Source organism: Hyla sarda, chromosome 9, assembly GCF_029499605.1.
Source record: "Hyla sarda isolate aHylSar1 chromosome 9, aHylSar1.hap1, whole genome shotgun sequence".
Lineage (NCBI taxonomy): Eukaryota > Metazoa > Chordata > Amphibia > Anura > Hylidae > Hyla > Hyla sarda.
In genome coordinates, this window is record NC_079197.1 from 175,082,975 (window position 1) to 175,155,063 (window position 72,089).

A 72,089-nucleotide genomic window follows, 5' to 3' on the forward strand; every position below is an offset into this window, starting at 1 on the left:
CCCCGAACCCCGAACCCCGAAGTTGAGGTGAGTGGGGAAGCAATCTGGGATAATCGACAAACATTCCCAGCAGAAGAGGGAACCACGGTTGTGTCGGCCACCAAGGGGTGACCAGAACCACTGTCACTCTCTGAGTCATTACCTGAAGAAGCACCCTGGTAATCATCTGGAAAGGGGGAAACGCATAGTGAATCCCCTCCGGCCACAGTTGGCGAAACGCGTCCACTGCTGGCGCTTCCGGATCTGGCCTCCAGCTGTAAAAGCGGGGTAACTGCCGGTTGAGACGAGAAGCAAAAAGGTCTATATGCAACGGACCCCAAAGATCTCGAATCGCCAGAAACACAGAGCGATCAAGAGCCCAGTCGCTGGAATCGGTCAGGTAGCGGGAATTCCTGTCCGCCACTGAATTGGATATACCTGGTAGGTATTCCGCCACTGGAATGATGTCCCGGGATAGACAGAAGTGCAAGAAGTCGGACGCAATGTCCGCCAAAACCCTGGACCACATGCGATTGACGCCACATTGTCCATGCGTAACAAAACGCAACAATTGGACTTGTGCGGAAGAAAACTCCTGATAGCAAAAAATGCCGCCAGGAGTTCCAGCGCGTTGATGTGGAGAAGAGATTCTTCTGCGGACCAACTCCCTCCTGTTGTGGCCTGCCCACAGGGAGCGCCCCAACCTTGGTGGCTCGCCTCCGATTCTATTATAACATCTGGGCAGGAATTGAATATCGTTTTGCCGTTCCATTCGACGGCATGGTGAAGCCACCAGTGTAATTCCGCTAACGCTTCCGGAGAAAGTGAAATTTCGTCCGCATGGCATAGACCCTGCCGAAGATGGAGAATTTTGAATCTCTGAAGGGCCCGATAGTGGAGAGTGGCCGGAAAAATCGCTTGAATGGAAGCTGCCAACAAGCCGACTATTCGAGCGATCATCCGTAGCGATACCCGACCCTTGCGCAATACTGCCCGGATCTCTTTGCGAACCAGGGCCAGCTTAGCATTGGGCAAACGCAGTACGGCTTGCCTGGTATCCACCAGGAAACCTAGAAACTCCATCTTCTGTGAAGGAATCAGCACAGATTTCTTGGTGTTGATCAGGAACCCTAGTTCCTCCAACAAAGACACCATCCACTGGCTGTGCAATAAGACCTGCGTTCTGGAGCGTGCCATGATTAGCAAATCGTCCAGATAAATAATTAACCGTACCCCTCTGCTCCGGAGAGCCGCCACTACCGGCTTGAGTAATTTGGTGAAGCACCAAGGGGCCGATGACACCCCGAATGGCAGGCAAGTGAATTGCCACATTTGGTCCCTCCACAGAAACCTGAGGAAAGGTTGGGAGGGCGGATGCATGGGGACGTTTAGGTACGCGTCCTTCAAGTTGACCTTTACTAGCCAGTCGCCCGGCCACAGGAGGTCGCGCAGCAGATGAATCCCTTCCATCTTGAAGTGACGGTAAGTCACGTGTTAATTTAAATCTCTTAGGTTTATCACTGGGCGATAACCGCCATCCTTCTTTTTGACTAGGAATATGTTACTGACAAACCCGGGAGAGAGAGGATCTACCTCTTGCACCGCTTTCTTCGACACAAGCTCTTGAAGCTCGTTGTCTATGAGAGCAATGTTTTGTGAGGAAAACTGAATGGGATGTGGAATAATGTTCAATTCTGGAAGAGATTGAAAGTCTATCTGGTACCCTGCTACTGTATTGAGAATCCAAGCGTCTGCTGTAATCGTGGACCAGACGTGGATAAAATACCTCAGTCTGCCTCCCACCAATGTGTGTGGAAGTGGGAGTGTACTCACCGGTTGCCGGGCGAGATCTGGGAAATCCTCGGCCTCCACGTCCTAGCCAGGGTCGCCCACGAGGGGGGAAGAAGGGAGCAGGTTGTGCCACAGGTAATGCGTACGGCTGTTGAGTACGGTTGGGGAGCTGGTCTAGTGTAGGGCCTGTATTGGGCAGTGCGGCCGACAGATCGCCCTCTACCCCTGCCGGCCTTGCCAAAAACCTTCGTGTTTGGACCCCCCTTCTTTAACAATGTCTGGGCCTTATCTAGACTAGTGAAAAGACTCCCAATTTATTTATATTCTTTATGAGGTCCTCGACGAATAATAGACCTTCGGCTGAGGGGCCTGGCTCGTTTTCTGTCAGGTGTGATAACTGAGGTTCCAATTTCATCAAGATTGACCTTCTGCGCTCTATGGAACAAGTAGTATTGGTGCTGCTCAACATGCAGATTGCACGCTGGGCCCAGCCTCTCAGCTGCACCAGATCCACAGGTTGGGCAGTGGAAGCTGCCTGTTCAGAAAGGTTAAGTATCTTGGTCAATGGACATAGGAGGTCCAAGATACGATCTTGGATCAATTTAAAAGATCTTTCAATTCCCTTTTTGGAATATTTGCCAGAGCGTGTCAAATACTTCAGTAAAACCGGGTCTATTTCCGGTGTAAGTGCCACCTTTTTGGCCACGTAAGGTCTGGGGCACTCGGCTCGCAATTTGTTGCAATTGGATTGGTCCAGGGACCGCCTGGTCCAAAACTCTATATAGTCCACAACTTGCGGCAACGGTGCCCAGTCCCCAAAGCGGGGATGTGTGATTGCCTCCGGGCTAAAAAATGGCTGCCCAAGCGAATCTAAAATTGTCTCGGATGGTATCTCAAGATTGGCGTCAGAGCCTTCAGCCATGAACCCCACATCTTCTGTGTCAGATTCTGAGTCTGTGGCCTCAGATGACTCATCATTGGATGTGTCAAAAGAGTTTGGCTTTGTCCTCTTAGTGGACTTGTGCCTCTTAGTGTTGGTCTCCTTGAGGCCCAAGGGTCGGTCATATTCCTTAAAATGCGGGGTGTGACAGGCCGGAGTGGGTTCTGTCTGGGGCATAATGTTTTCTTCCCCTGCCGGGGAGTCGGAGTGTCCAGTAATATGTTTACGCTTACATAAGCGCTTTACCTCTGGTAGGTTTCTCCCCAGAAGTAGAGGGGTGAACAGTGGAAGCTATCGCGGCCTGGACGGACCTATTGATGAGATCTTGTATCTGAGTTGCCGACATTATGTGGGAGGCTTCTATCTCTATCACCTCTCCAGCAGTACCAGACATGATAGGGAGAGGAGTATTAATGTTATCCCCAGCCATAATAAAAGATCTGTAAGCTAGCAAGTAGCTAATGGTATGCAGCAAGAATATCAAAGTACTGTGAGTCTCAGAACTCTACAAGTGAGCCTCAGATATGAGCCCCACAGCCTAAGACTATTATTATTAATATTATGTAGAAGCAAAGGCAGGACTGCTTATGATCGCAGAGGGGTAATTTAAGTCTACCGGTGCTTAATAGCAATAACACTGACCGCAACCTGAGAACCGCTGCCGCTCCTCTCACCGCTCGCAACAACAGTGGCGACGGAGAGAGGAGGCGTATACCATCTACAGCGATTCCTGCCGAAATCTCACGAGATTACGGCAAGGAGCGCTGTGAATGATTGTGTGGCATCAGCAAAACGCATCACCAGTTGCGCGTCGCTGAAGGCACGCCCTCCTTTCCTCCTTCCCCGCGAATAGAAGAGTCAGCGGCGGGAAGGAGGGAGAAGAAGGCGCGCGAAGATCCACAAAATGGCGCCGGATAAGTAAGAGAAGGGGAGAAAGAAAGGGGGGCCAAAGCAGCGCACCAGGTACAAAAAAGGAAGAGATGAGCGCTGATGCGCCGGAACACAGTACATAAGTAATAGAGTATGGCTATACTAAGTACCAAAGAAAAGAAAAGAAATAAGAGCTAATCAGAAAACAGAAAGAAATATAGAAAATAAATAGTGGTAGATCTAATCACTAGAGAATTGCAAAATTAAAGCTCTATAATTATTCTACATATACACAGAAACATATACATAGAAAAAACATATACACCAAGGGGGACATGTATCAAAGGTTTTACACCTGTTCTGTGTGTATTTTTTGCGCAAAATTTTGCACAAGCCCTTTTTTTGCGCATTTTTTTTTGCGCATGTTTTGGTAGAGCATGTCCTCCAGATGTGGCCGAATCAGGGTACCTTGGAGTGCCATATAAAGGACACATGGATTTATTACCTGCGTACTTTTCCTTTACACCAAAAATTTTGCCGCAAGAGCTGCTTTTTTTGCATAAATATAAGCCATCTTGGACTTAACGTAGCAAGATGCTCTAAATCATTGATTCTATTTTTCAAAGAGTGGATTGAGGAGATTACTACATTTACCCGCAATTTATGAAGCTCATTGCACTTGATTGATAAATTTAGTGCTTCTGCGCATAATTTAGAATTCGGGAAAAGGGGTAAACTGCTTCTACCATACACAAATAATGATACATGTCCCCCATGAGTACTTATCTGTCTGCCATGAGCAGAAAGAAAGAGGAGGAGGATCTTCAAGTAGTCCCTTATAACAGCCAGCATGCTGGGATAGGAGGAGGAGTTCACTGGGGACTGCTGGGAATTGTATTTTAAAAAACAATTCTATTAAATACGTTGTTGGATATACGATATTTCTGCTATGGGCATTAATTAAAGAAAGATTAATGCAAGATATGAGCCTCCTGTCTGATATATAACTCAGGATCAGTACAGGATAAGTAATGTAATGTATGTACACAGTGACCTCACCAGCAGAATAGTGAGTACAGCTCTGGAGTATAATTGTTACGCCGAGCGCTCCGGGTCCCCGCTCCTCCCCGGAGCGCTCGCAGCATTTACCTGCTCGCAGCTCCCCGGTCAGACCCGCTGACCGGGAGCGCTGCAATAGTGTCCCTAGCAGGGATGCGATCCGTGATGCGGGACGCGCCCGCTCGCGGTTCGCATCCCAGCCTCCATACCGCTCCCTAGGGCGCGCGCGCGCCGGCTCTCTGCGATTTACAGGGCCAGTGCGCCGCTGATTGGCGCCTGGCCCAAATTAGTGTAATCACCTGTGCACTGGTCTATATCACCTCACTTCCCCTTCCCTGTATTGCCGGATCTTGTTGCCATTGTGCCAGTGAAAGCGTTCCTTGTATGTCCCAAGCCAGTGTTCCAGACCTTCTGCCGTTGCCCGACTACGATCCTTGCTGCCTGCCCTGACCTTCTGCTACGTCCGACCTTGCTCTTGCCTAATCCCTTGTACCGCGCCTATCTCAGTAGTCAGTCGGGGTTGAGTCGCTATCGGATGGAACGACCTGGGGGTTACCTGCTGCAGCAAGTCCATCCCGCTTTGCGGTGGGCTCTGGTGAATACCAGTAACCCCTTAGACTCCGTTCCCCTGGTACGGCCCACGTCATCACCCCACTGACACAGAGGATCCACCGCCAGTATCCTCACATTACCCGGATCCTGACAGTAGATCCGGCCATGGATCCCGCTGAGGGCCCGCTGCCAGTTGTCGCTGACCTTACCACGGTGGTCGCCCAGCAGTCGCAACAGATAGCGCAACAAGGCCATCAGCTGTCTCAACTGACTGTTATGCTACAACAGCTTTTACCACAGCTACAGCAACCATCTCCTCTGCCAGCTCCTGCACCTCTTCCGCAGCGAGTGGCCGCTTCCAGCCTCCGCTTGTCCCTGCCGGACAAATTTGATGGGGACTCTAAACTATGCCATGGTTTTCTCTCGCAATGTTCCCTGCATTTGGAGATGATGTCAGACTAATTTCCCACTGAAGGGTCAAAGGTGGCTTTTGTGGTTAGTTAGTCTGGGAAGGCCTTGTCATGGGACACACCGCTCTGGGACCGCAATGATCCTGTCACAACCACTGTTCAGTCCTTCTTCGCTGAGGTTCGTATTGTCTTCGAGGAACCAGCCCGAGCTTCTTCTGCCGAAGCTGCCTTGCTGAACCTGGTCCAAGGAAATTCTTCTGTAGGCGAATACGCCATCCAATTTCGTACCCTTGCCTCTGAATTATCTTGGAACAACGAGGCCCTCTGCACGACCTTTAAAAAAGGCCTATCCAGTAACATCAAGGATGTGCTGGCCGCACGAGAAATTCCTGCCAACCTACATGAACTTATCCATTTGGCCACCCGCATTGACATGCGTTTTTCCGAAAGACGCCAGGAGCTCCATCAGGATATGGACTTTGTTCGCACTAGGCGATTTCTCTCCCCGGCTCCTCTCTCTCTGGTCCACTGCAATCTGTTCCTGTGCCTTCTGCCGTGGAGGCTATGCAAGTAGACCGGTCTCTCCTGACCATACAAGAGAGGACACGCCGCCGCAATGAGAACCTATGCCTGTACTGTGCCAGTACCGAACACTTCCTGAAGGATTGTCCTATCCGTCCTCCACGTCAGGAAAGACACACTCCGATTCCGCACAAAGGTGAGACAGCTCTAGGTGTGAACTCTGCTTCTCCACGTCTTACTGTGCCTGTGCGGATTTCTTCTTCTAACTCCTCCTTCCCAGCTGTGGTCTTCTTGGATTCAGGCTCTGCAGGAAATTTTATTTTGGCCTCTTTCGTTAACAGGTTCAACATCCCAGTGACCAGTCTCGCCAGACCTCTCTACATCGCTTCAGTTAATGGAGAAAGATTGGACTGTACTGTGCGTTACCGCACAGAACCCCTGTTAATGTGCATTGGACCTCATCACGAAAAAATTGAATTTCTGGTCCTCTCTAACTGCACTTCTGAAATTCTCCTCGGCCTGCCTTGGCTCCAACGCCATTCTCCTACCCTTGACTGGACCACCGGGGAGATTAAGAGCTGGGGTGCTTCTTGCCACAAAAAATGCCTCACGTCTGCTCCCAGTCCCGTCAGTCAAACCCCAGTGGCTCCTCCTATACCAGGTCTCCCCAAAGCCTATCAGGACTATGCCGATGTTTTTTGCAAAAAACAAGCAGAGGCTTTGCCTCCTCACAGGCCTTATGACTGCCCTATTGATCTCCTTCCTAGTACTACTCCACCCCGGGGCAGGATCTATCCTCTGTCTGCTCCTGAGACGCAAGCCATGTCGGACTACATCCAAGAAAATTTAAAGAGGGGATTCATCCGCAAGTCTTCATCCCCTGCCGGAGCGGGGTTCTTCTTTGTCTCCAAAAAAGACGGTTCCTTACGGCCGTGCATCGATTACCGCGGTCTCAATAAGATCACTATAAAAACCGCTATCCCCTGCCTCTTATCTCGGAACTCTTTGACCGCCTACGTGGCGCTAACATCTTCACCAAATTGGATTTAAGAGGTGCATATAATCTCATCCGCATCAGGAAAGGGGATGAGTGGAAGACCGCATTTAATACCAGAGACAGACATTTTGAATATCTGGTTATGCCCTTTGGTCTCTTCAACGCCCCCGCTGTCTTCCAGGACTTCGTGAATGAAATATTTCGGGATCTGTTATATACCTGTGTTGTGGTTTACCTGGACGACATTTTGATTTTTTCTTCTAGCCTCGAAGAACACCGCCGTCATGTCAGTCTAGTGCTCCAGAGACAACGTGACAATCAATTATTTGCCAAGATAAAAAAATGTCTCTTTGAATGCCAATCCCTTCCCTTTCTAGGTTATTTAGTCTCTGGCCAGGGACTTCAAATGGACCCAGACAAACTGTCAGCCGTTTTATATTGGCCACGCCCCTCCGGACTCCGAGCTATCCAACGCTTCTTGGGGTTTGCCAATTACTACCGACAGTTTAGTCCGCATTTTTCCACCATTGTGGCTCCAATTGTGGCCCTAACCAAGAAGAACGCCAACCCTAAGTACTGGTCTCCCCAAGCGGATGTGGCATTCAATCGTCTCAAAACTGCCTTTTCTTCTGCTCCTGTACTCTCCAGACCTGATCCATCTAAACCCTTTTTGCTGGAGGTAGACGCCTCCTCGGTGGGAGCCGGAGCTGTACTCCTACAAAAAAACTCTACTGGACATAACATTACTTGTGGTTTCTTTTCTAAGACCTTCTCTCCGGTGGAGAAAAATTACTCCATTGGTGATCGAGAACTGCTGGCCATTAAACTAGCCCTCGAAGAATGGAGGCACCTGTTGGAGGGTTCCAAATACCCAATTGTCATCTACACGGATCACAAGAATCTCTCGTATCTTCAGTCTGCCCAACGGTTGAACCCACGCCAGGCTAGGTGGTCGTTGTTTTTTGCCTGTTTTAACTTTGAGATTCATTTTCGCCCTGCTGACAAAAACATCAGGGCTGACGGCCTTTCTCGTTCCTCTGACGCTTCCAAAACGGAAGCCCCCCCTGCAACACATTGTTCCTCCTGAGTGTCTGATCTCCTCTTCTCCAGCTTCTAGCAGACAAACACCTCCTGGAAAGACTTTCGTCCCCCCACGCCAGCGCCTCAAGATCCTCAGGTGGGGACATTCCTCACACCTCGCTGGCCATGCTGGCGTCAAGAAATCCATCCAACTCATCTCTCGTTTATATTGGTGGGCAAGTAGAGAGAGTTAATCAGATCCTCCTGTCTTTGTTCCTGGAGACAAAGTGTGGCTCTCTGCCAAGTATATCCGCTTCCGTGTCCCCAGTTATAAACTGGGACCACGTTATCTTGGGCCTTTAAAATCAAGTGCCAAATCAATCCTGTCTCCTACAAACTCCTTCTTCCCCCTTCTCTTCGTATTCCTAACGCTTTTCATGTTTCTCTCCTTAAACCGCTTGTCCTTAACCGCTTCTCTCCCAAGGTTGTCGCTCCAGTTCCTGTCTCCGGTTCCTCTGATGTCTTCTCTGTTAAAGAAATTCTTGCGTCTAAGACGGTCAGAGGTAAAAAAAAAATTCTCGTAGATTGGGAGAATTGCGGTCCTGCGGAGAGGTCGTGGGAACCCGAGGATAACATCCTCGACAAGGACCTCATTCACAAATTTTCGGGTTCCAAAAAGAGGGGGAGACCCAAGGGGGGGGGGGTACTGTTACGCCGAGCGCTCCGGGTCCCCGCTCCTCCCTGGAGCACTCGCAGCGTTTACCTGCTAGCAGCGCCCCGGTAAGACCCGCTGACCGGGAGCGCTGCGATAGTGTCCCTAGCAGGGATGCAATCCGCGAAGCGGGATGCGCCCGCTCGCGGTTCGCATCCCAGCCTCCTTACTAGACCCGTCCTCCGTCGGTTCAGTCCCGGCGCGTGCGGCCCCGCTCCCTAGGGCCGCTGATTGGCGCCTGGCCCAAATTAGTTAATTCACCTGTGCACTGGTCTATATCACCTCACTTCCCCTTCCCTTCCTTGCCGGATCTTGTTGCCATTGTGCCAGTGAAAGTGCTCCTTGTATGTCCCAAGCCAGTGTTCCAGACCCTCTGCCGTTGCCCCTGACTACGATCCTTGCTGCCTGCCCTCACCTTCTGCTACATCCGACCTTGCTCTTGCCTAATCCCTTGTACCGCGCCTATCTCAGCAGTCAGTCGGGGTTGTGTCGCTATCGGGTGGAACGACCTGGGGGTTACCTGCCGCAGCAAGTCCATCCCGCTTTGCGGCGGGCTCTGGTGAATACCAGTAACCCCTTAGACTCCGTTCCCCTGGTACGGCCCACGTCATCGCCCCACTGACACAGAGGATACACCACCAGTATCCTCACAGTACCCGGATCCTGACAATAATACAGGATATAACTCAGGATCAGTACAAGATAAGTAATGTAATGTATGAACACAGTGACCCCACCAGAATAGTGAGTACAGCTCTGGAGTATAATACAGGATATAACTCAGGATCAGTACAGGATAAGTAATGTAATGTATGTACACAGTGACCTCACCAGCAGAATAGTGAGTACAGCTCTGGAGTATAATACAGGATATAACTCAGGATCAGTACAGGATAAGTAATGTCATGTATGTACACAGTGACCTCACCAGCAGAATAGTGAGTACAGCTCTGGGGTATAATACAGGATATAACTCAGGATCAGTACAGGATAAGTAATGTAATGTATGTACACAGTGACCTCACCAGCAGAATAGTGACTACAGCTCTGGAGTATAATGCAGGATATAACTCAGGATCAGTACAGGATAAGTAATGTAATGTATGTACACAGTGACCCCACCAGCAGAATAGTGAGTACAGCTCTGGGGTATAATACAGGATATAACTCAGGATCAGTGCAGGATAAGTAATGTAATGTATGTACGCAATGACCTCACCAGCAGAATAGTGAGTACAGCTCTGGAGTATAATACAGGATATAAATCGAGATTTTCCTAGCTTGTGACGGAAAATATAAGTTATATGAAGACAGGAGGCGAGTATCTTATGCATTAATCTTTCTTTCTTTAATGCTCATAGCAGAAACATCATGCAATTTTTTCAAAACAAAAAACTACAATTCCCAGCAGTCCCCTGTATACTCCTCCCCTCCCAGCCTGACTGGCTGCTATAAAAGGGGGCTGCTTGTAGATCCTCTTCCTCTTTCTTTATGCGAATTTCTTGAACAGCAACCGAACCATCGAACACCGGAACCGTGCCACTTGGACCCTTCCGAACCGTCGGCCAACAGGACCGCAAAACTGTTAATGAACAATGTCGACAGAAAACATCAGTCTTCTACAATATTAGGACGTCTTCACCGTCTCCGTTCAATACCCTGGAAAGACAACAAACAGTATAATAGGGTTGGGTCGGGAGGGAAGATACTCGCCTCCTGTCTTCATATAACTTATATTTTCCGTCACAAGCTAGGAAAATCTCGATTTATATATCAGACAGGAGGCTCATATCTTATGCAAGTTTAAAGCTAACTTCAAATAAAAGAAGACAAAACATAACAGTTAAAGAACAGATATCGACACATGTTCCTCTGGCCTGAAATAGAAATGGCGAAAAGTCGTCTCCGACGACCAATCAGCCGCCAACAAGAGGTCTGACAAGGAACCTCCTGAAGTCACCACTTTCGTGGCCATTGCTCCTCTAGACGAGTGAGCACCGAATAGGGAAATATCAATCCCTGCTAATTCCATGGCTGATCTCACCCACCTGGCCAAAGTGGCCGAGGAAACCGGTAGGTGCGGCTGCACGTAAGATATTAACAATTGGCTATGATTAAGCGACCGTACCGACGCTGTCCGAGTCTCGTACATCTGGAGACAACGCACCACACAAAGTTTGGGGTGCGACGGAAAAAAGGGATAGAATACTGATTGCAAACCCGTTTTGGTTCGTCGAACCACGGAAAAGCGTACTCCCTCAGGTGAGAATTGACGTCTAGAGATGTCAAGGGCTCTAACGTCCGATACTCTTTTAATGGAAACAAGACATAATAATGTAGTCAACTTAAAAGACAGGAGTTTCAATGACAATATCTCGTTGTCTTCCCAAGAGGAAAACGTATCCAACACCCGGGAGACATCCCAAGTAGAATGGTACCTAGGACGAGGAGGACGTTTAAATTTAACTCCCCTGAGGAGACGACACACTAACGGATGTTTACCAACCGGTAACGAGTCCACTGGGCAATGATATGCCGAGATGGCGGATCTGTACACATTTAGAGAACTATAAGATTTTCCCATCTCAAAAGAATCCGCCAGGTAGTTCACTATGACTGGAACAGGTGCTTGAGTGGGATCAACTTGTCGTTGATCACACCAACGAACCCACAAGGCCCATGCAGATCGATACGCCGATCTAGTCCCGGGGGCCCAGGCCAAGGCGAGGAGATCTCTAGCTGATTGTGAAAGTTCGCCACCTGGGTCTGGCACCCCGAAACCAACCACGCTAGGAGTGTGAGATTGCCCTCCAGAACCAGAGGGTGAAGACCCTTGGCTGGATTCGTTAGGAGACGAGGTGAGTGCGGAATTAATCTGGGATAGTCCATTGACATCCCCAACAGGAGAGGAAACCACGGTTGCGTCGGCCACCATGGAGTGAGCAGAACCACCGTCGCTTTCTGAGTCGCAACTTGAAGAAGGACTCTGATAATCAGAGGGAACGGAGGGAACGCATAATGTGTCCCTGTCGCCCACTTCTGGCGGAGTGCGTCTACTGCAGACGCTTCCGGGTCCGGCCTCCAACTGTAAAATCGGGGTAACTGACAGTTGAGGCGTGAAGCAAAGAGGTCCGTATGTAGTGGGCCCCATAATTCTTGGAGCGCCAGGAAAACCGACCGATCCAGGGTCCAATCGCTGGAGTCGGTCAAGTAGCGAGAATTCCAGTCCGCCACCTCGTTGGCGACCCCTGGAAGATATTCCGCTATAGGAAAGATATTCCGGGACAGACAGAAATGCCAAAAGTCGGACGCAATGTCCGTCAAAATTCTGGATCTCGTGCCTCCCAGGCGGTTGACATATTGTACTGCCGCCACGTTGTCCATGCGTAATAATACGCAACAATTGGACTTCTGTCTCAGGAAGCTCCTGATAGCGAAAAACGCTGCCAGGAGTTCCAGAGCGTTGATATGGAGAAGAGATTCCTCTTCTGACCATATCCCGCCGGTGGAGTCTCGCCCGCAACGAGCTCCCCAGCCTTGGCGACTCGCATCGGATTCTATGATCACATCCGGACAGGAGTTGAATATCGTCCTGCCGTTCCATTCTACGGCATGACGCAACCACCAATGCAACTCCGACACCGATTCGGGACATAGTGTTACCTCGTCGGCGTACCGTAAACCCTGCCGGAGATGCAGGGTTTTGAGGCGTTGGAGTGCTCGATAATGGAGTGGAGCTGGGAAGATCGCCTGAATGGAAGCCGACAGTAAACCGACTATCCGTGCGATCAGCCTCAAAGAAGTTTGACCCTTGCGTAAAACCGCTCTGATTTCCTTGCGAATCAGAGCCAGTTTTGATGTTGGTAGACGTAAAACGGCTAGTTGGGTGTCCACTAGAAAACCCAAAAATTCCATCTCTTGGGCCGGGTGTAGCACCGACTTCTTGTGGTTGATGAGGAATCCTAATTCCTCTAACAGAGCCACTGTCCACTGCTTGTGTAGCAGAGCTTGAGACCTGGACCGTGCCATGATCAGTAGATCGTCCAGATATATTATGAGTCTCACCCCTCTGCTCCGAAGAACAGCTATCACGGGTTTCATCAACTTGGTGAAACACCACGGGGCCGATGACAAACCGAATGGAAGGCAAGTGAATTGCCACATTCTGTTTCTCCAAAGAAATCTTAGGAATTTCTGTGAAGAAGGGTGCATTGGGACGGTGAGATACGCGTCCTTTAAGTCGATTTTTACTAGCCAGTCCCCTGGCCACAGGAGGTCTCTTAATAGATGGATCCCTTCCATCTTGAAATGACGATATGTCACATGTTGGTTTAGATCTCTTAAGTTTATGACTGGGCGATAGCCGCCGTCCTTCTTCTTGACTAAGAAGAGGTTGCTGACAAACCCTGGCGACTGGGGGTCTACTTCCTGAACCGCCCCTTTTATCCGAAGTTCCTGTAGTTCCTCGTCTATGAGGGCTACATTTGGAGTAGAAAATCGTATTGGGTGTGGAATAACATTTAGAGTTGGCACAGACAGGAATTCTATGATGTATCCCTTCACAGTGTTGAGAACCCAGGCGTCTGCCGTAATCGTGGACCAGACGTGGGTAAAATACATTAGTCTGCCCCCCACTAAGGTATGTGGTAGAGAAAGTGGAAGGGTACTCACCAGTTGTCGGGCGTGACCTGGGATAACCACGTCCCCCGCGTCCTCTCCATGGTCGACCCCGGGGGGGGAAAAATGGTGCGGGTTGAGCCACTGGCAAAGCATATGGCTGGTGTACGGGCTGATATTGTTGGGCACCTGGTCTGTTGTAGGGCCTGAAAGAAGCGTTGCGGCCGGCAGATCGGCCTCTGCTTCTGCCGGCCTTGCCAAAAACCTTGACGGATTGGCCCGCCTTCTTCAGTGAAGATTGGGCCTTGTCAAGGCTCGTGAAGAGGGACACAAATTTGTTAATATTCTTGAGTAAGTCCTCTCCAAACAACATACCCTCGGCAGAGGGACCTGGTTCGCTCTCAGCTAAGTGTGATAGCTGAGGGTCCAGTTTCATGAGGATTGATCTCCTCCTTTCAATTGAACAGGTAGTGTTTGCACTACCGAGCATACACACGGCTCTTTGGGTCCAGCCTCTTAGCTGCTCTAAGTCGACCGGTTGGGCCGTGGAGGCCGCCTGTTCTGATAGATTAAGAATTTTGGTTAGTGGCCCTAACATATCCAAAATTCTATCTTGGATGAGCTTGAAAGAACGCTCTATCCCTTTTTTAGCGTATCTACCGGACCGCGTCAGGTATTTGAGCAAGACGGGGTCTATTTCCGGCGTCAGTGTCACTTTCTTTGCGATAAAGGGTCTAGGGCATTCTGCCCGTAATTTGTTGCGGTTGGACCGGTCGATAGCCCTTCTGGTCCAGAACTCTATATACTGAGCGACCTGAGGTAGCGGTGCCCAGTCTCCTGATCGTGGATGCGAAATAGCATCAGGGCTGAAAAATGGCTGCCCTAGTGTATCTAGAATCGCCTCGCTTGGCGTGTTTACTGTGGCATCATCAAAGTCTGCCATGAGCCCCGCATCTGAGTCCGCAGACTCTGAATCATCATCATCAGCTACCTCCGATTCGATAGATGAGTCATCATTAGAGGTGTCAAAAGAATTAGGTTTAGACCGTCTGGCGGTCTTATGCCTCTTTATTGTCTCCTTGAGGCCCAAGGGTCGTACTTGTTCAGATTGATGTGGGGCGTGACAGGCCGGGTTGGGTCCTGTCTGGGACATATTATTATCTTCCCCTGCCGGGGAGTCGAGTTGAGCTGATACATGTTTTCGTTTAGAAGGGGCTTTACCCCCTGTAGTCCGGATGCCAGATGTAGTGGCCTGTGGTACAGTAGGCCAAGCTGCAGATGTTAAAGCAGCTTGGACGGACTTATTGATAAGGTCCTGAATTTGTGCTGCTGACAAAAACTGGGAAGTTTCTAGATCTCCAGCTTTACCAGCAACTCCGGACAATGTGGGGACAGGAGTAATAAAATGGTTGTCCTCAGACATGATAAGACTAGAAGCTACAAGTAGCTAGGACTAAGGTAGAATAAAATATATATACCGCGGTATCTACAGCCAGGTAAGGGTTAACAGCCCTGGATACGTATAACAAGCTAAGCTCTGAAAGGTATGTTCATAGGACAAACGTTGCCAAATATACAGACAGACCGTACGCGATGCTGGCGTTCCCTCACTCCTCTCGCACAACACTGGCGCCGGAGCGAGGAGGCGTAACTCAGTTACAGCGCTCGCGGGCGTAATCTCACGAGACTACGGTCGCGAGTTCTGTGATAGGACGCGCGGTCAATGATGTAAGCGTGCGCGTCAGGAGCGCGTCACTAGAACACGCCCCCGACCCTCTAAGCCCGCGAAAAGAGAGAGAGACGGCGGGAACGCCGACAAGAAGACGCTAAGGCCCTCCCCCAATATGGAGTCGGGTAAGACTACAAGCGGGAAAAGAAGGGGAAAGGAAGGAACAAAGGGGGGGGAGGAAAGGAAAGAATTGGGACAGAAAAGAAGGATCGCGAAGCGTGCGACTCAAATTACAGACTCACAATCTGTAAGTAGAAGAAGACAGATATAACATATAAGAATAATAATTATAATAATAATAAAACAATAAAATCACAAAAATACAGGACAATCATATATGAATGAACCGTATATGATCCTATATGACAATATAATTAGAAAGGAAACAAAGAAAACCATATGAGACAGATCATATACTTAACTTGCTGCCAGAGCAGAAAGAAAGAGGAAGAGGATCTACAAGCAGCCCCCTTTTATAGCAGCCAGTCAGGCTGGGAGGGGAGGAGTATACAGGGGACTGCTGGGAATTGTAGTTTTTTGTTTTGAAAAAATTGCATGATGTTTCTGCTATGAGCATTAAAGAAAGAAAGATTAATGCATAAGATATGAGCCTCCTGTCTGATATATAACTCAGGATCAGTACAGGATAAGTAATGTATGTACACAGTGTCCTCACCAGCAGAATAGTGAGTACAGCTCTGGAGTATAATACAGGATATAACTCAGGATCAGTACAGGATAAGTAATGTAATGTATGTACACAGTGACCTCACCAGCAGAATAGTGAGTACAGCTCTGGAGTATAATACAGGATATAACTCAGGATCAGTACAGGATAAGTAATGTAATGTATGTACACAGTGATCTCACCAGCAGAATAGTGAGTACAGCTCTGGAGTATAATACAGAATATAACTCAGGATCAGTACAGGATGTTACGCCGAGCGCTCCGGGTCCCCGCTCCTCCCCGGAGCGCTCGCTACACTCCTCTCACTGCAGCGCTCCGGTCGGTTCCACGGACCCGGGGCGCTGCGATACCGCCTCTGGCCGGGATGCGATTCGCGATGCGGGTAGCGCCCGCTCGCGATGCGCACCCCGGCTCCCGTACCTGACTCGCTCTCCGTCAGTTCTGTCCCGGCGCGCGCGGCCCCGCTCCCTAGGGCGCGCGCGCGCCGGGTCTTTGCGATTTAAAGGGCCACTGCGCCGCTGATTGGCGCAGTGGTTCCAATTAGTGTTTACACCTGTGCACTTCCCTATATCACCTCACTTCCCCTTCACTCCCTCGCCGGATCTTGTTGCCTTAGTGCCAGTGAAAGCGTTTCCTTGTGTGTTCCTAGCCTGTGTTCCAGACCTCCTGCCGTTGCCCCTGACTACGATCCTTGCTGCCTGCCCCGACCTTCTGCTACGTCCGACCTTGCTTCTGTCTACTCCCTTGTACCGCGCCTATCTTCAGCAGCCAGAGAGGTTGAGCCGTTGCTAGGGGATACGACCTGGTCACTACCGCCGCAGCAAGACCATCCCGCTTTGCGGCGGGCTCTGGTGAAAACCAGTAGTGACTTAGAACCGATCCTCTAGCACGGTCCACGCCAATCCCTCTCTGGCACAGAGGATCCACTACCTGCCAGCCGGCATCGTGACAGTAGATCCGGCCATGGATCCCGCTGAAGTTCCTCTGCCAGTTGTCGCTGACCTCACCACGGTGGTCGCCCAGCAGTCACAACAGATTGCGCAACAAGGCCAACAGCTGTCTCAACTGACTGTTATGCTACAACAGTTACTACCACAGCTCCAGCAACCATCTCCTCCGCCAGCTCCTGTACCTCCTCCGCAGCGAGTGGCCGCTTCTGGACTACGACTATCCTTGCCGGATAAATTTGATGGGGACTCTAAGCTTTGCCGTGGCTTCCTTTCCCAATGTTCATTACACTTGGAGATGATGTCGGACCAGTTCCCCACTGAAAGGTCTAAGGTGGCTTTCGTAGTCAGCCTGCTGTCTGGAAAAGCCCTGGCTTGGGCCACACCGCTCTGGGACCGCAATGACCCCGTCACTGCCTCTGTACACTCCTTCTTCTCGGAAATTCGAAGTGTCTTTGAGGAACCTGCCCGAGCCTCTTCTGCTGAGACTGCCCTGTTGAACCTGGTCCAGGGTAATTCTTCCGTTGGCGAGTATGCCGTACAATTCCGTACTCTTGCTTCTGAATTATCCTGGAACAATGAGGCCCTCTGCGCGACCTTTAAAAAAGGCCTATCCAGCAACATTAAAGATGTTCTGGCCGCACGAGAAATGCCTGCTAATCTTCATGAACTTATTCACCTAGCCACTCGCATTGACATGCGTTTTTCCGAAAGGCGTCAGGAGCTCCGCCAAGATATGGACTCTGTTCGCACGAGGCGTTTCTTCTCCTCGGCTCCTCTCTCCTCTGGTTCCCTGCAATCTGTTCCTGTGCCTCCCGCCGTGGAGGCTATGCAGGTCGACCGGTCTCGCCTGACATCTCAAGAGAGGACACGACGCCGCATGGAGAACCTCTGCCTGTACTGTGCTAGTACTGAACACTTCCTGAGGGATTGTCCTATCCGCCCTCCCCGCCTGGAAAGACGTACCCTGACTCCGCACAAAGGTGAGACAATCCTTGATGTCCACTCTGCTTCTCCACGTCTTACTGTGCCTGTGCGGATGTCTGCCTCTGCCTTCTCCTTCTCTTCTGTGGCCTTCTTGGACTCTGGATCTGCAGGAAATTTTATTTTGGCCTCTCTCGTCAACAGGTTCAACATCCCAGTGACCAGTCTCACCAGACCCCTTTACATCAATTGTATAAACAATGAAAGATTGGACTGTTCCATACGTTTCCGCACGGAGCCCCTTCTAATGAGCATCGGATCTCATCACGAGAGGATTGAACTTTTGGTCCTCCCCAATTGCACCTCGGAAGTTCTCCTTGGACTTCCCTGGCTTCAACTTCATTCCCCAACCCTGGATTGGTCCACTGGGGAGATCAAGAGTTGGGGGCCCTCTTGTTCCAAGGACTGTCTAAAACCGGTTCCCAGTGACCCTTGCCGTAACTCTGTGCTTCCTCCAGTAACCGGTCTCCCTAAGGCCTATATGGACTTCGCGGATGTTTTCTGCAAAAAACAAGCGGAGACTTTACCTCCTCACAGGCCTTATGATTGTCCTATCGACCTCCTCCCGGGCACTACTCCACCCCGGGGCAGAATTTATCCTCTCTCTGCCCCAGAGACTCTTGCCATGTCTGAATACGTCCAGGAGAATCTAAAAAAGGGCTTTATCCGTAAATCCTCCTCTCCTGCCGGAGCCGGATTTTTCTTTGTGTCCAAAAAAGATGGCTCTCTACGTCCTTGCATTGACTACCGCGGACTTAATAAAATCACGGTTAAGAACCGCTACCCCTTACCCCTCATCTCTGAACTCTTTGATCGCCTCCAAGGTGCCCACATCTTTACTAAATTGGACTTAAGAGGCGCCTATAACCTCATCCGCATCAGAGAGGGGGATGAGTGGAAAACAGCATTTAACACCAGAGATGGACACTTTGAGTATCTGGTCATGCCCTTTGGCCTGTGCAACGCCCCTGCTGTCTTCCAAGACTTTGTTAATGAAATTTTTCGTGATCTGTTATACTCCTGTGTTGTTGTATATCTTGATGATATCCTAATTTTTTCGGCCAATCTAGAAGAACACCGCCAGCATGTCCGTATGGTTCTTCAGAGACTTCGTGACAATCAACTCTATGCTAAAATTGAGAAATGTCTGTTTGAATGCCAATCTCTTCCTTTTCTAGGATACTTGGTCTCTGGCCAGGGACTACAAATGGATCCAGATAAACTCTCTGCCGTCTTAGATTGGCCACGCCCCTCCGGACTCCGTGCCATCCAACGTTTTTTGGGGTTCGCCAATTATTACAGGCAATTTATTCCACATTTTTCTACCATTGTGGCTCCTATTGTGGCTTTAACCAAAAAAAATGCCGATCCCAAGTCTTGGCCTCCTCAAGCGGAAGACGCCTTTAAACGACTCAAGTCTGCCTTCTCTTCGGCTCCCGTGCTCTCCAGACCTGACCCATCTAAACCCTTCCTATTGGAGGTTGATGCCTCCTCAGTGGGAGCTGGAGCTGTCCTTCTACAAAAAAACTCTTCCGGGCATGCTGTTACTTGTGGGTTTTTTTCTAGGACCTTCTCTCCGGCGGAGAGGAACTACTCCATCGGGGATCGAGAGCTTCTAGCCATCAAATTAGCACTTGAGGAATGGAGGCATCTGCTGGAGGGATCAAGATTTCCAGTTATTATTTACACCGATCACAAGAACCTCTCATACCTCGAGTCTGCCCAACGGCTGAATCCTCGTCAGGCCAGGTGGTCTCTGTTCTTTGCCCGATTTAATTTTGAAATTCACTTTCGGCCTGCTGATAAGAACATTAGGGCCGATGCTCTCTCTCGTTCCTCAGATGCTTCTGAAATTGAACTCTCTCCTCAACACATCATTCCTCCTGACTGCCTGATTTCCACTTCTCCAGCCTCCATCAGGCAAACTCCTCCAGGAAAGACCTTTGTTTCTCCACGCCAACGCCTCGGAATCCTCAAATGGGGTCACTCCTCCCATCTCGCAGGTCATGCGGGCATCAAGAAATCTGTGCAACTCATCTCTCGCTTCTATTGGTGGCCGACTCTAGAGACTGATGTGGTGGACTTTGTGCGAGCCTGCACTATCTGTGCCCGGGATAAGACTCCTCGCCAGAAGCCCGCTGGTTTTCTTCTTCCTCTGCCTGTTCCCGAACAACCTTGGTCTCTGATTGGTATGGATTTTATTACTGACTTACCCCCATCCCATGGCAACACTGTTATTTGGGTGGTCGTTGATCGATTCTCCAAAATGGCACATTTCATCCCTCTTCCTGGTCTTCCTTCAGCGCCTCAGTTGGCTAAACAATTTTTTGTACACATTTTTCGTCTTCACGGGTTGCCTACGCAGATCGTCTCGGATAGAGGCGTCCAATTTGTGTCTAAATTCTGGAGGGCTCTCTGTAAACAACTCAAGATTAAATTAAATTTTTCTTCTGCATACCATCCTCAATCCAATGGACAAGTAGAAAGAATTAACCAGATCTTGGGTGACTATTTACGACATTTTGTTTCCTCCCGCCAGGATGACTGGGCAGATCTTCTACCTTGGGCCGAATTCTCGTATAATTTCAGAATCTCTGAATCTTCCTCCAAATCCCCGTTTTTCGTGGTGTACGGCCGTCACCCTCTTCCCCCCCCTCCCTACCCCCTTGCCCTCTGGTCTGCCCGCTGTGGATGAAATTTCTCGTGATCTTTCCATCATATGGAGAGAGACCCAAAATTCTCTCTTACAGGCTTCTTCACGCATGAAGAGATTCGCGGATAAGAAAAGAAGAGCTCCTCCCATTTTTTCCCCTGGAGACAAGGTATGGCTCTCCGCCAAATATGTCCGCTTCCGTGTCCCTAGCTATAAGTTGGGACCACGCTATCTTGGTCCTTTCAAGATTTTGCGCCAGATTAATCCTGTCTCTTACAAACTTCTTCTTCCTCCTTCTCTTCGTATTCCTAATGCCTTTCATGTTTCTCTTCTTAAACCACTTATCATTAACCGTTTCTCTCCCAAATCTGTTCCCCCCACTCCTGTCTCCGGCTCCTCGGACATCTTCTCCGTCAAGGAAATTTTAGCATCTAAAAAGGTCAGAGGGAAAACCTTCTTTTTAGTGGATTGGGAGGGTTGTGGTCCAGAAGAGAGGTCCTGGGAACCTGAGGACAATATCCTGGACAAAAGTCTGGTCCTCAGGTTCTCAGGCTCCAAGAAGAGGGGGAGACCCAAGGGGGGGGGTACTGTTACGCCGAGCGCTCCGGGTCCCCGCTCCTCCCCGGAGCGCTCGCTACACTCCTCTCACTGCAGCGCTCCGGTCGGTTCCACGGACCCGGGGCGCTGCGATACCGCCTCTGGCCGGGATGCGATTCGCGATGCGGGTAGCGCCCGCTCGCGATGCGCACCCCGGCTCCCGTACCTGACTCGCTCTCCGTCAGTTCTGTCCCGGCGCGCGCGGCCCCGCTCCCTAGGGCGCGCGCGCGCCGGGTCTTTGCGATTTAAAGGGCCACTGCGCCGCTGATTGGCGCAGTGGTTCCAATTAGTGTTTACACCTGTGCACTTCCCTATATCACCTCACTTCCCCTTCACTCCCTCGCCGGATCTTGTTGCCTTAGTGCCAGTGAAAGCGTTTCCTTGTGTGTTCCTAGCCTGTGTTCCAGACCTCCTGCCGTTGCCCCTGACTACGATCCTTGCTGCCTGCCCCGACCTTCTGCTACGTCCGACCTTGCTTCTGTCTACTCCCTTGTACCGCGCCTATCTTCAGCAGCCAGAGAGGTTGAGCCGTTGCTAGGGGATACGACCTGGTCACTACCGCCGCAGCAAGACCATCCCGCTTTGCGGCGGGCTCTGGTGAAAACCAGTAGTGACTTAGAACCGATCCTCTAGCACGGTCCACGCCAATCCCTCTCTGGCACAGAGGATCCACTACCTGCCAGCCGGCATCGTGACACAGGATAAGTAATGTAATGTATGTACACACTGACCTCACCAGCAGAATAGTGAGTACAGCTCTGGAGTATAATACAGGATATAACTCAGGATCAGTACAGGATAAGTAATGTAATGTATGTACACAGTGACCTCACCAGCAGAATACTGAGCGCAGCTCTGGGGTATAATACAGGATGGAGCAGAATAGGCTGCAGATTTATCGGGGATAAGGTATCATGTGACTTCATGTTTATTTACCTTATTCCAAAAAACATTGCAACAGTATTTTTCTGCCATGTTATGGAGGGGGCACAACTCACAGCGTATAATGTTCAGAGGAGGGGGGACGTCTTCTTGTATTTCCCTGGTAACAATGTATGAGGTGATGAGGATAAAGCAAGGAAGAAGATCAAAGTAAGATGAAAAATTTAACAAAATCTCCTTATAAATAATATGGGGGGTAGAGGTGGAAAATTATACAGATTTGTAAAAAAAAAAATCCTTACAGTACTTATCAGCTGCTGTATGCTTCAGAGGAAGTTGTGTAGTTCTTTCCAGTCTGACCACAGTGCTCTATGCTGACACCTCTGTCCATGTCATTAACTGTCCAGAGCAGGAACAAATCCCCATAGGTGTCAGCAGAGAGAACTGTGGTCAGACTGAAAAGAACTACACAACTTCCCCTGGAACATACAGCAGCTGATAAGTATTGGAAGGATTAAGATTTTTACATAGTAGTAATTTACAAATCTGTTTAACTTTCTGGAGCCAGTAGGAGAAAATTGTTTTCCACCGGTGTACCCCTTTAAACCTTTATCATCATCATCGCACAGGTCCTTATGATTGACATTCTTTCAGGTTCAGCTCTGGACGCCCTTTTTTATGTCCTGGGGGGTGTCAGGTCACTGGGGGAGGGGGTCTTGTGCGGCACATTTGCTGCTGTCACTTATGTCCTGGAGGACTGGGTTTAGCGTTAATTGATTTTCAGGTAAATAACATGAATTTACAGCTCCCCCCCCCCCCCCCCCCCCCCCCCACTGACACCAGGAATTCAATTACAGCGACACAGGGGGGTCATTCACTAAGACCACAAGAGAATGACTCCACCAGATGCTGAAATGTCATCCAGCCAAACGCATTACAATCCTAGGGGCCCAATGTACACTCACATCACTGCATGATCTCAGGGGCCACGTCTACTCCATCCTCACTGCACAATCCTAGGGGCCCCATATACACCCGTATACAATCTGCACATCACTGCATTATCTCAGGGGCCACATCTACATATTACTTAATTCTACAACTATAGGGGCCCCCTATACACTCTGCACATGACTCCACGATCTTACGGGCCCCTTTTACACACTGCACATCCCTGCATGATCTCAGGGGCCACTTCTTCTCCATGCCTCACTCCACAATTCTAGGGGCCCTATGTATACACTATGCATATTACTCCACGATCTTATGGGCCCCATATACACTCTGCACATTGATGCATGATCTCAGGGGCCACATCTACTCCATCCTCACTGCACAATCCTAGGGGCCCCATATACACCCGTATACAATCTGCACATCACTGCATTATCTCAGGGACCACATCTACATATTACTTAATTCTGCAATTCTAGGGGCCCCCTATACACTCTGCACATGACTCCACGATCTTAGGGGCCCCTTTTACACACTGCACATCCCTGCATGATCTCAGGGGCCACTTCTTCCCCATGCCTCACTCCACAATTCTAGGGGCCCCCTATACGCTCTGCATATTACTCCACGATCTTATGGGCCCCATATACACTCTGCACATCGATGCATGATCTCAGGGGCCACATCTACACCACACATTACTCCACAATCATGGGGGCCTCATCTACACATAACTGATTGATCTTAGGGGCCACATCTACACCACATATTGCTTAATGATCTCAGGGGCCCCATATATACTTGGCACATTTCTCCATGATCCTGGGGCCCAAACTACACACTGCACATCCCTGCATGATCTCAGGGGCCACATCTACACCATCCTCACTCCACAATCCTATGGGCCCCATATACACTCTGCACATCGATGCATGATATCAGGGGCCACATCTACACCACACATTACTCCACAATCATGGGGGCCTCATCTACACCCCACAATACTCAATGGGGGAGATTTATCAAAACCTGTACAGAGGAAAAGTTGTCCAGTTGCCCAGTTGCCCATAGCAACCAATCAGATCGCTGCTTTCATTTTTAACAAGGCCTCTGCAAAATGAAACAATCTGATTGGTTGCTATGGGCAACTGGGCAACTTTTCCTTTGCACAGGTTTTTATAAAGCTACACCAATGACCCCAAGGGCCCCATATACACTTCACCCATGACTCCACTATCCCAGGGGCCCAATCTATATACCCCTATTACTTTGTGATCCCAAGGGCCCCATCTACACTCTGCATATTACTCATAATCCACATGTCACACGTAGATTCGCCACCTTTCTTGCAAAAAAATAAAAAAATACCGGCCATGCTAATTTGCATAATTAATTATATATGCATGACATCACAGGATACACATATGTGGGGAAAATGTTGTCCTTTTCTGACCCCTAAAGCTTTTTTATTTCTCCTTCTACGAGGATGTATGAAGGGTCATTTTTTGCACCTCGATCTGTAGTTTTTAACAGGACCATTTTTGTTTTGATGGGACTTTTTTGATCGCTTTTTTTTTTTTAATTAAATTTGGGAGTTGTAGTTAGTTACTAACTACAACTCCCAGCATGTCCTGATACAGCCTGTGGCTCAGCAGCTGCCCCCAACGAAAACTACAACTCCCAGCATGTTGGGCTATATAGTAGTATATAGTATAGGTCAGTGTTTTCCAACCAGGGGTGCCTCCAGCTGTTACAAAACTACAACTCCCAGCATGTTGGACTATATAGTAGTATATAGTATAGAGCAGTGTTTCCCAACCAGAGGTGCCTCCAGCTGTTGCAAAACTACAACTCCCAGAATTTTGGACTATATAGTAGTATATAGTATAGGTCAGTGTTTCCCAACCAGGGGTGCCTCCAGCTGTTGCAAAACTACAACTCCCAGCATGTTGGACTATATAGTAGTATATAGTATAGGTCATTGTTTCCCAACCAGAGCACCTCCAGCTGTTGCAAAACTACAACTCCCAGCATGTTGGACAATATAGTAGTATATAGTATAGGTCAGTGTTTCCCAACCAGAGCGCCTCCAGCTGTTGCAAAACTATAACTCCCAGCATGCCCGGACAGCCGTTGGCTGTCTGGGCATGCTGGGAGTTGCAGTTTTGCAACAGCTGGAGGTGCTCTGGTTGGGAAACACTGGTATAGTAAATGGTTCAACATTCCAGGAGTTGGAGGATTGGTTGGATAAATACCGGCCAGGTGACAACCCTAGTCACACGATGATCCCAGAGAGCTGAGACATGTGGAGATATTTGCAGGGTACTTAGTTGGATGTCCGGGAATGCTGGGAGTTGTAGTTTCGCAACATCTGGAGGTCCACAGTTTGGAGACCACTAATATAGGGGATTTACAGATAAAGTATTGGGCAGAGAAGACCATTTAGAGGGCAGTCATGTCCAGGGTGGGCTGAGATACGAAGCCTCCAGCTGCTGCTCCCCCACCTGTTACCTGTCAGTGAATGGCGCAGGATTATTTATAACCGGCCTGAGGTTTCCAGAACTCGTCACATCCAAATTATGGAAATTAAAAGCAGAGATTTTTCCAGCGCAGGGAGAGGAGTCATTCACCTGGCGTGAGATCAGAGACGGGCAGACGGGGGGGGCTTATACCTTATTTACATTCCTCCATCGGACTCTTGGATCAGACCTTCATTTTGGCAATTACTCTGATTGCTGCAATAAGTCTGATGTATCCGGGGAGGGGGGTGGGCAATGGAGAACAATATGGGGGTCACCTGAGGATCTGGGGGACTGGAAACTCATCAATTTGTGGTCACATCCCCATAAATGTCTCCAGTTATGTAGGATGCATTGGAAGGAACCCAGCTTTCCCAGATGCAGACAAGCCAGATGCTATACAGCAGTGTCTCCCAAGCAGTGCCTCCAGCTGTTGCAAAACTACAACTCCCAGTATGCCCAGACAGTCAAAGGCTGTCTGGGCATGCTGGGAGTTGTAGTTTTGCAACAGCTGGAGCCACCTTGCCTGGGGAATACTGCTATACAGGACTATCACAATTAATTATTACAAAGGACCACAACCATGATTGTTATTCAGTAGTATAATGTGACGACAAATCCAGAAATCACAGACAATCACTTACACTATTAAAGTAGAGAATAATATAGAGGATCTTGTACATGCATTGTGCTTACCTGTTTTAGCTGATGTGGCAGGCACGGGGCATTTCAACCATACTGATTGTAATTTCATCCCTAAAATGATTTCCTAATGCTGCCTACATTTCCCACGAATCCTCTAGCTTTGCAGAGAGAGGGTGTGGAGTCTTATCACTGCATCTGGTCATCTGGTTAGGGCCAGTATACCTTTTAATACAATTAAGGAGTATTATAAAGATTTGAAGTCCTTAGGCAGCGTTAACACACTCAGTCTTCATATTTCATATATTTTTAATGCATTTTGGCTGTGTTTTACTAAAACGTCTGTAAAAATGCCATGTTTTTACCAATGTGTGAACAAACCTCATGGAAGGCTTATAACTACTATATATCCTGATCCCATAGAAATAGCAACAGTATACAGAGAGAGCTGGAGGAGAGGTGCATAACTAATATATCTTAATCCCATAGAGATAGCAGCAGTATACAGAAAGAGCTGCAGAAGTGTATACAGGTGTCGGCCAACAAGCCTCCTCCCATAGACATGAATTGAGGGGGGCGTGGCCGTTATGTTACGATCCCAGCCTCCGGCTCTGAGTATTCTGAACAAAATGTTCAGAACACTAGAGCGCCGGAGAACTCCTTTAAAGGGGTACTCCGCTCCACAGCATCCGGAACATTTAGTTCCGAATGCTGGGTGCGGGCTTCCAAGGTAGCCCCCTAGTGATGTCACGTCATGCCCGCCCCCTCATTGCACGTCTATGGGAAGTGTAAGAAACCGAAGGGTAAACTTGCACTGAGAGCTTTTGTTTGGTCTTGTTGTTTTGGTTACGCCTGTCTGACTGGTCAGCTGACCTTGATTGCAGCACCTGTTCTGACTCCATATAAGCTGGCAGTCTACTCCCAGTCAGTGCCTGCAAAATTATTAGTGATTTTGTACTCTGACAACTCCTGGCTTGACGCGGATTGGGGACTTTGACTTATTGTGTGAGTTTGTTAGTTTTGCTATGTTAGTCTGTCTGTTTCCAACTGTTCCTTGACCAGACTCTGTTTTATTGTAGTTTATTGTTTTGACTTTTTAACTGTCCCTCATTTATTTAGGAAGGGACTGTCTCCATGGTTGTGGACCTGTTATTTAGGACAGGTACGCAAGTAGGCAGGGATTGGGGGAGTGGGCGAGAATAGTGTGCACTCCTTCCCTGCAAAGTCCTGACAGGAAGGAGGCATGACGGCCATCACACCCCCTCCCATAGACTTGCATTGGGGGCGTGGCGTCACGAGGGGGCAGGGCGACCACGGCAGCCCGCAACCAGTGTTCCGAACTAAATGTTCCGGACGCTGGGGAGCGGAGTACCCCTTTAAGGTCTGGCCACAGCATCTCGTAGGGATTGAGATCAGGGATGGTGATTTGGCCACTCCAAAACCTTCATTCAGTTTCTCTGGAGCCATTGAGAGGTGACCTGCTTGTCGATTCCTGTCCTGCTGTATAACCCGTCTGCACTTCTCGATCTGACAGGACGACATTATTTCTTCAGGTTTTTCTGACAGTTCAGAATTCTCAGCCCCATCAGTGATGACAAGGTGTCCGGGTCCTGACCATCACACTAACACCGCCATGTCTGACTATGGTCTTGTGTTATCATTGTAGATGTGGTCATCACTTTGCACCAGATGGAACTGGTTCCACATTTTCCAAAAAGATCAAGCTCTGACTGCTCAGTCCACAGAAGATCATTCCAAAAGTCTTGGGGGGAGGTTCATCAAATGTGAGACTAGCCTTCTTGGTCAGCAGTGATTTGCATCATTTTTGACTGTTGTCTTATTGTGGAAATGTGCGTTGACCTTATCAGAGCACAGGGGTCATGTCCTGGCAAAAAAGTGTGGGAAATCAGAAACTCACAGAAGATTTCCACTCAAGGGCTGGTCCTGCGAGACTCCCACTAACGGGAAGAGCACTCTTGCTGTGAAAAAGTGCTGGAACCCCGTTCCCATGTGTTCCTGCTGGACTTAAGCCCTGCCCGAGCAGATATTTAGATGTTAGTCTGGTTCTTCTTTGACCTCTTGAATTGTTGGTCTTTATGACTTTATGGTAGGACGACCTCTCCTGAGAAGGTTCAATGGTCCACATTGAAGATCTTTAGAGGTTTATCTGGTTTTCCTATGACCTCCTGGACCTTCTCCATTTACGAATAATGGCCCTCACTGTGGTTCTCTGGAGTCTAGAGCCTCAGCACTGGTGTCGTAACCCTTGTGGTAGATCTCAATGACTTTTCCTGTATCATGTTCTGCTGTTTGACCCCTTCTAGCTGTTTTACATTGCAGGACAGATTTTGATGCCAGATACATATGTGAATCCAACAGGACTGATGGTGGTGACATTCTCTCCTCTTGTGGTCATACATGTACCGTGAGTGGCGTGTTCCACTGGGTGAATGAGTATGCCTGGGGGAAGGGTATTCAAAAGAAGGGGGAGAAAAAATGGGAAGGGAGGGTGTTCCCTCTGTGGATCAGGTGACTGTATAAAGACCAGACTCCTCCCACAAATAAGGTTAACTAATGTTAAAGGGGTACTCTGGCCCTAAGACTTCTTATCCCCCAGCCAAAGGATAGGTGATAAGATGTCTGACCGGGGGGGGGGGGGTGTCCTGCCGCTGGGGACCCCACAATCTTGCATTCACACCCACCTCTTTGAGCTGCACGCCGCGCTGCCATCTTACAAATGTCCGTCACGCCCCCTCCCGTAGACTTGCATACTGGCGGCGGGGGTGATGTCACAGGGGGCGGGGCATGACATCACAATACTCCGGCCACGTGGTCGGCACCCAGCAGTTTGTGAGCTGGCAGCATGGCGTGCAGCTCAAAGAGGTGGGTGCCGAATGCAAGATCCTTTGGATAGGGGATAAGAAGTCTTAGGGCCGGAGTACCCCTTTAACCTATACTTATCGGTTCTCTGAGGAGCAGTTTTAGGCCATGTTCACATGTCAGAATTTCCATGTGGAATCCGCACTGGATTTAATGAGATTCTGCAGCACTGTGCACATGGCGGAATTTCCATGCCAGATGTTTCTGATTCTGCTGTCCGCAGAAATAATGGCCTTGTCCATTCTTTCTGTGGATTCCGCACGGAAAATGCATTGCCGTCTATGGAGACAGCACATTTCTGAGCTGTCTTGGCAGCGGATGTTCGCAGTCTGCGGAATGTGCGCACAGTGGTTTTCCATGTAGACATTCCGATGTCTGAACATATCCTTAGTATGAATCCACTTTAGATGGAAATCAAGGAAAAACATCCAGAGATCCTGAGGATGGAAAAAAACAATGTTTGAAAGATTTCAGAGAAGGATTCAGGAATCACTGTAATGAACAGGTCAGAAGAATAAAACTGCAAACAATGGTTGTGTCCGACTAACATGTCCAACCCACAACTCACCGCTTCTTAGCACAGACAACCAGCTCCAGCAAGGGAAACAGAAAAGGAAGACTCCAGGGGAAGAGAGCAAAAACTGTATCACTAAGCAGTGGAGAAACATGTCCTGGTCAGATGGATCCAGATCTCTATAGAGAAACATGTCCTGGTCAGATGGATCCAGATCTCTGTGGAGAAACATGTCCTGGTCAGATGGATCCAGATCTCTATAGAGAAACATGTCCTGGTCAGATGGATCCAGATCTCTGTAGAGAAACATGGCCTGATCAGATGGATCCAGATCTCTATAGAGAAACATGTCCTGGTCAGATGGATCCAGATCTCTATAGAGAAACATGTCCTGGTCAGATGGATCCAGATCTCTATAGAGAAACATGTCCTGGTCAGATGGATCCAGATCTCTATAGAGAAACATGTCCTGGTCAGATGGATCCAGATCTCTATAGAGAAACATGGCCTGGTCAGATGGATCCAGATCTCTATAGAGAAACGTGTCCTGGTCAGATGGATCCAGATCTCTATAGAGAAACATGGCCTGGTCAGATGGATCCAGATCTCTGGAGAAACATGGCCTGGTCAGATGGATCCAGATCTCTGTATAAAAACATGTCCTGGTCAGATGGATCCAGATCTCTATAGAGAAACATGTCCTGGTCAGATGGATCCAGATCTCTATAGAGAAACATGTCCTGGTCAGATGGATCCAGATCTCTATAGAGAAACATGTCCTGGTCAGATGGATCCAGATCTCTATAGAGAAACATGGCCTGGTCAGATGGATCCAGATCTCTATAGAGAAACGTGTCCTGGTCAGATGGATCCAGATCTCTATAGAGAAACATGGCCTGGTCAGATGGATCCAGATCTCTGGAGAAACATGGCCTGGTCAGATGGATCCAGATCTCTGTATAAAAACATGTCCTGGTCAGATGGATCCAGATCTCTATAGAGAAACATGTCCTGGTCAGATGGATCCAGATCTCTATAGAGAAACATGACCTGGTCAGATGGATCCAGATCTCTATAGAGAAACATGACCTGGTCAGATGGATCCAGATCGCTATAGAGAAACATGGCCTGGTCAGATGGATCCAGATCTCTATAGAGAAACATGGCCTGGTCAGATGGATCCAGATCTCTGTATAAAAACATGTCCTGGTCAGATGGATCCAGATCTCTATAGAGAAACATGACCTGGTCAGATGGATCCAGATCTCTATAGAGAAACATGGCCTGGTCAGATGGATCCAGATCTCTATAGAAAAACATGACCTGGTCAGATGGATCCAGATCTCTATAGAGAAACATGACCTGGTCAGATGGATCCAGATCTCTATAGAGAAACATGACCTGGTCAGATGGATCCAGATCTCTATAGAGAAACATGACCTGGTCAGATGGATCCAGATCTCTATAGAGAAACATGGCCTGGTCAGATGGATCCAGATCTCTATAGAGAAACATGGCCTGGTCAGATGGATCCAGATCTCTATAGAGAAACATGGCCTGGTCAGATGGATCCAGATCTCTGTATAGAAATATGGCCTGGTCAGATGGATCCAGATCTCTGTAGAGAAACATGGCCTGGTCAGAGGGATCCAGATCTCTATAGAGAAACATGGCCTGGTCAGATGGATCCAGATCTCTATAGAGAAACATGGCCTGGTCAGATGGATCCAGATCTCTATAGAGAAACATGGCCTGGTCAGATGGATCCAGATCTCTATAGAGAAACATGGCCTGGTCAGATGGATCCAGATCTCTATAGAGAAACATGGCCTGGTCAGATGGATCCAGATCTCTGTATAGAAATATGTCCTGGTCAGATGGATCCAGATCTCTGTAGAGAAACATGGCCTGGTCAGAGGGATCCAGATCTCTATAGAGAAACATGGCCTGATCAGATGGATCCAGATCTCTATAGAGAAACATGGCCTGGTCAGATGGATCCAGATCTCTATAGAGAAACATGGCCTGGTCAGATGGATCCAGATCTCTGTATAGAAATATGTCCTGGTCAGATGGATCCAGATCTCTGTAGAGAAACATGGCCTGGTCAGAGGGATCCAGATCTCTATAGAGAAACATGGCCTGGTCAGATGGATCCAGATCTCTATAGAGAAACATGGCCTGGTCAGATGGATCCAGATCTCTGTATAGAAATATGTCCTGGTCAGATGGATCCAGATCTCTGTAGAGAAACATGGCCTGGTCAGAGGGATCCAGATCTCTATAGAGAAACATGGCCTGATCAGATGGATCCAGATCTCTATAGAGAAACATGGCCTGGTCAGGTGGATCCAGATTACTATAGAGGAACATGTCCTGGTCAGATGGATCCAGATCTGGATGACCCTTCTTGACAGTTCAGGCTAGTGGAGATGTAATGGTGGAAGGAAATGTTTTCTTAGCGCACTCTGGCTCCTGACACCTGTGGATGGACCTTTGGACAGTAGGGCTTATCTCAAGGGTTATATAATCATGGACTGGGTCCAGAAACACATGAGTTTTTCTTGCTTCCCTGGCCTTCCAAGTCCCCAGATCTTAATCCAATAGGGGGTGAAGTAGAAAGGGCTGTTCAGGAGAAGCGTTCCTGTCCACGTTGGCCGATGTTCTTTGCGAAACAATTTCCGGGATGTAAGCCATGACCAATAGCTGCGACTCTGAAGGCAAAAAGAGGTCCCACCCGGTAATAGACTAGAATCAGCAATATTTGATGGGAATAAAGATGAAGCATCAACCACACGTAAAGAAAACTGTTTATTAAAAGCATCATGGCCGCCAACAAGAGAAGGCGACTCAGGACACTGGATCAGAGACAATGAGATGCAAAATAAATACAATAGCAGCACCCAGCCGATAGATGGTGGAGGAGATACCCTACGTGAAGACGCCGCACCAACCAGAACCGGGCACCAATGGACAGAGTAAAGCAAATCACCCAATATCAGATCTGAACAGTCACAAACGTAACACACACAGCAGAACCGGAGCAGATCAGTCACACATCAAAGAGCGTGAAAAGATCAGAATCATATGCCCCTGCAGTACCAAACAGATCTCTCGGGGGCAGTGGTGAGTAACAAGACAAAAAATAAGCAACCGGAATCTGATATGATATATACCAACAGCCTCCAGCTATTGCAAAACTACAATTCCCAGCATGCCCGGACAGCCGTTGGCTGTCCGGGCATGCTGGAATTTGTAGTTTTGCAATAGCTGAAGGCATCCAGAGGATTCAATCCTCGGGAACCGCGCTCATCGGAGCGGTGCTAACAGATAAAACTACTACCCCCATCGGAGCACAGCAGTATCGGTCTCCTCTAGAGTCACAGTTGTGTTCCTTTAGTGTTCAGGCACATACATTTTCCACACGACCAGGGAAAAAGGCTTAGATAGTTTTTTTAATCAAACAGAGACAAATTTAAAAATATAATAATTAATAGACTTAGATGGGGCTTAATGAGCGCTGCGCCCCCTGCTGTCTGTGAGCACCACAGTCCTGTGTATGAGGTTGTAGGATCCAGTAGGCCACCAGGAGAAAAGCGTCTTGGATGTTGATTAGATTTATGCAAAGAAATGCATCCGGGTATGTAACACGTATATACAGGAGGATGGCGCAAAAAAATACCGTGGAGGCCGCGACTCTTACATCTGATCACGAAGACGTGCGAGTCTCTGCGAAAGTTCATCCTGCAAGAGAGAACACATAGAAGGTCAGCATAATATAATACAGCAAATCATATACAGGACTGCACTCACTATTCTGCTGGTGGGGTCACTGTGTACATACATTACATTACTTATCCTGTACTGATCCTGAGTTATATCCTGTATTATTCTCCAGAGCTGTACTCACTATTCTGCTGGTGGGGTCACTGTGTACATACATTACTTATCCTGTACTGATCCTGAGTTATATCCTGTATTATACTCCACAGCTGTACTCACTATTCTGCTGGTGAGGTCACTGTGTACATACATTACATTACTTATCCTGTACTGATCCTGAGTTATATCCTGTATTATACTCCAGAGCTGTACTCACCATTCTGCTGGTGAGGTCACTGTGTATATACATTACTTATCCTGTACGGATCCTGAGTTATATCCTGTATTATACTCCAGAGCTGTACTCACTATTCTGCTGGTGAGGTCACTGTGTATATACATTACATTACTTATCCTGTACTGATCCTGAGTTATATCCTGTATTATACTCCAGAGCTATACTCACTATTCTGCTGGAGAGGTCTGTGTGTACATACATTACATTACTTATCCTGTACTGATCCTGAGTTATATTCTGTATTATACTCCAGAGCTGTACTCACTATTCTGCTGGTGAGGTCACTGTGTACATACATTACATTACTTATCCTGTACTGATCCTGAGTTATATCCTGTATTATACTCCAGAGCTGTACTCACTATTCTGCTGGTGAGGTCACTGTGTACATACATTACATTACTTATCCTGTACTGATCCTGAGTTATATCCTGTATTATACTCCAGAGCTGTACTCACTATTCTCCTGGTGGGGTCACTGTGTACATACATTACATTACTTATCCTGTACTGATCCTGAGTTATATCCTGTATTATACTCCAGAGCTGTACTCGCTATTCTGCTGGTGATATCACTGTGTACATACATTACATTACTTATCCTGTACTGATCCTGAGTTATATCCTGTATTATACTCCAGAGCTGTACTCACTATTCTGCTGGTGAGGTCACTGTGTACATACATTACTTATCCTGTACTGATCCTGAGTTATATCCTGTATTATACTCCAGAGCTGTACTCACTATTCTGCTGGTGAGGTCACTGTGTACATACATTACATTACTTATCCTGTACTGATCCTGAGTTATATCCTGTATTATACTCTCATATTCTCGTACACTGAGTATATAAATTTACCTGTTCTGTAGAAGCGACACTAGTTCCCACAGATCCGGTCTGCCCTTGAGGAAGCTCCATGTTCAAGTCAAGGCTAAAAAAAAATAAAAAAAAAGTAACAAGATGCAAACCCTGAGCAAGAAGATTCTGTAATATGTTGGACCCAGCAAAAACAGCATCACACCTGTCCTCAGGTTGTGTGTGGAATTACAACTCCTCCTATTCCAATGAATAAAACTGAGGTGCAGAACCACACACAACCTGAGGAGACCAGTGTCTATTCAGATATGTTTATTAGCCCTTAAGAAACTCTAAAAGGCCAGTGACCCACTGCCCAAATATTATATTAATACTGTAACGTTATAAGAGGAGCGGCTGATATCAGTCACATGTGATACAATGTCTCCGGAGGTTATATCACTATAATACACACACACACATACATACATACATACATACATACATATATATATATATATATATATATATATATATATATATATATATATATATATATATATATATATACATATACATATATACACATACACACACACACTGATCCTTCAACTTACAATGGTTTCAACATACAATGGTCTTTTCTGGACCATTGTAACTTGAAACCAGACAACATAAAATGCTATGGAATCTGCAAAACGCGTCAATGGCGGGAAGAACCGACCAATCAGAATGGACATTTCACTGGTAAAACCCCTGTATTCCTTAAGTGTATGCACTGACTGGTGTCTGGTAGCGCCCCCTACAGTACAGGGAGGTATTACATGTTCTGTACTCTTTACCTGTATTACTAAAGTGTATGCACTGACTGGTGTCTGGTAGCGCCCCCTACAGTACAGGGAGGTATTACATGTTCTGTACTCTTTACCTGTATTACTGAAGTGTATGCACTGACTGGTGTCTGGTAGCGCCCCCTACAGTACAGGGAGGTATTACATGTTCTGTACTCTTTACCTGTATTACTGAAGTGTATGCACTGACTGGTGTCTGGTAGCACCCCCTACAGTACAGGGAGGTATTACATGTTCTGTACTCTTTACCTGTGCCAGGGTTAGCTGCTCCTTTGGACACCAGGTGAGGGCGGCTCCATTTTTACTATTTTTAGGACATTGCATGTTCTGTACAGGACCTTGAAGAAGCTTCTGTCCTCTACATAGATCAGTGTTTCCCAAAGAGGGTTCCTCCAGCTGTTACAAAACTACAACTCCCAGCATGCCCGGACAGCCTTCGGCTGTCCGGGCATGCTGGGAGTTGTAGTTTTGCAACAGCTGGAGGTACCCTCTTTGGGAAACACTGGAATAGACAGTGATTACAGCTTCCAGCAGATCTTTATTACTTTTATATGTAAGGATTTGCTTTATCTATATTACTTATCTACTTATTTATCTTTAATCCTCACTTTTTCCTATTTTTGGATGACATTTTGGGGCTTCAGAACCAATTACCAAGTTTCCATAGAGTTATGGTCTCAACATACAATGGTCTCAACATACAATATTAATCGGTCCCAGGGCGACCATTGTAACTGGAGGGACTGCTGTGTGTGTGTGTACATTATATATGTAAATTTTTAGGCTGTAATAATCACTCACCCGGCTTCGTCCGCCATCTCTTGTAACAAACTGTCCACTTGATTCTGCAAGAGGAAAAATCTGAATGAGCAACTAATCAGCGTGCCTCCAGCTGTTGTGAAACTACAACTCCCAGTATGCTGTTTAGATTTATAAATAATTTATCTATCTCATCTCTATCTACCTTTACCATTCAGTTTTTACCATTATTTGTAGTGATTGATAGATATAGATAGAGATATATATAAATAATTTTAACATTTTTTTTTTTAATATATTTTATATGAAGAACAACAAGGTCCGGCACTAGAGCGGTTGCAGGTAAAAACGATTTGTTGCTTTATTGAAGATATCGCAGTATAAAGCTGGAAGTCTGACGCGTTTCGCAATAATGCTTAATCGTATTATTGCGAATGAGCCTACGATTAAGCATTCTTGCAAAACGCGTCAGACTTCCAGCTTTGTACTGCGATATCTTCAATAAAGCAACAAATCGTTTTTACCTGCAACCGCTCTAGTGCCGGACCTTGTTGTTCTTCTTGTACAAGCACCCAGCCGGAAGCGGTATCGGTCGGCTTGTGGCACAGGTGGAGAGGTGGGCGTGCTGTCGGTGAGTGGCTCATAGTTCAGCTTTTGATATATTAATATTAATATATTATATATATATATATAATATCAAAAGCTGAACTATGAGCCGCTCACCGACAGCACGCCCACCTCTCCACCTGTGCCACAAGCATATATATATATATATATATATATATATATATATATATATATATATATATATTCTAAAATCCTACCTGCGGTGTTGTCAGCGTCGTCGTGTTGCTCATTGTATCTTCCATCTGCTGCGTCTGAACATCGAGCGTCTCAAACTGGTGCTCAAACTTATCCATAAGAGCGGAGATCTGCGGACGGAGAAGATGGTCAGTGATAGAGGAGGAGGGGAAACGTCCTGTATACAACACACACTATACATATAAGCACACAGCTCACCTTCTCCAGGTTCATACTCTTCAGCGTGGCGTCCATAGACTTCACCACACCCGCCATCGACTTTGTCACCTGAAACATAAAAACAAGTGAAAACCTACAAAACCGCGTCACCAATAATTCAGAAGACGACTTTATAGTCCACAGATTTTTGCATTTTCTCCATTAACCATTTATAAGCTCAAATCCAATGCCACCAACCTTGCCCATGGTGACGGCCGTCTGTACCCGCGCTGCCACCGCATCCACCCGGGCGCTCATGCGCAGGAAGTTGATGCCCTGATTCTTCTGCCGGATGGCGTTCTCCGCGTGTATCCGTGCGATCTCTGTATTTCCCTTCTGTATGGCCTGGAGAACAGGAGAGAGATGGGACAGGTGAGGAGTGCGCTATATACGGAGCGGACGCCGTGGACCCTTCCCGACATGGCGGCGCTCCTCACCTTCTTTATTTTTGCCTTCTCGGCCTTCTCTTCTTTTTCGCATTTTTTGGCGTTCCGGTTCAGTTCCTTAGCTGCGAACTTTAGGTTAAACAAATTTTCTGATCAAAGGGTTAAGGGAAAATAAACCGGAGATGACATCACAGCCTGAGCAGCTGGCGAAACCCAGTGCGCCAAACACGTCATGATACCATTGTTTATATCAGGACGCTGAGCGGATTGTTATTGGATGATCAGATTAACAGTGTTTCCCAACCAGGGTGCCTCCCACTGTTGCCAAACTACAACTCCCAGCATGCCCGGACTTAGAATCTTCAGAAAACACCAACATTGTGATAATACACTGCTCAAAAAAATTAAGTGAACACTAGGATAACACATCGTAGATCTAAATGAATGAACTAATCGTATGAAATACTTTCGTGTTTACATAGTTGAATTCGCTGACAACAAAATCCCACAAAAATTATCAATGGAAATCAAATGTATCAACCCCTGGAGGTCTGGATATGGAGTCACACTCAAAATCACAGTGGAAAACCCCACTACAGGCTGATCCAACTTTATGTAATGTCCTTAATACAAGTCCCAATGAGGCTCAGTAGTGTGTGTGGCCTCCACGTGCCCGTATGACCTCCCTACAACGCCTGGGCATGCTCCTGATGAGGTGGAGGATGGTCTCCTGAGGGATGTCCTCCCAGACCTGGACTAAAGCATCCGCCAACTCCTGGACAGTCTGTGGTGGATGGAGCGAGACGTCCTAGATGTGCTCAATCGGATTCAGGGGAACGGGCGGCCAGTCCATAGCATCAATGCCTTCCTCTTGTAGGAACTGCGGACACACTCCAGACACATGAGGTCTAGCATTGTCTTGTATTAGGAGGAACCCAGGGCCAACCGCACCAGCTTATGGTCTCACAAGGGGTCTGAGGATCTCATCCTGGTAGCTAATGGCAGTCAGGCTACCTCTGGCAAGTACATGGAGGGCTGTGCAGCCCCCCAAAGAAATTCCACCCCACACCATTACTGACCCACCGCCAAACCGGTCATGCCGGAGGATGTTGCAGGCAGCAGAACCTTCTCCATGGCGTCTCCAGACTCTGTCACATCTCTCACATGTGCTCAGTGTGAACCTGCTTTCATCTGTGAAGAGCACAGGGCACCAGTGGTGAATTTGCCATCTTGGTGTTCTCTGGCAAATGCCAAACGTCCTGCACAGTGTTGGGCTGTAAGCACAACCCCCACCTGTGGATGTTGGGCCCTCATACCACCAGTGCAGAGTCGAGGCGTCGGACCAAATTTTGGGTACCTGGAGTCTGAGTCGGCAAATAATGCACCGACTCGGACTCCTACTAAATTTAGATTAGAATAAAAAAAAAGAAAAAAAAAAAAAAAGCAAGTTTAAATGTGCCAATTAACAAAAATGTATGACTTCTCTACTGTAAGAAAAAAGACCAATGCATGCAGTGCCTCACGTAACCGCAAAACGAACACCAACCAAAGAAAAGGGGGGTGTACACATGAAGGTATTCAATGTAGAGAGTCCCGTGGTATCACCATTTCACAAACTAACCAATAAGAGATAAATAAAGCAAAAAAAAATATATAAAATCAATCCAAATTAAATACCATATAATGTTATAGCAATTTTATGTATACCAAAATCATAAATAGCAAAGTGCATAGAAGGAAATATAATAATATATGTAAGGGCAAAGTGGCCATCCAGTATAGACTCCTGGACAAATCCCCGCTGGGCGAAACGCGTCGGAGGTTTGGTGGGTTACTGGGGAGTCACTGTGTGTGGTGGGGGGGGGGGGGGGGGGGGGGTTCTCTACCACTGTATTGTTACTTTACTGGGTTCTCTGCTGGGCATTGTTCCTTCAATTCCTGAAATTGATTGTCAATCAGTGTTCTTCCTGAGTGGACAGTGGGATTTCACACAAGTGTCAGTGACTTGGAGTTACATTGTGGTGTTGTCTAACCAGCAGCCTAATTAGATGACCAGGTGCAGTGATCAGACACCACCCCCTCTCTCTCTGCCAAGCCAGAGGATTCATGGGAAATGTAGTCAGGATTAGGAAATCATTAGGAATTGCGATCAGTATGGCTGACATGCCCCGTGCCTGACTAATTCAGCTAAAACAGGTATGCACAAGAACCTCTAAAATATTCTCTAATAATAACCTATGTAGCATTATATAAGCAAATATTATATTTATATTTTTCCCCGGAGTGCTTCTTTTATAGTGTTATCACATCAGAATACTAAATAACAATCATGGTTGCGGTTCTTAGTAGGAATTCATTGCGATAGTCCTGTTTAGCAGCGTTCCCCAATCAGGGTGCCTCCAGCTGTTGCCAAACTACAACTCCCAGCATGCCTTCAGCCTTTAGCTGTACGGGCATAGTGGGAGTTGTAGTTTTGCAACAGCTGGAGGCACCCAGATTAGGAAACACTGCATTAGGATTGTGTGATCCAACAACTGATCAGTCACTCAGCGCCATTTCAGGAGATGACGTTATACACTGGCAGTGTAAGGGTTACCAGAATCACAACAACAAGGGATCCCTGAGCGCCAGATCACCGTGTCCCTCGCTATTAATAACTGGATAACCCTGCTCTGCCGGTGTCTGCAGTCTGCCCGGCCCCGCCTGATGTCTACATCACATGACCTCACACCAGGAAATATGTGAACCCCGACCTGTGTCCTGACCGCACCCCATAATCCAGAGCGATACAACAATCCATGAGAGTGTGATACAACGTATACAGGATGGTATATATAAACTAACTAGAGGAGAATGGGATACATTGTATCTAACCTGTAACCAGAGGAGAATGGGATACATTGTATCTAACCTGTAACCAGCGGCGAGTGTGATACATTGTATCTAACGTAACACGAGGACAGTGTGATACATTGTATCTAACGTAACACGAGGACAGTGTGATACATTGTATCTAACGTAACACGAGGACAGTGTGATACATTGTATCTAACGTAACACGAGGACAGTGTGATACATTGTATCTAACGTAACACTAGGACAGTGTGATACATTGTATCTAACGTAACACGAGGACAGTGTGATACATTGTATCTAACGTAACACGAGGACAGTGTGATACATTGTATCTAACGTAACACGAGGACAGTGTGATACATTGTATCTAACGTAACACGAGGACAGTGTGATACATTGTATCTAACGTAACACGAGGACAGTGTGATACATTGTATCTAACGTAACATGAGGACAGTGTAATTTATTGTATCTAACGTAACATGACAGTGTGATACATTGTATCTAACGTAACACGAGGACAGTGTGATACATTGTATCTAATGTAACACGAGGACAGTGTGATACATTGTATCTAATGCAACATGAGGACAGTGTGATACATTGTATCTAATGTAACATGAGGACAGTGTGATACATTGTATCTAATGTAACATGAGGACAGTGTGATACATTGTATTTATAACATGAGAGATTGTATCACACTGTCCTCTAGTTACGTTAGATACAATGTATCACACTCTCCCCTGGATACATTGTAGATATAGATACAGTCCTCTATACCAGTGTTTTCCAACCAGTGTGCCTCCAGCTGTTGCAAAACTACAACTCCCAGCATGCCCGGACAACCGTTGGCTGCTCTATACAATGTATCCCACTCTCCTATGTTATAGATACAATCTCTCGTTCTTTGTTACATTATAGATACAATGTATCCCACTCTCCTCTGGATATGTTAATAGATACAATGTGTCAACACAAACTGGGGGATAAACCCTCAGGATAATATCCCCAAACTAATATACCCTCTACTTAAATTTAAAAATAACCTTTATTAGACTCTGTAGAGTATTTAATCCAAAATAGTGCAAACTTATTTAAAGACACAGTGTTCTTCCGATATGGTGCTGCTGCGCTGATTGACAGGTTAGAGTTCACATCGCTCCCTTTTCACACGTATGACACGTAATGTATGTGTCTGTATATTCACAGCGGAGGGATATACACTCAATTGTTACCATATGCTCTAGTGCAGTGGTCTCCAACCTGCGGACCTCCAGATGTTGCAAAACTACAACTCCCAGCATGCCCGGACAGCCAACGGCTGTCCGGGCATGCTGGGAGTTGTAGTTTTGCAACATCTGGAGGTCCGCAGGTTGGAGACCACTGCACTAGTGTAAGTTCGGAGTAACACTCTGAAGATTAAAATAGCATAGCTTAGGGCGCATTCACACCACGTTTTTGCAATACAGTTCCTGTATCAGGTTTTTGATGAAAAACTGATTCCTCAAAACCGGACTAAACTGTATCAAAAAGAGTGTACAAATTTTAACCCATATATATACGTTTTGAAAAATGATGTCCGGTTGCATCTGTTTTTTTAAGAAAAGAACATATACGTTAACTTTTCACCCCATTTTGAATAAAGTTTCACTTGTTTGATTGAAATTCCCCCCCAAAAAAAAAAAAACTGTGCAAAGTCAAAAAACGTATGGAACCGTACGCACATACAGTTCTGTACAGTTCCCATTGACTCCCATGTTAAAAAAAAAAAAAAAAAAAAAGATACGGTTTAATACAGTTTTTCACCCCGACCAAAAAACATGGTAGACTACAGTTTTGGGTACGGGGAAAAAAAATAGGACAAAACCGTATGAGATGCAAAACGGACTAAACCGGATGATGCGTTTGACATACGGTTTAATGTTAAGTCAATGCATACGGTTTTCTATACAGTTCTATACGGTTTTTAACTTGAAGCCATATACGGGAAATGTATAGCAAAAACGTGGAGTGTGTGTAGCCCAACAATTGAGTGTATATCCCTCCTTCTCATGACCGCTGTGAATATACAAACACATACATTGCGTGTCATACGTGTGAAAAGGGAGCGATGTGAACTCTTTAAAGGGGTTATCCAGGAAAAAAAAAACTTTTTTTTTTTATATATCAACTGGCTCCAGAAATTTAAACAGATTTGTAAATTACTTCTATTAAAAAATCTTAATCCTTTCAGTACTTATGAGCTTCTGAAGTTTAGGTTGTTCTTTCCTGTCTAAGTGCTCTCTGATAACGCGTGTCTCGGGAACCGCCCAGTTTAGAAGAGGTTTGCTATGGGGATTTGCTTCTAAACTGGACAGTTCTCGAGACACGTGTCATCAGAGAGCACTTAGACAGAAAAGAACAACCTTAACTTCAGAAGCTCATAAGTACTGAAAGGATTAAGATTTTTTAATAGAAGTAATTTACAAATCTGTTTAACTTTCTGGAGCCAGTTGATATATATATAAAAAAGTTTTTTCCTGGATAACCCCTTTAACCTGTCAATCAGTGCAGCAGCACCATATCGGAAGAACACTGTTTTTAAATAAGTTTGCACTATTTTGGGTTAAATACCTACGGAGTCTAATAAAGTTTATTTTTAAATTTAAGTGGGGGGGGGGGGTTCCTAGTTTGGGGATACTGAGGGTTTATTCCTCAGTTTGTGTTGACATTATTTACCCCGGAACCTCCGGGAGATTGTTTTCTAAAATAGATACAATGTATCACAATGTCCCCTGGCTACATTATAGATACAATTAGAGATGAGCGAACTTACAGTAAATTCGATTAGTCACGAACTTCTCAGCTCGGCGGTTGCTGACTTTTCCTGCATAAATTAGTTCAGCTTTCAGGTGCTCCAGTGGGCTGGAAAAGGTGGATACAGTCCTAGGAAAGAGTCTCCTAGGAATTTATCCACCTTTTCCAGCCCACCGGAGCCCCTGAAAGCTGAACTAATTTATGCAGGATAAGTCATCAACTGCCGAGCTGAGAAGTTCGTGACGAATCGAATTTACTGTAAGTTCGCTCATCTCTAGATACAATGTATCACACTATCCTCTGGATACATTATAGATACAATGTATCACATTGTTCTCTGAATACATTGTAGATATAGATACAGTCCTCTATACCAGTGGTCTTCAACCTGCGGACCTCCAGATGTTGCAAAACTACAACTCCCATCATGCCCGGACAGCCGTTGGCTGTCCGGGCATGCTGGGAGTTGTAGTTTTGCAACATCTGGAGGTCCGCAGGTTGAAGACCACTGCTCTATACAATATATCCCACCGTCATCCTGGTATATTATAGATACAGTGTATCACTCTCTCCTATGTTTATACAATCTCCCTCATGTTATAAATAAAATGTATCTATAAACATAGGAGAAAGTGATACAATGTATCTAAAATATACACGATGACAGTGGGATATATATTGTATAGAGGACTGTATCTATAATGTATCCAGAGGACAGTGTGATACATTGTATCTATAATGTATCCAGAGGACAGTGTGATACATTGTATCTATAATGTATCCAGAGGACAGTGTGATACATTGTATCTATAATGTATCCAGAGGACAGTGTGATACAATGTATCTAAAATATACCCAAATGACAGTGTGATATATATTGTATAGAGGACTGTATCTATATCTGCAATGTATTCAGAGGACAGTGTGATACATTGTATCTAATAACATGACCAGAGGATAGTGTGATACATTGTATCTAAAATGTATCCAGAGGACAGTGTGATACATTGTATCTATAATGTATCCAGAGGACAGTGTGATACATTGTATCTATAATGTATCCAGAGGACAGTGTGATACGTTGTATCTATAATGTATCCAGAGGATAGTGTGATACGTTGTATCTATAATGTATCCAGAGGCCAGTGTGATACATTGTATCTATAATGTATCCAGAGGACAGTGTGATACATTGTATCTATAATGTATCCAGAGGACAGTGAGATACATTGTATAGAGCAGTGTTTCCCAACCAGGGTGCCTCCAGCTGTTGCAAAACTACAACTCCCAGCATGCTAGGGGTTGTAGTTTTGCAACAGCTGGAGACACCCTGGTTGGGAAACACTGCTGTAGAGATTGTCGCCTTCTTACAGACCACAAATCACATCTTCACCTGGGCATGCTGGGAGTTGTAGTTTTGCAACAGCTGGAGGCACCCTGGTTGGGAAACACTGGTATCTGTAGCTATAACTACCATGTATTCAGGGGAGAGTGTGATACACTGTATCCAGGGCTGTATCTATATGTGCACTGTATCCAGGGCCAGGCAGTCCTATGTAAGTGAAGTGTAAGCATTCTAAGACCTCTGCTTGCTGTAAGTGAACGCAGACATCCTTGTGTACAGCCGGAGGCTGAGAATGTCTCCTCTCACTAATCACAGCTGAGGGTTTGTATCTAAAGGGTCAGATGAGCGTCCTCCTGGGAAGCCTGGTACTTGTAGTCCTCCACACTGTGCAGGGAAATACAATCTATTGCTCCCTGGTATCAACAACATTGCTAAACCAAGAAAGATAATCCTACAAAAACTACAACTCCCAGCATGCCAGGACAGTTTATACAGATCAGAGGAGGAAGAACTACATAGGTGCCCCATGCTTAGGGGTCACCCCAATGACGTGGTTGCACAGGAGCTGATGGTTTCTATGGCAACTGGGTGTCTATTCCCCGTGGGGGTCACTATCCAACAGGACTCCATACAATGACAATGATGGGGGCACTAAGAGCAGGTAACTGCCCCGTCACATCAATTATTATTATTATTATTATTATTGCCCTTGGTTCCAGAGAGGGGTATAAGTATGGGGGCTCCGAAGAACAGGACACGAATATGGTCATGTGACCTCTGCAGGATGATGGGCGGTCATGTGACCTCTGCAGGATGATGGGCGGTCATGTGACCTCTGCAGGATGATGGGCGGTCATGTGACCTCTGCAGGATGATGGGCGGTCATGTGACCTCTGCAGGATGATGGGCGGTCATGTGACCTCTGCAGGATGATGGGCGGTCATGTGACCTCTGCAGGATGATGGGCGGTCATGTGACCTCTGCAGGATGATGGGCGGTCATGTGACCTCTGCAGGATGATGGGCGGTCATGTGACCTCTGCAGGATGATGGGCGGTCATGTGACCTCTGCAGGATGATGGGCGGTCATGTGACCTCTGCAGGATGATGGGCGGTCATGTCAGTTACCGGAGTAGATAGAGGGGGGGGCAGTTACCGGAGTAGATAGAGGGGGCAGTTACCGGAGTAGATAGAGGGGGCAGTTACTAGAGTAGATAGAGGGGGCAGTTAATAGAGTAGATAGAGGGGGCAGTTACTGGAGTAGATAGAGGGGGCAGTTACTGGAGTAGATAGAGGGGGCAGTTACTGGAGTAGATAGAGGGGGCAGTTACTGGAGTAGATAGAGGGGGCAGTTACTGGAGTAGATAGAGGGGGCAGTTACTGGAGTAGATAGAGGGGGGCAGTTACTGGAGTAGATAGAGGGGGGCAGTTACTGGAGTAGATAGAGGGGGCAGTTAATGGAGTAGATAGAGGGGGCAGTTAATGGAGTAGATAGAGGGGGCAGTTACCGGAGTAGATAGAGGGGGCAGTTACCGGAGTAGATAGAGGGGGCAGTTACCGGAGTAGATAGAGGGGGCAGTTACCGGAGTAGATAGAGGGGGCAGTTACCGGAGTAGATAGAGGGGGCAGTTACCGGAGTAGATAGAGGGGGCAGTTACCGGAGTAGACAGAGGGGGCAGTTACCGGAGTAGACAGAGGGGGCAGTTACCGGAGTAGACAGAGGGGGCAGTTACCGGAGTAGACAGAGGGGGCAGTTACCGGAGTAGACAGAGGGGGCAGTTACCGGAGTAGACAGAGGGGGCAGTTACCGGAGTAGATAGAGGGGGCAGTTACCGGAGTAGATAGAGGGGGCAGTTACCGGAGTAGATAGAGGGGGCAGTTACCGGAGTAGACAGAGGGGGCAGTTACCGGAGTAGACAGAGGGGGCAGTTACCGGAGTAGATAGAGGGGGCAGTTACCGGAGTAGATAGAGGGGGCAGTTACCGGAGAAGATAGAGGGGGCAGTTACCGGAGTAGATAGAGGGGGCAGTTACCGGAGAAGATAGAGGGGGCAGTTACCGGAGTAGATAGAGGGGGCAGTTACCGGAGTAGATAGAGGGGGCAGTTACCGGAGTAGATAGAGGGGGCAGTTACCGGAGTAGATAGAGGGGGCAGTTACCGGAGTAGACAGAGGGGGCAGTTACCGGAGTAGATAGAGGGGGCAGTTACCGGAGTAGATAGAGGGGGCAGTTACAAGGTTAGGGGCAGCTGACTACGCGGCTCTGACAGCACTACCCTCGGTCAGCGCTCACCCCCACAGGATAAGGATACTCTCCATGCTGGACATGTTGGATCCGTCTCTTCAATCTCCGGTGTCTCCCGGTCCCGTCTCACAAGCTGTAAACTCTTCCGGGTTCTTCCGGTATATTGGACCTCTCCGCTTCCTGTTGTTACGTGACGTCACCGGCCTCTCAGCCAGTAGGACTCCGCTCTGGGTATCGAGAGGCGGGGCCAGGGAGAAGGGCGTGACGATGACGCAGGCGCTGGCTCTATAGCGTCAGAGTCTTGTGACCGGGTAGTCACGCTCGGGGGGCGCGGTCTGTCACTAGGGGGAAAGGGGGTGGGGCCAGAGTAAACATTACTAATTGATACATTTACATGTCTCCGCCCACTAGGTGAGTTTCCCCATAAATACAGCTCAGCCTGTCTACCTTCTCTGCTTGCTGTCACTGAATGGAAAGACAGAGGAGCGGCCTCAGCCTTGTTCTGCTTATAAACCAGTGCTACCCAACCAGGGTGCCTCCAGCTGTTGCCACACAACAACTCCCATCATTGAGGGGGCAAGTTCCATTCACTGACAGCAAGCAATTTTGGAAATTGTGAAAAACTGAAAGGAGAATACAATTGTGGTGTCCCGGTACCGCATTGTATAGGTTACCTATATAGAGGTCCCTATAGTCAGAGTCCCTAGGACGTCGGGGTCCCTCTTTTGTAGTTTTCCCCTTGTCACCTCTCACTTAGTCAATGACTATATAGCAGTTCTTATTAATATAGATATAAGTATAAATATGTATATATTTAGTTATCTACCTGTTCTGAGCGTAGCAGGACCTGCGAGTCACGTGATTAGGTTAGAACTCTATGGTTTTGCTACAGGACCTTTGGAGGTTTCCGTGACGTGTTCACCCACAATGCAATGTAACGGTGAGTGACAGTTGTTGTGGACCAATCCAAATCGTCCGGCCCCCGCCCATATAAGGGACCTGCGCCATCTTGATCCCTCTCTTTGGTTGCTGATTCTGGAAGAGGTAGGACCTCCGCAGCTTACAAGACGATTTACTAGGCCAAAGCCTTGCGGCCTCGACCTATAACATAGCGGATATATTAAAGGAGTAGTCCAGTGGTGATTCAGTGGTGAGCAACTTATCCCCTATCCTAAGGATAGGGGATAAGTTGCAGATCGCGGGGGGTCCGACCGCTGGGGCCCCCTGCGATCTCCTGTACGGAGCCCCGACAGCCCGCGGGAAGGGGGCGTGTCGACCTCCGCACGAAGCGGCGGCCGACACGCCCCCTCAATACAACTCTATGGCAGAGCCGAAGCGCTGCCTTCGGCAATCTCCGGCTCTGCCATAGAGATGTATTGAGGGGGCGTGTCGGCCGCCGCCTCATGTGGGGGTCGACACCCGCTATCTCGGCGGAGAGCCGGGGCCCCGTACAGAGAGATCGCGGGGGGCCCCAGCGGTCGGACCCCCGCAATCTCAAACTTATCCCCTATCCTTAGGATAGGGGATAAGTTTTTCACCACTGGACTACCCCTTTAAGCAATTCCCCCGCTACTCACCGCAAGATCACTGGACCTAATATCTCCCCTAAATCCAGTGGATCTCTGCTATATAATCCTTAAGAAGCTAAATTGATCTTATCTGATCCCAACCGACTGTCAATCGCTGCTCAGCTATATCTATAGAGACTGTTATCTGGACTGTTACTATTGCTACATGTACAGAAATTCTTCAGTAAATGTTCCTGCAAGTTTTCAGTTAGCAGCGGTTGTGGACAATCCTTTATTTCTGCATCACCTATTGCTCTTGGGAAGGCTGGCAATAGGCCTATCAAGAATACAGCATTTAACCCCTCGCCCAGCATTAGTATCCTCCCATCTGCCACCACACAATCTATTGCTCTCTGTTATCAGCCGTGACACCATTATCCAGAGTCAATATTTTCCAACCAGGGTGCCTACAGCTGTTGCAAAACTACAACTCCCAGCCATAGGCGTGCGCAGCCTATTGCATTAGGGTGTGCACCCTAAAGCACAAACTCATGCCGCGCGCGTGCGTATAGATATCTACACATATACATATACACACATATACATATACACACATATACATATACACACATACACATACACATATACACACATACACATACACATATACACACATACACATATACATACACGCACATACACATATACATACATATACATATACACACATACACATATACATACATATACATATACACACATACACATATACATATACACACATACACATATACATACATACACATATACACACATACACATATACATGCACGCACATACACATACACATATACATACACATAGACATATACACACATATACATATACACACATACACATATACATACACATACACATACACGCACGCACATACACATATACACACACGCACGCACATACACATACACATATACATACACATATACACATACACATATACATACACATATACATACACGCACGCACATACACATACACATATACATATACACACATATACACATACACATACATACACATATACATACACGCACGCACATACACATATACATATACACACATACACATATACATACACGCACATACACATATACATATACACACATACACATATACATGCACGCACATACACATACACATATACATACACATACACATATACATATACACACATATACACATACACATATACACATACACATATACATACACATATACATACACGCACGCACATACACATATACATATACACACATACACATATACATACACGCACATACACATATACATATACACACATACACATATACATGCACGCACATACACATATACATACACATACACATATACATATACACACATACACTCTTGCTTGCATGCACACATACATAAACAGACCTGCACTCATATAGGTGCAGTATAAGTCCCCCCACATTAGGTTGCCAGTACAGTTCCCCCCACATTTGGTTGGCAGTATAGTCCCCCCCCCCCCCCACACACACACACATTAGGTTGGCAGTACAGTTCCCCCCACATTAGGTTGGCAGAACAGTCCCCCCCACGTTAGGTTGGCAGTACAGTTTCCCCCACATTAGGTGCAGTACAGTTCCCCCCCACATTAGGTGCAGTACAGTTCCCCCCACATTAGGTGCAGTACAGTTCCCCCCACATTAGGTGCAGTACAGTTCCCCCCACATTAGGTGCAGTACAGTTCCCCCCACATTAGGTGCAGTACAGTTCCCCCCCACATTAGGTGCAGTATAGTTCCCCACATTAGGTGCAGTATAGTTCCCCCACATTAGGTGCAGTATAGTTCCCCCACATTAGGTGCAGTATAGATCCCCCACATTAGGTGCAGTATAGTTCCCCCCCCCCCATTAGGTGCAGTATAGTTCTCCCCCATTAGGTGCAGTACAGTTCCCCCCACATTAGGTGCAGTATAGTTCTCCCCCATTAGGTGCAGTACAGTTCTCCCCCATTAGGTGCAGTACAGTTCCCCCCACATTAGGTGCAGTGTAGTTCCCCCACATTAGGTGCAGTGTAGTTCCCCCACATTAGGTGCAGTATAGTTCCCCCACATTAGGTGCAGTATAGTTCCCCCCACATTAGGTGCAGTATAGTTCCCCCCACATTAGGTGCAGTATAGTTCCCCCACATTAGGTGCACTATAGTTCCCCCCCACATTAGGTGCACTATAGTTCCCCCCCACATTAGGTGCACTATAGTTCCCCCCACATTAGGTGCACTATAGTTCCCCCACATTAGGTGCAGTATAGTTCCCCCACATTAGGTGCAGTATAGTTCCCCCCACATTAGGTGCAGTATAGTTCCCTCATAGACATACAGCCTTCAGCCATATACAGTGTATGGCTGGAGGCTGTATGTCTGTGTACTGCCCCCACTTCAGTGTTCCGACCACCGGTCCGAGGTCACGATCCACTGTTATGGCCTATAGACCATAGCAGTAGGTCCCGGGACCAGAGGATGACGTGCTGCCAGCTGGTGCTAGAGACTTACCATTCCGGCTGGCGCGCATCCTCCTCCACGATGCGCCGCTCCTCCGTTGCTATGGGTGCACGTACGGGACGTCAGTGACGTCCCTGCTTGCGATACCTCCCGGCGGCCCCTGCGTTTTTAAAGTTAACGCGGGGGCCTCCGCAGAAAGGTAAACGAGACATCTTTGTGTCCCGAAAAGATCTTTTGGGACAGAGGGATGTCCCGAATGTGACGGGGGCCCCCTGCGGGCTGCTTAGTGGTGGCCGCGGATCCCCCCCTGGGCTTTATTAGGGTGTGCCCAGGCACACTCGGCACACCCTGTGCGCACGCCTATGCTCCCAGCATGCCCGGACAGCCAAAGGCAAAAGCACAAAACCTTAATACATAAAGAAGGCAAAAAAGTCCTGCATAAAGAAGGCAAAAAAGTCCTGCATTTGTTTCCTTTTTGTATCACATCTGCAAGAGGCAACACTACATAAATAAACCATCACCCATACCTACAGGAAAAATACTGCAACTCATATTATCCTCACATTATATTGTACACAGAGGCAGTATTATAGTAGATATATTCTTGTATATAGGAGCAGTATTATAGTAGTTATATTCTTGTATATAGGAGCAGTATTTTAGTAGTTATATTCTTGTATATAGGAGCAGTATTATAGTAGATATATTCTTGTATATAGGAGCAGTATTATAGTAGTTATATTCTTGTATATAGGAGCAGTATTATAGTAGATATATTCTTGTATATAGGAGCAGTATTATAGTAGTTATATTCTTGTATATAGGAGCAGTATTATAGTAGATATATTCTTGTATATAGGAGCAGTATTATAGTAGTTATATTCTTGTATATAGGAGCAGTATTATAGTAGTTATATTCTTGTATATAGGGGCAGTATTATAGTAGTTATATTCTTGTATATAGGAGCAGTATTATAGTAGTTATATTCTTGTATATAGGAGCAGTATTATAGTAGTTATATTCTTGTATATAGTAGGTAGTATTATAGTAGTTGTATTCTTGTATATAGGATCAGTATTATAGTAGATATATTCTTGTATATAGGAGCAGTATTATAGTAGTTATATTCTTGTATATAAGAGCAGTATTATAGTAGATATATTCTTGTATATATAGGAGCAGTATTATAGTAGTTATATTCTTGTATATAGGATCAGTATTATAGTAGATATATTCTTGTATATAGGAGCAGTATTATAGTAGTTATATTCTTGTATATAAGAGCAGTATTATAGTAGATATATTCTTGTATATATAGGAGCAGTATTATAGTAGTTATATTCTTGTATATAGGGGCAGTATTATAGTATATTCTTGTATATAGGGGCAGTATTATAGTAGTTATATTCTTGTATATAGGAGCAGTATTATAGTAGTTATATTCATGTATATAGGAGGCAGTATTATAGTAGATATATTCTTGTATATAGGAGCAGTATTATAGTAGTTATATTCTTGTATATAAGAGCAGTATTATAGTAGATATATTCTTGTATATATAGGAGCAGTATTATAGTAGTTATATTCTTGTATATAGGGGCAGTATTATAGTATATTCTTGTATATAGGGGCAGTATTATAGTAGTTATATTCTTGTATATAGGAGCAGTATTATAGTAGTTATATTCTTGTATATAGGAGCAGTATTATAGTAGTTATATTCTTGTATATAGGAGCAGTATTATAGTAGTTATATTCTTGTATATAGGAGCAGTATTATAGTAGTTATATTCTTGTATATAGGAGCAGTATTATAGTAGTTATATTCTTGTATATAGGAGCAGTATTATAGTAGTTATATTCTTGTATATAGGAGCAGTATTATAGTAGTTATATTCTTGTATATAGGAGCAGTATTATAGTAGTTATATTCTTGTATATAGGAGGCAGTATTATAGTATTTATATTCTTGTATATAGAAGCAGTATTATAGTAGTTATATTCTTGTATATAGGAGCAGTATTATAGTAGTTATATTCTTGTATATAGGGGCAGTATTATAGTAGTTATATTCTTGTATATAGGAGGCAGTATTATAGTAGTTATATTCTTGTATATAGGAGCAGTATTATAGTAGTTATATTCTTGTATATAGGAGCAGTATTATAGTAGTTATATTCTTGTATATAGGAGGCAGTATTATAGTATTTATATTCTTGTATATAGAAGCAGTATTATAGTAGTTATATTCTTGTATATAGGAGCAGTATTATAGTAGTTATATTCTTGTATATAGGGGCAGTATTATAGTAGTTATATTCTTGTATATAGGAGGCAGTATTATAGTAGTTATATTCTTGTATATAGGAGCAGTATTATAGTAGTTATATTCTTGTATATAGAAGCAGTATTATAGTAGTTATATTCTTGTATATAGGAGACAGTATTATAATAGTTATATTCTTGTATATAGGAGCAGTATTATAGTAGTTATATTCTTGTATATAGGAGGCAGTATTATAGTAGTTATATTCTTGTATATAGGAGCAGTATTATAGTAGTTATATTCTTGTATATAGGAGCAGTATTATAGTAGTTATATTCTTGTATATATGAGCAGTATTATAGTAGATATATTCTTGTATATAGGAGCAGTATTATAGTAGATATATTCTTATATATAGGAGCAGTATTATAGTAGTTATATTCTTGTATATAGGAGTCAGTATTATAGTAGTTATATTCTTGTACATAAGGGCAGTATTATAGTAGTTATATTCTTGTATATAGGAGCAGTATTATAGTAGTTATATTCTTGTATATAGGAGCAGTATTATAGTAGATATATTCTTGTATATAGGAGCAGTATTATAGTAGTTATATTCTTGTATATACGAGCAGTATTATAGTAGTTATATTCTTGTATATGGGAGCAGTATTATAGTAGTTATATTCTTGTATATAGGAGCAGTATTATAGTAGTTATATTCTTGTATATAGGAGCAGTATTATAGTAGTTATATTCTTGTATATAGGAGCAGTATTATAGTAGTTATATTCTTGTATATAGGAGCAGTATTATAGTAGCTATATTATTAAATATAGGAGCAGTATTATAGTAGTTATATTCTTGTATATAGGAGCAGTATTATAGTAGTTATATTCTTGTACATAGGAGCAGTATTATAGTAGTTATATTCTTGTATATAGGGGCAGTATTATAGTAGTTATATTCTTGTATATAGGAGCAGTATTATAGTAGTTATATTCTTGTATATAGGAGCAGTATTATAGTAGTTATATTCTTGTATATAGGAGCAGTATTATGGTAGTTGTAGTCGGTGCTCAATCGTATAGCGAGCCTACCTAATTGAACCTCTTACTAACTCCTGTTCCCTACTATCCTGTGACCTATCTAAGCAGTCTGAGTTATGCCATATACTGCCGCGTAGGAGTACACCTGAAAAATAGAGGGCAAAACTCATAATGAGAACACAGCGCTATTAACACGTGCAACAACCTTATGACCAATGACTGAAATGCATTGTGCGTTACCGACTATGGAATGGGGGTATAGCGCATGTAGGTACTGGCTCCCCAGCACCCCTATTATCTAACCACGTATGCTGGCACACCATGATGTGACGCCGGTGCAGCAGGCTTAATGCTAAGGGAATGACTGGATATAATGGACGGATTGCTAAAGAATTAACAAGAATACGAACATGCTTGACAAACAACTTGCAGTGAGTGCCGCCCCCTAAACAATGGCATCCACTGACCCCATTGGACCCTTGACATGCGGAAGCGAAGATTGCAATACTCAGCTGAGCATCACTCGTGGGACTTGCGAAAATGCCGTATGATAGTAACCTGACAATAACATTCATCTGTTATCCAATTTCAATAAGTAATTATTTACATCCCTGTAAAGTTCTTGTAACTACGGCCATGCACCTGCATGTAATTCTTCTCACCTTAGGAAACCATGGCAACTGAAGGACAGCGCGTTAAGCCGTCCTGATGTCCCAATGGAGAATTACCTAAACGTCAGCTAGCCAACTAACTAAGCCAGCTGCCAGGGCTGACGGCTAGAGGGGCTGGATTAAAGAAGAGTGGCAAAACTCAAATGCAAGGAAGAACAAAATGCATCCTCTGAGTGTCTGTCGTAAACATAGTGTAGGTATTCCAGACTGCGTGTTAGAAGATCTCTGTGGCTGTGGACGTGAAAAAAGTCTCAACAGGGAACAACCCTATTTCCGTATGCACAACTCCAAGTGCTAACAACGTGCATACGCAAATGACCACCAAGTCACTAACCTAAACCTGTGTCAGGTTACCACTGTGACAAACCTGTGGATGTGACAGGCAACGAAACCCCTAACGCAGCAAACATGACGATGAAACTCAACCAACACATGATTACTAACGTCAACCTGAAGCCGAGACAACAAAACCAACCACACAGAGCCAAGTCCCTGTATGCCCAAACCAAATGCTGAGTAGGCCTATGGATCCATAATGACGTTTCCGCCAACCTGAAGTCGTGTCAGGTTGCAACTGGACTGACCTGTAGACGTGACAGGCCGAAAGTAAATGGCAATCAACAACGAAAAATAAAGCTATATCCCTGTGCATAACCCAACGGGTGAATAACATGACGTATATAACAACACTGTCGCCAACCTGAAGTCGTGTCAGGTTGTATCCGGACTGACCTGTAGACGTGACTGGTCCAGCCGAACTTAAAGCCTGAACCAAAGTATGTGACTAACCTGAAGCCAAGATAAGACGTAACCATACTTAGCCTGTCGACTAGGCAAATAACCAACCGAACCCCAGATATATACGTATGCGCAGCTAAGGATGACCCACCGAATTATCCATGCACAGGTTCGCCCAACACCATGAAACCTGCGCAGAGTCAAAGACATGGATGTATGGACTAAACACCATAACATAACAAAATATGATGAAAACATATGTACCTAATGAACCTATAAATGTATACTGAATATGAATACCATAAATGTAAGCCTAGCATGACCCCTATGCAGACCATGACCATATGAACGTAGGTCCAGCATGACCAACAAGGCCATATGCCCCTTACTAACACCACGACCGCATGCTCAGCAATCTACGACCATATGCCCAGACAAACTATATGGGTGTATGTTCAAAACTGAGCGCGTGCACTGAACAACTTATGAACGTATGGCTAGAATGAACTGCATGAGCGAATATGCACTGAATCAACGATATAAGCAGATACACAGACAAACTTGTACACACATGGCCCGTATGAGTAAATAATTGCATTAAGCACTAATATATAATACAACACATGAATTTAAATATCCGATGTCTGACGCCCTGTACAATAACTACACCTATGTGTTGTGTTATAATTGTTCTGAAAATGTGTCAGTAACAACAATAATGCAATATATATGCCCCTGCAGACGTGGGAGGTATAATGGGTATACACCGCCTATGTGTGAAGTTATCGTTCTGAAGACGTGTCAGTAACAACAATTACGCAATGTACCCCCTCTGCAGACGTGGCAGGTATAATGGGTATACACTGCCTATGTGTCGTGAGGATGTTGCTGAGGAAATGTGTCAGTAACAACTACTGAGTCCCATCCCCTGCTGACATGGTAGCTATGAGGCCCCGACCGCAACAGCTGTATAAACACTAAAGTTTGGAATGCATGTGCCCCAATGCTATGCAATTATATGCACTGCAGACACTACAATGCACCTACAAAAGTGCATCAATAAACACTATAACGTGTGAACTACATGAAGTAATAATTAGCATGAAACCCTGAGCGTATAGACCGAATGAACTGTGTGTGCGTATATACAAATGAACTATATGAACAAATGCCTACTGTAAATGCTACCATGTCAATAAACACTTGTGCATAGTATCGAAGTAACAAGCGTATATAACATGTGACAGCACCAGCGGATCTGTAAGCGTTCGTATGTGAGAGTGTTACGTACAGTATGCTTCCTACGAGCGTATGAATGACATGAAACCTACAAGCGTGTGTGCAGTATGTACCAGCAAATGCACAGTATAAACCTGCGGGCGTGTATACCGCATCAATCCTACAAGCGAGTATACTGTATAACCCCTATGAGCATGTGTAAAGTATGAATACTACCAGCGAGTGTACCGTAAGAACCCTGAGCGTATGTGCAATATAAATCCTACGAGCATGTGTACAGCATAACTACTACCAGCGAGAGTACAGTATAAACCCTCTGAGCATACGTGCAATGTAACCTTTATGAGCGTGTATACTGTAAAACCTATGAACGTGTGAACAGTATAAATCCTGCATGAGTGAGTACAGTACAAATCCAACGAGCGTGAGTACAGTATAAACCCTGCGGGCGTGAATACAGTATAAACCCTACAAACGTGTGTACAGTATGTATTCTGTGAGTGTGAGGACAATATACACGTACCCTTGAGTGACCCTTCAACTACCATGGACCAACCTAGCTGACAAAATGTTTGTCACAGAGGATCGGTTATTTTTATTCATTTTTTTTTTTTTTTTATTATTATTTTTTTTTATGTACAACATGAATCTATGAGCGTATGTATGTGAGTGTTATGTACAGCATACTTCCTACGAGCGTATGTATGACATGTAACCTACTAGCGTGTGTACAGTATAAACACTACCAGCGAGTGTACAGCATAAACCCTCTGAGCGTACGCACAGTATAAACCCGCAAGCGCATGTACAGCATAAACCTGCGAGCGTATATACCGCATGAACCCCACGAGCGAGTACACTGCACAAATCCTACTAGCAAGTATACTGTATGAATCCTACGAGCGTGTGTACTGTATGAATCCTACCAGTGTATGTACAATGAATCCTACGAGCATGTGTAAAGTATGAACACTAGCAGCGAGTGTACCGTATGAACCCTCTGAGCGTATGCACAACATAAATCCTACGAGCATGTATACTGTAAAAACCTATGAACGTGTATACGGTATAAATCCTGCAAGAGTACAGTATAAATTTATTTTTATTTTTTTATGTAGCTGAACCTACCTAAAATCCTGACATGAATAATTAAGTACGTATATGATGTGCTCGATCATCTGATAGCTAGAAGAAACCCCCCCCTTTAACTTCATATTATTATTATTATACCTGTAAAGAGAACATATATATCACAAATTTTCATAACGTAGCCATGCATGCACTGCAAGTATATGACAAAGCCCCTGCACTGTGTATGAGCGAAGCAGCCAGAGAGCGAGCCGACATAATTAACACCTTACTATAATGTGCAGAGCAGCCAGAAAGCGTGCTGGCTTATGATTAGCGTGCTGGCATACAATTAACCCCTACTGTAAAATGCGGAGCAGCCAGAGAGCGTGCCGGCATATGATTAACCCCTACTGTAATATGCAGCGGAACAGCCAGAGAGCGTGCTGGCATATGATTAACCCCTACCGTAATGAGCCGTGCGGAGCAGTCAGAGAGCGTGCTAGCATATAATTAACCTCTACTGTAATGTGCGGAGCGGAGCAGTCAGAGAGCATGCTGGCATATAATTAACCCCTACTGTAATGTGCAGAGCGGAGCAGTCAGAGAGCATGCTGGCATATAATTAATTAACCCCTACTGTAATGTGCCGAGCGGAGCAGTCAGAGAGCGTGCTGGCATATGATTAACCCCTACTGTAATGTGCCGAGCGGAGCAGTCAGAGCGTGCTGGCATAATTAACCCCTACTGTAATGTGCAGTGCGGAGCAGTCAGAGCGTGCTGGCATTTGATAACCCCTACTGTAATGTGCAGAGCGGAGCAGTTGAGAGCGTGCAGGCATCTGATTAACCCCTTACTGTAATGTGCAGAGCAGAGCAGTCAGAGCGTGCTGACATAATTAACCCCTACTGTAATGTGCAGTGCGGAGCAGTCAGAGAGAATGCTGGCATTAATAACCCCTACTGTAATATGCAATATGTCGCGAGCGTGCAGGCATCTGATTAACCCCTATTGTATTGTGCAGAGCGAAGCGGTCAGAGAGCGTGCTGACATATAATTAACCCCTTATAGTGAAGTGCAGAGCTGAGCAGCCAGGGAATGTGCCGGCATGTAATTAACCCCTTATAGTAAAGTGCAGAGCTGAGCAGCCAGAGAACGTGTCGGCATATAATTAATCCCTACTGTGATTTGCAGAACGGAACAGCCAGATAGGGTGCTGGCGAATAATTAACCCCTACTGTAATATGCAGCGCAGAACAGCCAGAGAGCATGCTGGCATATAATTAACCCCTACTGTAATATGCAGAGCGGAGCAGTCGAGAGCGTGCTGGCATATAATTAACCCCTTACTGTAATGCGCAGAGCGGAGCAGTCGAGAGCGTGCTGGCATATGATTAACCCCTACCGTAATGAGCCGTGCGGAGCAGTCAGAGAGCGTGCTAGCATATAATTAACCTCTACTGTAATATGCAGCGCAGAACAGCCAGAGAGCATGCTGGCATATAATTAACCCCTACTGTAATATGCAGAGCGGAGCAGTCGAGAGCGTGCTGGCATATAATTAACCCCTTACTGTAATGCGCAGAGCGGAGCAGTCGAGAGCGTGCTGGCATATAATTAACCCCTTACAGTAATGCGCAGAGCGGAGCAGTCAGAGAGCATGTTGGCATATAATTAACCCCTTATAGTAAAGTGCAGAGCTGAGCAGCCAGAGAACGTGCCGGCATATAATTAACCCCTTAAAGTAAAGTGCAGAGCTGAGCAGCCAGAGAACGTGCCAAAAAATAAATAACCCCTTATAGTAAAGTGCAGAGCTGAACAGCAGGAGAACGTTCCGGCATAAAAATAACCGCATGTGACTAATCCTTCACCTCACCGTTGTGGACCCGGTAACCGACACACGATAGACACTACATAACCATGACAAGCGCCGGGGGGTATGATGATAGCCTGTAAGCTCCCCCAATACAACAAGCAGGGGCTAGTTACAAGGCAGAAAACCCGAGGTGACAGCACCGACCCGGATGTAGACATGCCGGTTCCGTACTGCCACGGTGGTTCGTGTGGGAGCGAGGACTCGTGCAGCCATCCCCAGACAACAGCAGCATGCCCCCGTCACGAGTCCCACTGCCGGTGGGGACTCGTAATACACTGCCGTGCCTGACCGGCCGGTAGAGGAAAACAGGCCACGTGGGACGCGTGTCCCCCTGTTGCTGAAACTGGGGCCGGGGTCTGGCCGAGGGTACATCCCCGGACTCCGGCTTACCTCCGGAGAGGTGGCTGCGGAGAAACGCCGCCACCCAGGCCAGCCCCGGCCACTTACCCGTACCGCACCACTGGAGACAGCTTCCGGTCAGCTGACTCGGTGTGTCAGCTGACCACTCATCACGTGACGAACCCGCGGCGGCGAGCACAGGTACCGCCGTGGGTTCTTATAGCGAAGTCCCGCCCCTCCCACAAATACAGGCTTAATGAATTAGCCTTAACACTTATATTCTTGTATACAGGAGCAGTATTATAGTAGTTATATTCTAGTACATAGGAGGCAGTATTATAGTGGTTATATTCTTGTATATAGGAGGCAGTATTATAGTAGTTATATTCTTGTATATAGGAGGCAGTATTATAGTAGTTATATTCTTGTATATAGGAGGCAGTATTATAGTAGTTATATTCTTGTATATAGGAGCAGTATTACATTAGTTATATTTTTGTATATAGGAGCAGTATTATAGTAGTTATATACTTGTATATAGGAGCAGTATTATAGTAGTTATATTCTTGTATATAGGTGCAGTATTATAGTAGATATATTCTTGTATATAGGAGGCATTATTATAATAGTTATATTCTTGTATATAGGAGCAGTATTATAGTAGTTATATTCTTGTATATAGGAGCAGTATTATAGTAGTTATATTCTTGTATATAGGTGCAGTATTATAGTAGATATATTCTTGTATATAGGAGGCATTATTATAATAGTTATATTCTTGTATATAGGAGCAGTATTATAGTAGTTATATTCTTGTATATAGGAGCAGTATTATAGTAGTTATATACTTGTATATAGGAGCAGTATTATAGTAGTTATATTCTTGTATATAGGTGCAGTATTATAGTAGATATATTCTTGTATATAGGAGGCATTATTATAATAGTTATATTCTTGTATATAGGAGCAGTATTATAGTAGTTATATTCTTGTATATAGGAGCAGTATTATAGTAGTTATATTCTTGTATATAGGAGCAGTATTACAGTAGTTATATTCTTGTATATAGGAGCAGTATTACAGTAGTTATATCCTTGTATATAGGAGCAGTATTATAGTAGTTATATTCTTGTATATAGGAGCAGTATTATAGTAGTTATATTCTTGTATATAGGAGCAGTATTATAGTAGTTATATTCTTGTATATAGGAGCAGTATTATAGTAGTTATATTCTTGTATATAGGAGCAGTATTATAGTAGTTATATTCTTGTATATAGGAGGCAATTTTTATTGTGAAAACAAACAAAATGACAATTAAAATAAATTCTTACAATGCAAAACAAAAATAACAAGCATTGTACACACAATGACTACTCAACTAGAGTATGTACAGAGTAATATTAAACTTAGAAAGTCCACATTTGCTGGAAAAGGAAAAACACAAAAAAATAAAATAAAATAACATGACATCATCCGTGTTAAACCAAAGAAACATTTCTCCATAATTTCCCATTATTTTGGTTCCTCCGTATCTCTAATGATTTTACCCACTGGAGCTCGGACATGATCTGTCTTACTGCTGTGATGTGGTGGAATGGCTCATTGTGTATGGACACTCTAGTTCTCATGTGCCAATGGTAATATTTAGTGATAGTAATTATTATGTACATAGTCCCCCTGTCTACAGTCCTGTTACTGGATGGTACAGCATATATGATGTCAGGATACGTCAGGTTCTGCAGTAATGGGATGTTCAGCTTACTGGACACTTCTTCCCATATCCTCCTCCCGGCCCTGCAGTCAGATATGAAATGCTCCATAGTCTCCTCCTGCTGACAACCCAGAGGACAGTTCCTATCTGAGACACTTAGATATTTTAGATTACCCCTGACAAAGAGCCTCCCATGGAGGGACAACCAAGCTATGTCAAAGAATTTTGCGGGGAGTCGTTTCCCATTGAGGAACTTTAGACTTTCCTGTAAAGTGCTGGTCACACAATCCCTCAAGGCAAGCGGAGAGCAGAAGAAAGCCCTACAAACCCTTACGTATAGATCCTTCCTTGGCTTACTCTCTATATAGGACTTCTCAATGCGCCATCTCTTCAGACATCTGAGCCCGTATTCCAGGTACGGGGGGAGGTAGTCACGCGTCCATCTCCCCCTCTTGAGACTGCCGCCTCGCACCCAAGACTCTGCAAAAGGCAATATCCAATCCCTGATACTATTCGCCCACAGGGAGCTGTTGTTTGAGTCCAGGCAACCAAAATTAACTTTTAGAAACATGGAGTCAAAGAACACCCTTGGATTCAGCATATCCAACCCACCCTCTCTCCTCTGTAGGTAGGTGACCCCTCTTTTTATCAGATTCAACCTGTTCCCCCAGAACATTTGGAAGAACAGGCTAAAGAGCCGAGCAGAGAAAGATTCTGGCAAAGGAAAAACAACAGAGACATACAAGAAGACGGGGACCAGGTAAGTCTTCAACATTTTAACCCTTTCTCTATAGGTCAGCCTCCAGTTCTTCCATCGCTGAACCTTTGCATTTCCGGTTTCCAACTTCTCTTCCCAATTTAGTTTGGCGCTATCGTCCCTCCCGAACTTGACCCCTAGGATTTTAATATAGGAGGAGGCTCTCACAAATTGGGGCAGATCAAAATCTGGATCAGTATCTGATACCCAGAGAGCTTGACTCTTCTCAAGGTTGACCAGAGACCCTGAGGCCTCCGAGTAACTTCTGATGGCCGCAGACAACATCTCCACCTCACGAGGCTCAGATATCACTACGGTCACATCATCCGCGTAGGAAACAACACTCAGGGGTAGGCAGTGGGGGACCGGCACCCCCTGAAAACCACACTCCTGCAAGTGTCCTCAGAAACGGGTCTAAGGCAAATACATACAGCAGCGGACTCAGTGGGCAACCTTGTCTCACCCCCGCCTCAACCCTGAAGGTGTCACCCTGCCAACCATTGATCAGAGGAAAGCTCTCGGCCTCACAATACAAAGTCTTCAGCCAATCAATGAATTGTCCCGGAATACCGTACTTTGACAAAGTGGCCCATAGATACTCATGATCTACTCTGTCAAAGGCTTTAGCCTGGTCAAGACTCACAACATATCTCCCACACCTCAGGGCTTTACATCTCTCAAACATCTCCCTTATGGAGATCACTGCCCCAGAGATGTTCCGCCCTTTTACTGTGCCATACTGACAGCCTGCCAACAGTGCCGGGGACAGACAAACTAACCTAGAAAACAGGATTTTTGCCAGAATCTTCCTGTCGACATTCAAGAGGGCAATTGGCCTCCAGTTCTTGATGTCACTCGGCTCTTTACCTTTAGACAGCAGAATCAGCGAGGACACTCTCATGGATGGAGGCATCAGGTGACTTTCTAGACAATTTGTATAAACATCCACGAGGATTGGGGCCAAGAGGTCTCTGAATGTCTTATAGAATTCTGCTGTTATCCCATCTGGACCTGGTGCCTTCTTCAGATGTAACTTATCAATGGCCTCTTTGACCTCTGCCACCGTCAATTCTGCTGTCAAAGGAGAAAAGTCCAAATCATTAGTATCAGGGAGCGGAGTTGTCTCCAAGAATTGGGTCATCTTGTCTCTATCCAAAACCTTCCTCTGAAACAAGTCAGCATAGTACGATCTCACCACCCCCAGGATACCCTCCCGAGATTCCTGCAAAACACCCTGGGAGTCAGTGAGACCGGTGACAGATTTATTTGCCACCCGCTCCCGGCAATTCTCAAAGGGATCAGGAGACCCTAAGGACCCATAATCCCGTTCAAGAACCAGGGAGGTATACCTGCTGTACTGATACTGCCTTATCTCAGATTTCAGCCGGTCTATCCTTTGTTGGTCCCCACCCGCCGAATATAGTGACTCCAATTCTTTCCGCAGCTTGAGATACTGGCCATACTTACTCCTCACCTTTATAACTGACAGTCTCTTTAAGAGGGTTCTGATCTCATCCTTGACATCCTCCCACCAGGCGGCCATATCATCATAGAAGTCCACCCGCTCTAGCTGACCCTGTATAAGAGAGTGAACCTGTCTCTGCACAGAAGGATCCTCTAATAGGCTGGAATTCAGTCTCCATAACCCTCTACCTGTCTCAGGGCACCGTGTGACACCCAAACAGAAATATAAGGCCAGATGGTCAGAATAAGGGACGATCTTCTCATCTTTCTCACCAATCGTCTCTGTAGGACTAACCAGAGCCAAATCTATCCTACTGCTTCTTCCACCACAGAAATAGGTAAATTTTGCCTTCCGACCACCCTGCACAAACACATCTGACAACCCGGCCTGTAGAATGATTTGGTTTAAGACCTTGGAGTCTCGTGTTAGAGGTCTTTTAGATGTTCTGTCACTAGTTGTTCTGGAGGCATTAAAATCTCCAGCCAAGATGACGGGGACAGACGTGAAGAGATATGGCTTCACTTCATTATAAAGGTTAACCCTTTCAGTCACTGTCTGTGAACCATAGATATTAATGAGTCGGAGCCTTCTACCCCGAATAGTAACTTCTAGCATTAGGCACCTTCCCATCAATACCTCTGTCAGCCTATGTATAGTTACATCATTGGTGGTAAACAGGATAGAGACCCCGGCACTTGGTTCCACAGCCAGTGACCAAAAGGATGGACCAGACCGACATTCACGCTCTGCCTCACGTAACAGTCCTTGAGTATTTAAACGTGTCTCCTGTAAGAAGATGATGTCAGCATCAATAGACTTTAGATGGTCATATACGACGTGTCTGGTCCTCCTCACTCTGACACTGTTCACATTACTGGAGAACACTTTAAGGGTAAAGTCGGCCATCATAACAAAGGAAAGTAGAAGAAGCAGAGATGTCACCCCCATCATCACAGATCTGAGTCCGAGCCCTCCTGCTGACCACCTGTTTCCATGTCCGATTCGGACAGACGTTTATCCCGTGGGGGTCTCCTTTTTGTGGGGGGATCACCCTCTTGGTCCTCATTAAATTCATCTACCACTCGCTTCAACTCCCTCTCCATCTCTTCCTCAGCGTCTGATTCTGACAACACACTGTACCTATTTGTGATGGTCATTACACCTGACCCGGGGTCCACTTTCTTTTTGGAGGGCTTTTGGACAGTGGTCCATCCCTCCTCAGGCTTACGACTGGTTTTATCTTTTTTCCGTCTCTTCTGCGGATTTATTGATGCTGGGGCAGAAGAAGACATGGCCACAACCTGCTCAGTGACCTCCCTGTTCTCCTCAGTGGCTCCTGGCTGGGACTGGTCGGGCACTGTGTCACCAATATTGTCACCCCTAGTGTCCCCTACAGTGTCACCCATATTGTCACCGCTAGTGTCACCCATGTTATGCTGAGGCTCGGGCTGTGTCACTGCTGACCCTAACACCAACGTCTCCTCCTCCAGGTCCTCTACCCCCTCCAGCAGGTCCTCATCAGGGAAGTCCTTACAGATATTATGCCAGGCGTCAGGACAGTCCCTGTGGGAGTGACCGGTCTTACCACAGAGGTTGCAGCGGATATTCTGGCAGGTGGCGCTGACATGGCCGATCTCCCCACATAAATTACATTTTACCAGGGTGCAGACACTCGCGATATGACCGGTCTTCCCACACTTGAAGCATTTTCTGGGCTGACCTGCATAGAAGCAAACCCCTTTCTCCCGACCAATGAAGAAAGAATTGGGCAGATGTTGGGTTATGATGTTTATCTGCCGTAACTTCACCAGGACCTTCCACCCTCCCGTCCATATGCCATCCTCATCCCTGGTCTTAGTCAGGTCTGACATTAGGTCACAGTGTCTCTTTAACCACACAACAATATCCTGGGGGGGGACAGACTCGTTCCAGAATATAATGGTGACATTCGCTGTGTCTGGTCTGGAGATGGGGACAAAGCTGAACTTATTCCAGCCATCAGCATCTCTCACCCGGGTGACATGGGCCCAGAAGCGGTCCAGGTCAGACATGAGTTTGAAGCTGACGTCATAGCCCTGCCTGTCAGGAAGGTTTATCACTGCCAGGATGTTAGATGGCAGGAAGCCCATTTGGTGGCACAGAAGTTCACGGACCACAAACCTCCTGTCAGGCAGCTCCTCCTTGGCCCCTCTATGTCTGAACCTGACCACGTTCCTCCTCTTGAAAGCCTGACCCGTGTAGTTTACATTGGACATGAATGGTGACCCACGACTCCAGGCATTACCAGAGGAGGCGCCACTACTTCTACCCTCCTGCTGTACTTGGGGGCGCTGTGGTGGCTGCTGACCAGCTGTACTATGGGGGTCTGACACTTGTGTGACTAAAGGGGGGAAGTGTTGTGCATCAGACTGTACAGCCCCCTCCCCACCATCAACCTCTATACTCTGGGGGTCACAAGCCTCTGAAGGCTGAACTAATGGTGGACCTGACCCCAGATCCCACACAGACTGTGAAGCGCCCCCCTCTGCAGACACATTATCAGTAATATCACATACAGTCATATCAGTGCAGTCACTGGCAGCATGATCCTGCACTACAGAGCCCAGCAAGCCCTGCAGAGCCATGTCCTGTGAACTCTCTGCTGCACTGCTGCCTTCAGGTAAGAGTCCACAGTCCTGCTGCTCTCTACTGCCCCCAGGGGCTTGTGGTGACTGCACTGCGATTACAGAGTTACCTTCAGGTACGTGTCTATAGTCCTGCTTCACCGTGCTGACTGCTGGGACTTGTGGTACCTCTGGAGGAGTCTCTGCAGGTCTCTGATGTTGCTGGACACTTTCTCCCCCTTGCTTGTACAAATCCCCTTTTTCAAAAGGGAAGCTGGCTGGTCTGAGGAGTGGTCTTGCACAGGACTTCTGGATGTCCTCTGGTCTTGCACAGGACTGCTGGATGTCATCTGGACAGGTTGTAGACTTGGGTGCAGCAGTAGATGGAGAGGACTTTTTTGCTGGTCTCTCCTTATATCCCTCAAATCTTTGCTGATTCCTGAAGGTCTCAGCGACTGGTCCCATCCGCCCCAATACGTCCTCCATGTCCTGCACAGTGTCAGCGAGCTGCACAGCGAGGGAGCTCAGCTTCTTGTCATGTACAGCCTGGTTATTGGGGTTTGCTGCCTTTAGCTTGTATATACATTCTATTTGTTTCTGCAGCTGTAACTTTGTCTTTTTTAAGGTCTCAAGTCTCTTTACCAGAGCTGGGATCTGCTCGGCCAGACATAGTTCAGGTGCCCGCTGAGTATTGGGGGGCCGCGCTGGTGGGGTACTCACAGGACTCTGCTTCTGAGGTGGGATCTGTCTCGGTGTTGCTGTGGTCACTGCTGCAGGGTCACAATCTCCAGACTGGGGACTGGGCCCCTGGTTCTTCCCAGTGACCGCACTTGTGGCCCCCTGAAGCCTTCCTGGTGTATTCCCTCTGGTCTCATCTGGCGTGCTTGTAACTTTTGCGCTGCTCCCGCTCCCGTATCGTGTGCGGTCAGAACGTATCAGGACAGGCTGCTGCAGATTCTCCTGCATGGTCTGCTTCTCCAGGGATGTTCTCCTCTGTCTGACTGCAGGAGGGGTGGATTGTACCTGCAGCCATTACCTTACTTGATGATGATTCCTTCTTTAGTTCCACAGCTTTCTTCTCATCTGTGCTTCTTGCTGCACCAGAACTGACAACATTCTGAACATTTCTTACATCCAGAGAAACTTTAGGATTTTCATCCATGGTTTGTGGTGTCTGGGGATTAATTCCCAGAATAGGCCGAGAAGCCTGGGCCTTGCTTGGGGAGCTTCCCCACCCAGGGTGGCCCCTCCCTGAGCTTTCTCCAGACATCAGGAGAGCAACACAGACACAACCTCTCAGCTAGGAGGCAGTATTATAGTAGTTATATTCTTGTATATAGGAGGCAGTATTATAGTAGTTATATTCTTGTTTATAGGAGCAGTATTATAGTAGATATATTCTTGTATATAGGAGCAGTATTATAGTAGATATATTCTTGTATATAGGAGCAGTATTATAGTAGTTATATTCTTGTATATAGGAGCAGTATAATAGTAGTTATATTCTTGTATATAGGAGGCAGTATTATAGTAGTTATATTCTTGTATATAGGAGCAGTATTATAGTAGTTATATTCTTGTATATAAGAGCAGTATTATAGTAGTTATATTCTAGTATATATGAGCAGTATTATAGTAGTTGTATTCTTGTATATAGGAGCAGTATAATAGTAGTTATATTCTTGTATATAAGAGCAGTATTATAGTAGTTATATTCTTGTATATAGGAGCAGTATAATAGTAGTTATATTCTTGTATATAGGAGCAGTATAATAGTAGTTATATTCTTGTATATAGGAGGCAGTATTATAGTAGTTATATTCTTGTATATAGAAGCAGTATTATAGTAGTTATATTCTTGTATATAGGAGCAGTATTATAGTAGTTATATTCTTGTATATAGGAGCAGTATAATAGTAGATATATTCTTGTATATAGGAGGCAGTATTATAGTAGTTATATTCTTGTATATAGGAGCAGTATTATAGTAGTTATATTCTTGTATATAAGAGCAGTATTATAGTAGTTATATTCTTGTATATAGGAGACAGTATTATAGTAGATATATTCTTGTATATAGGAGCAGTATTATAGTAGTTATACTCTTGTATATAGGAACAGTATTATAGCAGTTATATTCTTGTATATAGGAGGCAATTTTTATTGTGAAAACAAACAAAATAACAAGTAACATAAATTCTTACAATGCAAAACAAAAATAACAAGCATTGTACACACAATGACTACTCAACTAGAGTATGCACAGAGTAATATTAAACTTAGAAAGTCCACATTTGCTGGAAAAGGAAAAACACAAAAAAAATTTATAAATCATCCGTGTTAAACCAAAGAGACATTCCTCCATAATTTCCCATTATTTTGGTTCCTCCGTATCTCTAATGACTTTACCCACTGGAGCTCGGACATGATCTGTCTTACTGCTGTGATGTGGTGGAATGGCTCATTGTGTATGGACACTCTAGTTCTCATGTGCCAATGGTAATATTTAATGATTGTTATAATTATGTACATTGTCTCTCTGTCTACAGTCCTGTTACTGGATGGTACAGCATATATGATGTCAGGATACGTCAGGTTCTGCAGTAATGGGATGTTCAGCTTACTGGACACTTCTTCCCATATCCTCCTCCCGCCCCTGCAGTCAGATATGAAATGCTCCATCGTCTCCTCCTGCTGACAACCCAGAGGACACTTCCTATCAGAAACGCTTAGATATTTCAGGTTACCCCTGACAAAGAGCCTCCCATGGAGCGACAGCCAAGCTATGTCAAAGAATTTTGCGGGGAGTCGTTTCCCATTGAGGAACTTTAGACTTTCTTGTAAAGTGCTGGTCACACAGTCCCTCAAGGCAAGTGGAGAACAAAAGAAAGCCCTACAAACCCTTACGTATAGATCCTTCCTTGGCTTACTCTCTATATAGGACTTCTCAATGCGCCATCTCTTCAGACATCTGAGCCCGTATTCCAGGTACGGGGGGAGGTAGTCACGCGTCCATCTCCCCCTCTTCAGACTGCCGCCTCGCACCCAAGACTCTGCAAAAGGCAATATCCAGTCCCTGATACTATTCGCCCACAGGGAGCTGTTGTTTGAGTCCAGGCAACCAAAATTAACTTTTAGAAACATGGAGTCAAAGAACACCCTTGGATTCAGCATATCCAACCCACCCTCTCTCCTCTGTAGGTAGGTGACCCCTCTTTTTATCAGGTTCAACCTGTTCCCCCAGAACATTTGGAAGAACAGGCTAAAGAGCCGAGCAGAGAAAGATTCTGGCAAAGGAAAAACAACAGAGACATACAAAAAGACGGGGACCAGGTAAGTCTTCAACATTTTAACCCTTTCTCTATAGGTCAGCCTCCAGTTCTTCCATCGCTGAACCTTTGCATTTCCGGCTTCCAACTTCTCTTCCCAATTTAGTTTGGCATTATCGTCCCTCCCGAATTTGACCCCTAGGATTTTAATATAGGAGGAGGCTCTCACAAATTGGGTCAGATCAAAATCTGGATCAGTATCTGATACCCAGAGAGCTTGACTCTTCTCAAGGTTGACCAGAGACCCTGAGGCCTCCGAGTAACTTTTGATGGCCGCAGACAACATCTCCACCTCACGAGGCTCAGATATCACTACAGTCACATCATCCGCGTAGGCAACAACACTCAGGGGTAGGCAGTGGGGGACCGGCACCCCCTGAAAACCACACTCCTGCAGTGACCTCAGAAACGGGTCTAAGGCAAATACATACAGCAGCGGGCTCAGTGGGCAACCTTGTCTCACCCCCGCCTCAACCCTGAACGTGTCACCCTGCCAACCATTGATCAGAGGAAAGCTCTCGGCCTCACAATACAAAGTCTTCAGCCAATCAATGAATTGTCCTGGAATACCGTACTTTGACAAAGTGGCCCATAGATACTCATGATCTACTCTGTCAAAGGCTTTAGCCTGGTCAAGACTCACAACATATCTCCCACACCTCAGGGCTTTACATCTCTCAAACATCTCCCTTATGGAGATCACTGCCCCAGAGATGTTCCGCCCTTTTACTGTGCCATACTGACAGCCTGCCAACAGTGCCGGGGACAGACAAACTAACCTAGAAAACAGGATTTTTGCCAGAATCTTCCTGTCGACATTCAAGAGGGCAATTGGCCTCCAGTTCTTGATGTCACTCGGCTCTTTACCTTTAGACAGCAGAATCAGCGAGGACACTCTCATGGATGGAGGCATCAGGTGACTTTCTAGACAATTTGTATAAACATCCACGAGGATTGGGGCCAAGAGGTCTCTGAATGTCTTATAGAATTCTGCTGTTATCCCATCTGGACCTGGTGCCTTCTTCACATGTAACTTATCAATGGCCTCTTTGACCTCCGCCACCGTCAATTCTGCTGTCAAAGGAGAAAAGTCCAAATCATTAGTATCAGGGAGCGGAGTTGTCTCCAAGAATTGGGTCATCTTGTCTCTATCCAAAACCTTCCTCTGAAACAAGTCAGCATAGTACGATCTCACCACCCCCAGGATACCCTCCCGAGATTCCTGCAAAACACCCTGGGAGTCAGTGAGACCGGTGACAGATTTATTTGCCACCCGCTCCCGGCAATTCTCAAAGGGATCAGGAGACCCTAAGGACCCATAATCCCTTTCAAGAACCAGGGAGGTATACCTGCTGTACTGATACTGCCTTATCTCAGATTTCAGCCGGTCTATCCTTTGTTGGTCCCCACCCGCCGAATATAGTGACTCCAATTCTTTCCGCAGCTTGAGATACTGGCCATACTTACTCTTCCCCTTTATAACTGACAGTCTCTTTAAGAGGGTTCTGATCTCATCCTTGACATCCTCCCACCAGGCGGCCATATCATCATAGAAGTCCACTCTCTCTAGCTGACTCTGTATAAGAGAGTGAACCTGTCTCTGCACAGAAGGATCCTCTAATAGACTGGAATTCAGTCTCCACAACCCTCTACCTGTCTCAGGACCCTGTGTGACACCCAGACAAAAATATAAGGCCAGATGGTCAGAATAAGGGACGATCTTCTCATCCTTCTCACCAATGGTCTCTGTGGGACTAACCAGAGCTAAATCTATACGACTACTTCTTCCACCACAGAAATAGGTAAATTTTGCCTTCCGACCACCCTGCACAAACACATCTGACAACCCGGCCTGTAGAATGATTTGGTTTAAGACCTTGGAGTCTCGTGTTAGAGGTCTATTAGAGGATCTGTCACTAGTTGTTCTGGAGGCATTAAAATCTCCGGCCAAGATGACAGGGACAGACGTGAAGAGATATGGCTTCACTTCATTATAAAGGTTAACCCTTTCAGTCACTGTCTGTGAACCATAGATATTAATGAGTCGGAGCCTTCTACCCCGAATAGTAACTTCTAGCATTAGGCACCTTCCCATCAATACCTCTGTCAGCCTATGTACAGTTACATCATTGGTGGTAAACAGGATAGAGACCCCGGCATTTGGTTCCACACCCAGTGACCAAAAGGATGGACCAGACCACCATTCCCGCTCTGCCTCACGTAACAGTCCTTGAGTATTTAAACGTGTCTCCTGTAAGAAGATGATGTCAGCATCAATAGACTTTAGATGGTCATATACGACATGTCT

At 46.0% G+C, this 72,089-nt stretch overlaps 1 protein-coding gene across 1 annotated transcript; it reads right to left on the reverse strand.

The window, feature by feature from the left end:
* Nucleotides 1–32,256: 32,256 nt before the first annotated feature.
* On the reverse strand, nucleotides 32,257–46,915 carry CHMP1B (charged multivesicular body protein 1B). Its single transcript, XM_056540876.1, has 8 exons — nucleotides 46,701–46,915; nucleotides 37,443–37,540; nucleotides 37,204–37,350; nucleotides 37,006–37,074; nucleotides 36,810–36,917; nucleotides 36,028–36,071; nucleotides 34,439–34,511; nucleotides 32,257–33,202 (listed from the first exon to the last, which is right to left on the reverse strand). The coding sequence occupies exons 1-8, from the start codon at nucleotides 46,714–46,716 to the stop codon at nucleotides 33,158–33,160; spliced, it is 600 nt and encodes a 199-aa protein (XP_056396851.1). The 5' UTR covers nucleotides 46,717–46,915; the 3' UTR covers nucleotides 32,257–33,157.
* Between the last annotated feature and the right edge of the window lie 25,174 nt (nucleotides 46,916–72,089).

What these genes read in the sequence shown, in the direction of transcription:
- CHMP1B (XM_056540876.1), bottom strand. An exon ending in AGAGTATGAACCTGGAGAAG is followed by an intron (nt 36,918 to 37,005) that starts GTGAGCTGTGTG and finishes CTCCGTCCGCAG; the next exon opens with ATCTCCGCTCTTATGGATAA. An exon ending in GTGTCGCTTCTACAGAACAG is followed by an intron (nt 33,203 to 34,438) that starts GTAAATTTATAT and finishes TCTCTCTTGCAG; the next exon opens with GATGAACTTTCGCAGAGACT.